This window comes from Rhinopithecus roxellana, chromosome 6 (genome assembly GCF_007565055.1).
Source record: "Rhinopithecus roxellana isolate Shanxi Qingling chromosome 6, ASM756505v1, whole genome shotgun sequence".
NCBI lineage: Eukaryota > Metazoa > Chordata > Mammalia > Primates > Cercopithecidae > Rhinopithecus > Rhinopithecus roxellana.
Genome location: NC_044554.1, coordinates 134294644 through 134353766, shown reverse-complemented (window position 1 = coordinate 134353766; position 59123 = coordinate 134294644). Strand labels below are relative to the sequence as shown.

At 43.4% G+C, this 59123-nt stretch overlaps 1 protein-coding gene across 6 annotated transcripts; it reads right to left on the bottom strand.

Moving 5' to 3' along the window:
- Positions 1-7089: 7089 nt before the first annotated feature.
- TRA2A (transformer 2 alpha homolog) lies at positions 7090-36397 on the bottom strand. Of its 6 annotated transcripts, none has more exons than XM_010353051.2 (9): positions 36147-36397; positions 35539-35628; positions 25775-25908; positions 20258-20423; positions 17139-17327; positions 11670-11785; positions 8440-8568; positions 8052-8119; positions 7090-7886 (listed from the first exon to the last, which is right to left on the bottom strand). In XM_010353051.2, exons 4-9 carry the CDS (start codon positions 20288-20290, stop codon positions 7876-7878), a joined length of 546 nt encoding a protein of 181 aa, XP_010351353.1. In that variant the 5' UTR covers positions 20291-20423; positions 25775-25908; positions 35539-35628; positions 36147-36397; the 3' UTR covers positions 7090-7875. The 6 variants fall into 6 exon arrangements, with proteins under 6 accessions (XP_010351353.1, XP_010351351.1, XP_030788235.1 ...); XM_010353049.2 differs by lacking the exon at positions 35539-35628 and adding an exon at positions 26189-26499 and having other exon boundaries at positions 36147-36382; XM_030932375.1 differs by having other exon boundaries at positions 25775-26499; positions 36147-36361.
- Positions 36398-59123: the final 22726 nt, after the last annotated feature.

The following is a 59123-nucleotide window of genomic DNA, read 5'->3' as shown; positions in this document are numbered from 1 at the left end:
GACTGGTAAATTGTGTCTGGACTGGGAGAAACTCAAGTATCCAATGGAGACACTACATCTTAAGTGCAATGACATAAGAGGCATGTGTCTCAGAAAGCTTGGAAGGGATGCCTGTGGGTACTGGGTCATAAAACTTTTAAAACCAGGTGTCTCGTGCACTTGCGTGATGTGGATCTCACATCTCAGACCTAAGTTGTATTGCTGTGTGAACTGCTACAAGGTTTCCTGTGGAATGCCTGGCACTGCCCTACTTGCTGCTTCCTATCCTGTATTTTTCGAAGTGAATATGCCAAATGTGGACTAATGGTTTTCTAAGTCTGAATGTTTAACTTAAGACACCCTGCTGGTGCATTCTCACTGTAACTCCATGAAGTGTACAATAATATACATTTGGAGGTAAGGACTGAAATATTTATAGTACTAGGTTTTCCCATTCAGTAATATGAATTCAGGATATATACATAAAAGACAACAAATGTTTTTCATTTTCTTCATTTGAGCTTTGCATTTTAATAATAAATTTAATAATTTGTTGTTAAAAAATAGTATAAACTCTAAATCGCCTTAAGAACAACCAAAGCATACAAACCATACTTTAAAATGATAAATTTTATTACAAGTTTGATTACAAATATATGTGTATGCCTTTACAAAGACAGGTTTGAAACTTTGCCTACATTCATTGAGGGAAATGCTAAATTTCAGCTGTAAGTTTGTGAAAATAATGTATCAATAGCTTTGTTAGAGTATTTGAAATAAATCCAGCCAGGCGCCGTAGCTCACATCTGTAATCCCAGCAATTTGGGAGGCTGAGGTGGGCGGATCACGAGGTCAATCGATCAAGACCATCCTGGCCAACATAGGGAAACCCAGACTCCACTAAAAATACAAAAAAAGTAGCTGGGCGTGGTAGCGCGCGCCTGTAATCCCAGCTACTCTGGAGGCTGAGTGAGGCAGGAGAATCGCTTGAACCCGGAAGGCAGAGGTTGTAATGAGCTGAGATCGCGGCACTGCACTCTAGCCTGGGCCGGGCGACAGAGTGAGACTCCATCTCAAAAAAAGAATATAGGGCCGGGCGCGGTGGCTCAAACCTGTAATCCCAGCACTTTGGAAGGCCGAGGCGGGCGGATCACGAGGTCAGGAGATCGAGACCATCCTGGCTAACACAGTGAAACCCCGTCTCCACTAAAAAATACAAAAAACTAGCCGGGCGAGGTGGCCGGCGCCTGTAGTCCCAGCTACTCGGGAGGCTGAGGCAGGAGAATGGCGTGGACCCGGGAGGCGGAGCTTGCAGTGAGCTGAGATCTGGCCACTGCACTCCTGCCTGGGCGACAGAGCCAGACTCCGTCTCCAAAAAAAAAAAAAAAAAAATATATATATATATATATATATATATATTCCATATCCCTTTTAAGTTTCAAAAAAAGAACATTTTCCATTGTGACTTTTTTTTTTTTTTTTTGAGACAGAGTTTCACTCTTGTTACCCAGGCTGGAGTGCAATGGCGTGATCTCAGCTCACTGCAACCTCCACCTCCCGGGTTCAAGCAATTCTCTTGCCTCAGCCTCCCGAGTAGCTGGGATTACAGGCATGCGTCACCACGCCCAGCTAATTATGTATTTTTAGTAGAGATGGGGTTTCCCCATGTTGGTCAGGCTGGTCAACTCCCGACCCCAGGTGATCTGCCCGCCTCAGCCTCCCAAAGTTGCTGGGATTACAGGCGCGAGCCACCGCGCCCGGCCCATTGTGACCTGTTTGCACTTGATATTCTTCTGAATATCAAATAGAATGCTTATCTGACATATATAATCAGGGATCCCAGTATTCCATATCAATGAATTTTCTTTTTTTATTTGGAGATGGAGTCTCGCTCTGTCGCCTAGCCTGGACTGCAGTGGCACGATCTCAGCTCACTGCAACTTCCGCCTCCTGGGTTCAAGCGATTCTCCTGCCTCAGCCTCCGGAGTGGTTGGGACCACAGGTGCATGCCACCACACCTGGCTAATTCTTTTTTTTTTGAGACGGAGTCTCGCTCTGTCGCCCAGGCTGGAGTGCAGTGGCCGGATCTCAGCTCACTGCAAGCTCCGCCTCCCGGGTTCACGCCATTCTCCTGCCTCAGCCTCCCGAGTAGCTGGGACTACAGGCGCCCGCCAGGTCGCCCGGCTAGTTTTTTGTATTTTTTAGTAGAGACGGGGTTTCACCATGTTAGCCAGGATGGTCTCGATCTCCTGACCTCGTGATCCGCCCGTCTCGGCCTCCCAAAGTGCTGGGATTACAGGCTTGAGCCACCGCGCCCGGCCTAATTTTTTAATTTTTAGTAGAGACAGGGTTTTATCGTGTTAGCCAGAATGGTCTCGATTTCCTGACCTCGTGATCCGCCTGCCTTGGCCTCTCAAAGAGTTGGGATTACAGGCGTGAGCCACTGTACCCGGCCATAAATGAATTTTCAAGGTGACTTAAGCACCAACACTTTAATGATAATTAAACTGCCATTTTTCTTCCCTTATTACACAGATTACTAAAAGTGATTTTTAACTGTTACGGTTGTCATGATTGTTTTCAGCCGAGATCCCTTCTGTCACACTGCCCTTATACTTTAGCTCTTTCAATTACTCTTCTATCCTCATTCATTTATGCAAATATTTATTGGATACCTACTCCATGCCAGGCACCATTCTGTGCAGCAGTCACAAAGCAAGGAAGTTACCTCATTGGTTAATCATTTTACAACTTTCAAATTGCAGAGTATACCAGGAACAGTTATGTAGCACCAAACTACATATATGTGGAATTTTTTTTTTTTTTTTTTTTTTGCTATATATACTTGAAACTAGACAGATTAAACACTAACTCCCCATTTCTTCTCTCTGTATATACTTTGAATTTTTCCTAGTGTTTGGAGGCATACTCTGTAACAGTCTAAAACTAGTACCTCAATTACCCATGTATACATGCACTTGAAAATATACCATTAAATACTAACTCAGCTGGGCACGGTGGCTCATGCCTTAATCCCAGCACTTTGGGAGGCCGAGGTGGGCGGATCACGAAGTCAGGAGATCAAGACCATCCTGGCCAACATGGTGAAACTCCATCTCTACTTAAAAAAAAAAAAAAAAAAAAAAAAAAAAAAAAAAAAAATTAGCCGGGCGTGGTGGCACGCGCCTGTAGTCCCAGCTACTCAGAGGCTGAGGCAGGAGAATCGCTTGAACCTAGGAGGTGGAAGCTGCAGTGAGCTGAGATTGTGCCACTATATTCCAGCCTGGACGACAGAGCAAGACTGTCTCAAAAACAAAATAAAACAAACAAAAAACCACCACCACCACAAAAAAACACTAACTCCCCATTCCTCTATATATACACTTTGAATTTTTCCTAGTGATTGGAGCCATACTTTATAACGGTCTGAAACTAGTACCTCAACTACCCATGTATCCATTCATTCACCTCTAAGGGGTGAATAGGATAGTCATTTTAAACTAATTTTGTGTTGTAAATAATTGAGTATATAACCTTAGTTTTCTTTGTATAATGCCATCTTTTTTTTTTTTGAGAGTCTTGCTCTGTTGCCCAGGCTGGAGTACAATGGTGCTCTGTTCACTGCAACCTCTGCCTCCCAGTTCAAGTGATTCTCCTGTCTCAGCCTCCTGAGTAGCTGGGAGTACAGGTACACGCCACCATCCCTGGCTAATTTTTGTATTTTTAGTAGAGACTGGGTTTCATCATGTTGGCCAGGTGAGTCTCAAACTCCTGACCTCAGGTGGATCCACCTGCCTCTGCCCCACAGAGTGCTAGGATTACAGATAAAAGCCACCACGCCCAGCCCAAAAAGTAATTTTTTTTTTTTTTTTTTTGAGACAGAGTCTCGCTCTGTCGCCCAGGCTGGAATGCAGTGGCGGGATCTTGGCTCACTGCAAGCTCCGCCTCCTCGATTCATGCCATTGTCCTGCCTCAGCCTCCCAAGTAGCCGGGACTACAGGGGCCCACTACCACGCCTGGCTAATTTTTTGTATTTTTAGTAGAGACAGGGTTTCATCATGTTAGCCAGGATGGTCTCGACCTCCTGACCTCGTGATCCACCCGCCTCAGCCTCCCAAAGTGCTGGGATTACAGGCGTAAGCCAGAGCACCCAGCCTACTATCTCTCTTAATAAATACTGTCTTCCAGGACGGGCACGGTGGCTCACGCCTGTAATCCTAGCACTTTCGGAGGCCAAGGTGGGCGGATCACCTGAGGTTGGGAGTTCAAGACCAGCCTGACCAACATGGAGAAACCCTGTCTCTACTAAAAATACAAAATTAGCTGGGGTGGTGGCGCATGCCTGTAATCCCAGCTACTTGGGAGGCTGAGGCAGGAGAATCGCTTGAACCCGGGAGGTGGAGGTTGTGGTGAGCCGAGATCACGCCATTGCACCCTAGCCTGGGCAACAAGTGGAGGCGACGTCGCAAAAAAAACCTGTCTTCCGGATTGTGGCTAATGTTTCCAGTGTTGATATACTGCTTGTCTTTTAAAGTCAACGGTGTTCTATTCAGAGCTATAGGTTCTTTTTATTATTAAAGCCAAACCAAACCTTTATTATTAGAGACAGGGTTCTCACTACGTTGTCCAGCTGGAGCGCAGTGGTTATTCACAGGCACAATCATAACATAATAGCACAATGCAGCCTTGAATTCCTGACCTCAAGCAATCGTCCTACCTCAGCGTCCCAAGTAGCTGTGACTATAGGTGCACTCTACTCTGCTCAGCTCCCTAGTCGCAAAATTTAAAATAATTTTTAATAATAAATTTATTATTTAAAACAGACAAGTCTTTCAAAAAGTAAGCTTTTAAAGAAAGATGTCTAGCTGGGCATGGTGGCTCATGCCCGTAATCCCAGCACTGTGGGAGGCCGAGGTGGGAGGATTGCTTTAGCCTGGGAGGCAGGGGTTGCAGTGAGCCAAGAACACACCACTGCACTCCAGTCTGGGTGACAGAGACCCTGTTTCAAACAGAACAAAAGATGTCTGAGGCTTCAATCCCCTAACACTTTTTGAGACTTTAGCCAGGCTGGTCTTGAACTCTGGACCTCAAGTGATCCACCTGCTCAACCTCCCAAACTGCTGGAATTACAGGCATGAGCCACCACGCCTGGCCCTAATCTTTTTTTCTTTTAGAGATGGAGTCTTACTCTGTTGCCCAGGCTAGAGTGCATTGGTGCGATCTTCGCTCACTGCTACCTCCACCTCCCGGGTTCACACGATTCTCCTGCCTCTGCCTCCTGAGTAGTTGTGATTATAGGTGCGTGCCAACATACCCAGCTAATTTTTGTATCTTTAGTAGAGACAGGGTTTCACCACGTTGGCCAGTCTGGTCTTGAACTCCTGAGCTCAGGTGATCCGCCCGCCTCGGCCTCCCAAAGTGCTGGGATTACAGGCATGAGCCACTGCTTCCGGCCTTTTTTTATGAGACGGGAGTCTCACTCTGTAAGGCTGGAGTGCAGTGGCATGATCTTGGCTCACTGCAACCCCACCTCCTGGGTTCAAGTGATCCTCCTGCTTCAGCCTCCTGAGTAGCTGGGATTACAGGTGCCTGCCACCACGCCCAGCTAATTTTTTTGTATTTTTAGTAGAGACGGGGTTTCACCGTGTTAGCCAGGATGGTCTCAATCTCCTGACTTCGTGATCTGCCCGCCTCAGCCTCCCAAGTGCTGGGATTACAGGTGTTAGCACCGCGCCCGGTCCTCTAACACCTTTTTTATAAAGGTCACTTGAAACACCCTCTTCTTCTTTTACTTTATGGTCATTTAAAAATGTGTGTTTCCGGGCCGGGCGCGGTGGCTCAAGCCTGTAATCCCAGCACTTTGGGAGGCCGAGACGGGCGGATCACGAGGTCAGGAGATCGAGACCATCCTGGCTAATACGGTGAAACCCCGTCTCTACTAAAAAATACAAAAAAACCAGCCGGGCGACGAGGCGGGCGCCTGTAGTCCCAGCTACTCGGGAGGCTGAGACAGGAGAATGGCGTGAACCCGGGAGGCGGAGCTTGCAGTGAGCTGAGAGCCGGCCACTGCACTCCAGCCTGGGCGGCAGAGCAAGACTCCGTCTCAAAAAAAAAAAAAAAAAAAGTGTGTTTCCTACTGGAATATATTCAGACTTTTTAAGATATTAGCTACCTACCGGCCAGGTGCGGTGGCTCACACCTGTAATCCCAGTACTTTGGGAGGCTGAAGCAGGCAGATCACGAGGTCAGGAGATCGAGACCATCCTGGCTAACACAGTGAAACCTCATCTCTACCAAAAACAGAAAAAATTAGCCAGGCTTGGTGGCGGGCGCCTGTAGCCCCAGCTACTTGAGAGGCTGAGGCAGGAGAATGGCGTGAACCTGGAAAGCGGAGGTTGCAGTGAGTCAAGATCATGCCACTGCACTCCAGCCTGGGCAACAGAGCGAGACTCTTGTCTCAAAAAAATAAAAAATAAAAAAATTAAAAAAAAAAGAGAGAGAAGTATTAGCTACCTATCTTTCCTTCAGCATGGTGCTAGTACTGAATATTCTCAATATTTACAACTTGGTCTCCTCCAAAAGAGAAGAAAAACAAGGGTTTTAAAAGAACCAAAGACAAGACAAGAAATAACATTCTGGTGTAAGAAAAAATATTTTTAAAAATTAGAAACATTGGGAAATTAAAACTCAGGATGGGTAAACTTTCTTTTTTCTTTCTTTTTTTTTTTTTGAGGCGGAGTCTTGCTCTGTCGCCCAGGCTGGAGTGCAGTGGCCGGATCTCGGCTCACTGCAAGCTCCGCCTCCCGGGTTCCCGCCGTTCTCCTGCCTCAGCCTCCCAAGTAGCTGGGACTACAGGCGCCCGCCTCGTCACCCGGCTAGTTTTTTGTATTTTTAGTAGAGACGGGGTTTCACTGTGTTCGCCAGGATGGTCTCGATCTCCTGACCTTGTGATCCGCCCGTCTCGGCCTCCCAAAGTGCTGGGATTACAGGCTTGAGCCACCGCGTCCGGCGGTAAACTTTCATATAAATATGCACTGGGGGGATGTGAGGGAAAAGGACCAGTTCCTCAATCATATTTCTCCATTGTACCACAATAAAGAGACAATCCCATTTTCAAAGAAATTAGCTTTTATTTGAGACTACTTTTCCCCACATGTATCTTTCAAGAATTCTATGCTATATGATAACCTGCTTACCCACTGTTCCAATACCAGAATTTCTAACAGCAAATTATACAACTGCTGTAGGTAATAAATAAGGGTTGTTCTTCACTGATTAAGGGAATAAACTTCAATAAATTTAACAACAACAAAAAAACACACTTTAGTTTTTAAGTTTTAACAGATGTATTTCAAATACGGCATGTTTTACAGGAGTCCACAAACTTTCCATCTCTAAAAAAAAAACTTTCAACTACCTGACTGTTCCATTCCACCCCAGACAATCCTGACATGACTGAACTACTTCATGTGTTACTTTCCTGAAAATAAAGTTAAAAAAAGGAGTTCATGATAAATGCAGATCTCTAATACAGTATCTAACACAAAATAAGCTTTAAAAAGACAGTTTCTTTCCTTATTTGATTAGTTAGAAGTTTAGGTAAAAGCAAAAAAAAAAAAAAAAAAAAAAAAAAAAATTTACAAAGCGTAACATTGGGGTTCTTTTTATACTCAAGATGTTTAACTGCTCAAAATGACAACAATTACATCTTTAAGAGTATAATTAAAAGGGGTGGAAAACAGCAACACAACTGACAAAAGTGTAGATGCTAAATAAACCAAAGATTTTTTTCTTAAGGAGTAGGAAGAATCCAAAGCTTGGGGAAGTCTCAGGAAAAAAAAAAAAAAAAAGAAAACAAAGAGGAAAACAATGTCCTTAATTGCAACCATTCCGTTATCAATAGCGTCCTAAAAGAGAAAAAGCAAAAAAAAAAAAGTTAACAATTATAGTTTAATTTGCCTAATATTTTTCCAACTATTAACTGCCACCTTCCACCTTATATTCTAATATTCTAAAGTAAGCCATTAATTAGAAATGAGGTTTTTAATGCTACAAAAGCAAAGTTCACATACTTGGGCTGTAGGAACGAGATCTTGATCGTGATCTGTATCGACTATAATAAGGAGAAGGTGATCGTCTTCTGTAAGAAATGAAAGATTACTTAGCATACTATATCATCTCTCCACTAAGGCAGATGAAAATAAAAATTCCTCATCATTCAAAATAATAATGTACCTAAGGTGATAACTACTTAATATTAAGTTCTCTTTGTGCCAATGAGACCAGAAAAGTATACAGCACAACAAAACACTGGCATATACAGATTGCTAACTTCTGTTCCCAAAGCGTCATATATCACCTATTTTAAAAATCAAGTTTTTATTCATATGTATCAAACATAAAAGTGCCAAACACTACTATCATCTAATTTAGAACAGAAAGCTCAAGTTAAAACATTACCTGTACCGGTAATCATAGTCTTCATATCTGTCATACCCACGATCATATCCTCTATCATAGTAAGAATCTCGACGTCTGCCACCACCTCCACCTCCACCACCGCCGCCTCCTCCACCACCACCACCACTACTGCAGAAAAATGTAAAAATTCTGCATTAGTGTGAATGACTATTTTCCAGGACACTTTAATAGAAATTGAATGCCTTAAAAAAGAGAAAAGTGAGAAAGAACATCCCTTTCATCAGAAATTGCCTCCATATCTCATTTTACTGACTCCCATGGTATTCTGCTTTGCCTTATTCACTACACACATAACCAAGAAAGAATTCACAAAACTCTCAAAACTATTAACTGCTCTTCTATTAATGCACTGCCCAAATCATTAAAACCTTTTCAACAAATTGAAACGATGAAACACTGTGTTAAGCAGCAGTATAAAAATGCTAAGATGCATCCCTACTACTAAATGAGACTGGTAAAATAAATTGAATAAAAGGTGTATCCCTGACTAAAAGGCAATAAACACCAAGAATTTTAAAGTAACTAACTCTGGACACCAAAGAGAATACCAAGGAATGACTATATTCCTTCTTTTATTCCCAAGAAATACCTCTGTGAATACTGCCTTTGGTTGTATATTTTATTTTTCTTTTTGAGACAGTCTTCCTCTGTCACCTAGGCTGGAGTGTATTGGTGCGATCGCAGCTCACTGCAAGCTCCGCCTCCCGGGTTCACACCATTCTCCTGCCTCAGCCTCCCAAGTAGCTGGGACTACAGGCACCCGCCACCAGGCCTGGCTAATTTTTGTATTTTTAGTAGAGACGGGGTTTCACCGTGGTCCCAACCTCCTGACCTCATGATCCACCCGCCTTGGCCTCCCAAAGTGTTGGGATTACAGGTGTGAGCCACTGTGCCTGGCCAATGAACATCGCAAGCCAGCCAGGAGGATTGTATATGTATATATATATATATTTTTTTGAGACGGAGTCTTGCTCTGTCGCCCAGGCTGGAGTGCAGTGGCCGGATCTCAGCTCACTGCAAGCTCCGCCTCCCGGGTTTACGCCATTCTCCTGCCTCAGCCTCCCGAGTAGCTGGGACTACAGGCGCCCGCCACCTTGCCCGGCTAGTTTTTTTGTATTTTTAGTAGAGACGGGGTTTCACCGTGTTAGCCAGGATGGTCTCGATCTCCTGACCTTGTGATCCGCCCGTCTCGGCCTCCCAAAGTGCTGGGATTACAGGCTTGAGCCACCGCGCCCGGCCGAGGGTTGTATATTTAAAAACATTATCAAAACCCCTACTTATGTTTTTTGTTTTTGATTTTAGAAAGAGCCTCACTCTGTCGCCCAGGCTCACTGCAACCTCCGCCTCCCAGGTTCAAGTGATTCTTGTGCCTCAGCTCCCAAGTTGCTGGGATTACAGGTGTGTGCCACCACACCCAGCTAATTTTTCTATTTTTCTTTTAGTAGAAGCAGAGTTTTGCCATGTTACCCAAGACGGATTTGAACTCCCGGCCTCAAGTGATCTGCCTGCCTCGGCCTCCCAAAGTGCTGGGATTACAGGTGTGAGCCACTACACATCAGGATGGGGTACAGTGGCTCATGCTTATAATCTCAGCACTCTGGGAAGTCAAGGTGGGTGAATCCCTTGAGCCCAGGTGTTCAAGAACCACCCAGGCAATGTAATGAGACCTCTCGCTCTAAGAGAGTCCTTCTCTCTTTAAAACAAAAAAATTAGCATGGTGGCATGCACATGTAGTCCCAGCTACTTCGGAGGCTGTGGGAGGATTGCTCTGGCCCAGGAAGAAGTTGCAGTGAGCCAAGGTTGCTCACAAGGTGCTACAGGTTCTTTTTATAACCTACCTCCAATTTTATTCTTTAGCTTATGAGGCGCAACCTCAGTTCACTGCAAACTCTGCTTCCCAGGTTGAAGCAATCCTCCTACCTCAGCCTCCTGAGCAGCTAGGACTACAGGTGCATGCCACGATGCCCAGCTAATTTTTGTATGTTTTAAGAAGAGATGGGATCTCACCATGTTGTACAGGCTGGTCATAAACTCCTGGGCTCAAGTCATCCGCCCACCTTGGCCTCCCAGTGCTGGGATTATAGGTGTTGAGCCACTGTGCCCGGCCTACTGTGGCATCTTTTTTTTTTTTTTTTTTGAGACGGAGTCTCGCTCTGTCGCCCAGGCTGGAGTGCAGTGGCCGGATCTCAGCTCACTGCAAGCTCCGCCTCCCGGGTCCACGCCATTCTCCTGCCTCAGCCTCCCGAGTAGCTGGGACTACAGGCGCCCACCATCTCGGCCGGCTAATTTTTTGTATTTTTGAAGTGGAGACGGGGTTTCACTGTGTTAGCCAGGATGGTCTCGACCTCCTGACCTTGTGATCCGCCTGCCTCGGCCTCCCAAAGTGCTGGGATTACAGGCTTGAGCCACCGCGCCCGGCCGGCATCTTTTAATATTTTTAACAAATGCTAAAATCAATAAAATCTGTCTTATACACAGAGACCTCCCCAAATCACATAAGAACAAAAAGAGAATCAATATTTAAACAGCTTATGATATTTTTCTAGTATTCAGTAATTTTTCTGCTTGTACAGTACAAAGAGCTGAGCCAGGCTAGGGGGGAAAAAAGCCCGGATGCGCTTTTGATAGTTTTAATTTATCCTGTTGCTCAAACATATGTATGTAAAAATAAAAAGACTGGCTGAGGCAGGTGGATTGCTTGAGCCCAGGAGTTCAAGACCAGCCTGTACAACATAGTGAAATCTTACCTCTGAAACACACAAAAAACAATGTATTTAACTTTCAACTCTATCCTGGCATGGTGGCTCATACCTGCAATCCTACACTTTGGGAGGCCAAGGCAGGCAGATCACTTCAGCCCACGATTTCAAGACCAGCCTGGGCAACAAGGCAAAATCCCACATGGCAAAACCCCATCTCTATAAAAAATACAAAAATTAGCTGGGCGTGGTGGCACGTGCCTGTAGTCCCAGCTACTTGGGAGGCTGAGGTGGGAGGACTGCTTGACCCAGGAAGCAGAGGTTGCAGTGAGCTGAGATGGCACCACAGCAGCCCAGCCTGGGTCACAGAGTGAGACCATGTCTTAAACCCACACCCTTGCCAAAATCAATTCTAATTATAGGAAAAAAGTTTTTTTGAGTAATCAAAATTTTGCACATATTTCTGGTGGATTTCATAGTTTAGCTTATTTAGGAAACTTGAACTCTTACTGAGTTGGTCTGCCCATGTAGATGCCTGGTGTTGGTGTGTGTGCTCTCTTGGTGATAGAATAATCCACCCGAATTCTTCTACCATCCAGCTCCATTCCATTTGCCCTTTCCATAGCCTAGAAAGAACAGGCACAGAAAGTCACGTATAATTCACCAGTCTTGAAGTAATCATTACTTAAAATTAAGCACAAAGTATTTGTAATCCAAATAAACTCCTGATTTTGAAAATGACAGCAATGTAGCTTGTACAGGGCACTGTACAGACAATTCTAGACCTCAACAATGTCCAGAACACATTTTAATTTACTCAGCAGAAAGAGTAGTTAATAAACTTTCCCAAATAATTTTCCAGTTCTGGTTCAATTCCCATTCCCCACTCCATGAGATCAACAGGCGAGCGGAGACTGAAGTCTTTTCAAGCTAATTTTGTAGGTTGCCCAGGTAGACTGCCATTTCATGCTTTCTAGTCTCCAGCGATTTCACTTACAAAGACTGACTTCAGAACATTTAAAAAGGGTTTGTTAAGCTTTATACAGGTTCTTTTTATAACCTGCCCCCAATCTTATTCTTTAGTTTGCAGTCTAGTATACTGACAAGACTCAGTGAGCAGTCAAGAAATGATGATATAAATAGACAAGAATAAATTTATGGTAATGCCTTTCAGCCTTTTACTGAGACTGAACTAATAAAAGTATAATAAACTAATAAAAGCTACACAATTTTTATGTATCCACAAATATTTCTCTGTAAGAGTGCCCTATAAACTAAAGGTCATTAAAAAACAAAACAAAACAAAAGACAAGGTCTCACTCCGTTGCCCAGGCTGGCAGTGACAAGATCATAGTTCACTGTGGCCTCAAACTTCTCGGCTTATGCAATCCTCCAGCCTTAGTCTCCTAAGTAGCTAGAACCACAAGGTTTGTGCCACCATACTTGGCTAATTAAAACAAAAATTTTTGGTAGAGAAGGGGTCTAAACAGTATTCCATTCAATGGACTGCATTTTATTATTTATTTATGAGAACAAGTTTTGCTCTTGTTGCACAGGCTGGAGTGCAATGGCGTGACCTCGGCTCACTGCAGCCTCTGCCTCCTGGGTTGAAGCAATTCTCTTGCCTCAGCCTCCCAAGTAGCTGGGATTACAGGCATGCGCCACCATGCCCAGCTAATTTTTTGTATTTTTAGTAGAGACAGGGTTTCACCATGTTGGCCAGGATGGTCTCAATCTCTTGACCTCGTGATCTGCCCGCCTCAGCCTTCCAAAGTGCTGGGATTACAGGCATAAGCTACCACACCCGGCCTGCAAGCATTTATTTTTGTAGAGACAAGATCTGGATATGTTGTCCAGGCTGGTCTCTTAACTCATGGCCTCAAGTGGCCTTCCCACCTCAGCCTCCCAAATTGCATGAGCCACCTTGCACAGCCTAATTCTTGAAGATCAAGAGATGTCTCTTTGAAAAGAACTCTTTAGAGTATTATTTGTTTCTGGGTCAATTTTTTTCCTATTCTCTCACACACATATATATATTTGTAGAGACCAAGTCTCCCTATGTTTCCCCAGGCTGGTCTCAAACTCCTGGGCTCAAGTAATCCTCCTGCCAAAGTGCTGGGATTAGAAGCATGAGCCACCACACCGGTTCAATTTTTAAAAAGAACCTTACATCACATAAATGTCTGCAAAAGCAAAGCTGCAAAAATTTAACACATTTTCCATTTGAAGTTCCAAAAATCAAAGTTGATCTCCCCCCATCCCATCCTAAGCACCGCCTCCAAAAACACACACAAAATCTCTAAGTACTTCTTACTAAAACAGGGTGAGGAGCTTATATTATTATCTTCACCACATGCACTCTAACAACTTTGACGCTTCAGTGAAATTTTCAGAATCAGGGAGAAGTTAGTCAATAAGGGATACAAATTTTAAAAAGATTTTAAAAATCACTTTAGGCTGGGCACAATAGCTCACACCTGTAATCCCAACACGTTGGGAGGCCAAGATAGACGGATCATGAGGTGTCAGGATCGGGACCATCCTGGCCAACATGGTGAAACCCCATCTCTACTAAAAGTACAAAAATTAGCTGGGTGTGGTGGCGTGCGCCTGTAGTCCCAGCTACTCAGGAGGCTGAGGCAGGAGAATTGCTTGAACCCGGGAGGCGGAGGTTGCAGTGAGCCGAGACTGTGCCACTGCCCTCCAGCCTGGCAACACAGCAAGAGATTGTCTCAAAAAAAAAACAAATAAAAATAAAAAATCACTTTAGCCAAGTGAAGTGGCTCATGCCTGTAATCCTGGCACTTTGGGGAGGTCAAGGAGGGCAGATCACTTGAGGTCCAGAGTTTGAGGCTAGCCTGGGCAATGGGGCAAAACCCTGTCTCTACCGAAAAATGGGGCAAAACCCTGTCTCTACCGAAAAATACAAAAATTAGCCAGGTATGGTGGTATGCACCGGGGTTGTCCCAGCTACTCTGGAGGCTGAGGTGGGAGGATCACTTGAGCCTGGGAGGTGAAAGTTGCAGTGAGCTGAGATCGTGCCATCACACTCCAGCCTAGGCGACAGGGCAAAGAGCAAGACCTCATCTCCAAAAAAAAAAACACAAACAAACAAAAAAAAAAACAAAAAACAAAAAAAACCAGAAACAAGAAAAAAATCAAATCACTTCAGATTGCCTGTCCCTAAAGACTGGAGGCAGTCTCAGCCATAGAGAAGAAACCATACAACATGCCTGTGTTAGCTGAGGATTCAGCCTAGGCAACTGAAAAGAGAAACTGCGATTTAGCTGTCAAGCCTAGTCAACCCAATCCTTAAGTAACACATTGTCACCTAGTGAACTAAAAGGAACTTCTAAACCTGCCACTAAGTAACTGCTCCTGTCTTTAAAGTTGCCATGTAAGCTTTTTATTTTTTATTTTTTTTATTTTTGAGATGGAGTGGAGTCTTGCTCTGTTGCCCAGGCTGGAGTGAAGTGGCACGAATTTGTCTCACTGCAACCTCTGCCTCCCAGGTTCAAGCAATTCTCCTGCCTCAGCCTCCCGAGTAGCTGGGATTACAGGCACATGCCACCATGCCCAGCTAATTTTTGTACTTTAGTAGAGATGGGGTTTCACCGTGTTGACCAGGCTGGTCTTGAACTCCTGACCTCAGGTGATCCACCCACCTCAGCCTCCCCAAATGCTGGGATTACAAGGTGCGAGCCACTACGCCCCAATAGCTTTATCCAGAAGTGGAAGGGGGAGAGGTGGAATCAAGAGATAAACATGTTTCATAATAAAAAATAGTAAGAAGAAAAAATTAAACTGTGTTCTGGCTTGCACTTTGCAACTTTTACTTCAGCTCAGATATCCTAGTATTTCCAAATTGATAACTTTATCTCTTGAGAAAAGGAATATATAAATCACAAATATGTAACAGTAAAAAAAAAAAAAAGTCGTAATACTGACAAATTAAGGCATTAAACTGCCTGTGACATAAATGACTAAAAACTGAAGTACTAGCCGAGATTGCGCCACTGCACTCCAGCCTGGACGACAGAGCGAGACTCTGTCTCAAAAACAAAAACAAAAAAAACAAAAAAAAAAAAGCCTGATTATTAATAGAACTTCTAGATATATACAAATATATGTATTTTTTAATTTAGAAGACAGAAAGTCTAATAAAACTAAAAGTATTAAGCTTCAAATTCCTTAAAATGCAATTTTATAAATCAATTACTATCAACTTTCAGTAAAGAGTAAGCGAGCCTAGGCCAGGTATAGCAGCTCCCATCAGTAATACTAGCACCTTGGGAGGCCAAGGCAGGAGGAACAGTTGAGGCCAGGAGGAGTTCCAAGAGCAGCCTAAGTGACACAGCAAGACTCCCTGCAAAAACTTAAAGCAAGCCTAACACTTCCTTTATAATACCTAATATGTTAGAATAGCACTATTTCAAATCATTGACATTGATTAGTTCATTGTGTTAGACAAGAGTAGCATTAAAAAATTATCAATTCTTTCCATGTAGTATTTTTCAATTATTGAACAGACTGATACATGAACATTTAGAGAACAGAAAAACAAAGTTCCTTCCTCATTATAGACACAAAATTAAACATATCAAACCTAAACATCACAGAATTATTTTTAAAGTTAACATAATCACCTATTTGGAGCATCATTATGGTTTATTCAAAAGAGAACACTTACACATACTTTTTCCATTAACTTTTAACTTTTTCCATTAACGTTACACAGTCAGATTTCAATTAGGATATGCCTATACCAGAGAGCATAACTGAAAAAAGTGAAACTGTGGTCACTCCAATTGTTAACACTGAGAGGCAGAGTTTGAATCAGGTCAAAATTAGAAAGGACACAACAGGCCACATATGATGGCTCATGCCTGTAAAACCAGCATTTTGGGAGGATCACTTGAGGCCAGGAGTTCGAGATCAGCCAGGAGTTCAAGATCAGCCTGGGCAACATAGTGAGACCTCATCTCTACAACAAGAAATTATCTGGGCATGGTGGCCCACGCTTGTAGTCCCTGCTACTCAGGAGGCTGAGGTGGGAGGACTGCTTGAGCTCAGGAGGTCAAGGCTGCACTCCAGCCTGGGCAACAAAGCAAAATCAGCAAGATCCTATCTTTCATTTTTTTGAGACGGAGTCTCGCTCTGTCGCTAATCAATGTCAATGATTTCAAATAATGCTATTCTAACATATTAGGTGTTATAAAGAAAGTGGTAGGCTTGCTTTAAGTTTTCGCAGGTGCTTTAAGTTTTCGCTGGGAGTCTTGCTGTGTTGCTCAGGCTGGTCTCGGAACTCCTTCTGGCCTCAACTGTTCCTGCTGCCGTGGCCTCCCAAGGTGCTAGGATTACTGATGTGAGCTGCTATACCTGGCCTAGGCTCATTTACTCTTTACTAAAAGTTGATAGTAATTGATTTATAAAATTGCATTTTAAGGAATTTGAAGCTTAATACTGTTAGTTTTATTAGACCTTCTGTCTCCTAAATTAAATAAAATATGTATTTGTATATATCTAGAAGTTCTATTAATAATCAGGCTCTCTTTCTCTCTTTTTTTTTTTGGAGAGTCTCACTCTGTCGTCCAGGCTGGAGTGCAGTGGCGCGATCTCGGCTCACTGCAAGCTCCGCCTCCTGGGTTCACGCCATTCTCCTGCCTCAGCCTCCTGAGTAGCTGGGACTACAGGCGCCACCACGCCCAGCTAATTTTTTGTATTTTTAGGAGAGTCGGGTTCACCGTGTTGGCCAGGATGGTCTCGATCTCCTGACCTCGTGATCCGCCCGCCTCGGCCTCCCAAAATGGTGGGATTACAGGCCTGAGTCACTGCACCCAGCCGCAAGATCCTATCTTAAAAAATAAATAAATAAGAAAGAAAGAAAAAAGGATGCAATGTTTACAGAAACAAAAGTCTGTTAATCAACTTTTCACACTAATTCAGTACTATAATTGGGCATATAAAAGACAAATTTACCTCCTTTGAGTCATCTATTCTCTCAAAATACACAAATGCAAATCCTCGAGATCGTCCAGTTCGTTGATCATAAACCACATTGACACCACTCAATGGTCCATATCGAGAAAATACTTCACGAAGATCTCTCTCTGTTGTGTACAAACTGAGGCCAAACACTCCAAGGCAAGTGTTGGGATCTGGATTTGCCTATTGAATAAAAATATTATTTAAAACTCCAAATTAAAATCAAAATTAAAGAAACAGAAATACTTTGTTTAGAACACTTCATCTAATACACAAAAAATATATTGTTTCTAGTAATTTGGAGGTAAGATTTTAAGAGAACTAGAGCAGATGAGCCATATTTTACAATTCACAGCACACCCAAGGCCTTCTTTGGGATATGCTTTCTGTCTATTGCCTGAATTAAAATGTTCTTACTCTCCAGCCCAGCAATGTTCATAATGTATCCTAAAAATCTTGTAATCCCAGCACTTTGGGAGGCTGAGGTGGATGGATCACCTGAGGTAAGGAGTTTGACACCAGCCTGGCCAACATGGTGAAACCCCATCTCTACTAAAAATACAAAAATTAGCCGGGCATGTTGGCGGTGCCTGTAATCCCAGCTACTCCAGAGGCTGAGGCAGGAGAATTGCTTGAATCCTGGAGGTGGAGGCTGCAGTGAGCCAAGATCACGCCATCACACTCCAGCCTAGGCGACAAGAGTGTTAGAAATGTTTGTTTCTCGGTGTCGTAAAGAAGTAGCACTTGAACATACATTTTTTTAGTAAGGCCATTTTTATTTTCTGGAGAAAGGGTACACTTGTCAGCAGGAAACAGGGTCATTTATAATCTGATGTGTCTACCTTACTGTTGTGTCTGTTTTTTATTGGTTGGAACGGGACTTCACATTCTGTATTTGTGTTGATTGGCTAGTAACTTAGAACTTTTTAAAAGAGGCAAAGGCAGGAGAACAAAGGAAGGAGGAAGTAACTTGTGGAATGTTGAGAAAGGTAAAAACACCTTTAAATAAAGAGGAGGAACAGACTATGACCTAATGCTTATTTGGACCTGTACAAGCATGTTAGGGCAAATATTTAGGCTAAATTGTGGGAGCTAAGAACATAAAGTACATTGATTTTTTTTTTATTACGGCTAGTACTTTTTTTTTTTGAGACGGAGTTTCACTCTTGTTGCCCAGGCTGGAGTGTAATGGTGCGATCTCGGCTCACCGCAATCTCCACCTCAGTCTCCCAAGCAGCTACACCCATTCACAGTATACACTACCCATTACAGGCACGCACTACCACCCCCAGCTAATTTTGTATTTTTTAGTAGAGATGGGGTTTCTCCATGCTGTTTAGCCTGGTCTCGAACTCCCAACCTCAGGTGGATCCACCCAACTTGACCTCCCAAAGTGCTGGGATTATGGGCATGAGTCACCGCACCCGGCCTAGCAGATATTTAAGAATGTTAGCACAGGTCTTTGAACAAATTTTGCTTCTAAGTTATTATTTATTTCTAATTAGATGGGGAGGAAAATCTCTTTGAAGAGGAATCTTTACTTTTTACAAGAGCGAAACTCCATCTCAAAAAAAAAAAGTTTAATAACATCTTTGTTTATTCAAATGCTTTACATCCCTTACAGATTTGTACTTAATCTGACTTCATCTGTAATTGCTGATTTAGACTCCCTCTCCTCCATTTTCTCTTTTTTTTTTTCCCCGAGACAGGGTCTCACTCTGTTGCCTAGGCTGCAGTTTAGTGGCCCGATTATGGCTCACTGCAGTCTTGGCCTCCTTGGGCTCAGGGAATCCTCTCATCTCAGCCTCCCAAGTAGTTGGGATTACAGGCATAAGCCAATATGCCTGGCCCATTTTCATTCTTTAGCAAGGATATTCTTTCAGTGTTCCCACAATCCAGATTTTAGAAATAAATTTACAGATTTCAAAACATTAAATAATGACATGCTCCACCACAATTTAAGTTAGTATCCTGTGGGAGAAGCATAGCACAGCATGCAAACATGCTCTAAAAACTTCAGAGTTCGGCTGCCTGGTTGAAATCTAGACTGCCAGTTAGCAAAAACTAAACCAAAACCAAAAGTCCTTCAATGTCATACATCCAAGACTCAATAACTTGCCTCACAGAAATATTAAGAGCTTGAAGTGTACTGAATAAAAGTGTTAGCTATGATTACTAAAAAGTTTTTAGTATTTCTTTGACCCCCTTACCCCATCATAAAACTCTGAACATATCCCAGTATTCCCAACTCAGTTTATGCTTTTCACTTGAATTCTTGGAACACATTTCTTCCCAAGTATCATCTCCTTTATTTTTTGAGACAGAGTCTCACTGTCGCCTAGGCCAGACTGGAATGCAGTGGCACAATCTCGGCTTGCTGCAACCTCCACTTCTCCGGTTCAAGGGATTCTCCAGCCTCAGCCTCTCAAGTAGTTGGGATTACAGGCATAAGCCACCACGCCTGACTAAATTTTGTATTTTTAGCAGAGATGGTTTCACCATGTTGGCCAGGCTGGTCTCGAACTCCTGACCTCAGGAGTGAGGTCACCCGCTTCGGCCTCCCAACAGGAATTACAGGTGTGAGCCGCCGCGCCCAGCCTTCATCTCCTTTTTACTCAAAAGTCATGAAAAGAAAAATATACTCCCAGCCAGGCACGGTAGCTCACGCCTGTAACCCCAGCACTTTGGGAGGCCAAGGCAGGTGAATCACCTGAAGTCAGGAGTTCGAGACCCAGACTGGCCAACATGGTGAAACCCCATCTCTAAAAATACAAAAATTAGCTGGGTGTGGCGGCGCACACCTGCAATCCCAGCTATTCGGGAGGCTAAGGCTGCAGTGAGTTGAAATTGCCCCCCTGCACTCCAGCCTGGGAGACATAGTAAGACTCTGTCTCAAAAAAAGAAAATATACTCTCTTTGCATTCTTTGTCATAAAACATGTAAGCTTATGAAAGATGGTGGTATTTCCTTTATTTTGAAAGCTAAAGCAGCTTATTAAGGATGTTTCCAGAGTATCACTTCTAAACAATGGCCAAGCTCTCCTAAAAGCAAGACACGCCATGACTAAACACAGGAGAGAGAAAATAAGTCATTAACTTTTATAAACCACATACCCTGCTGCCAGTATGTCTTCTCCGGTTAGACATTGGAGAATGGCTTCGGCTCCTTCGCCGCCGGTATTCTGGTGTGTATGATCTACTTCGAGATCGTCTCCTATGAGAGTGAGAGTGGGATCTGGATCGAGTGTAACGTCTATGAGAATGCCTCCTTGACCTCGACCTTTGAGAGAAATACATTTAGGTAAAAATATTGGAACAAAATGGCTAACATCCTTCCCTCTTCCAAGGAAGTATACATGCATCCCTAACTATTGAGGTCCTTCCTCCTTGTTTCTGAGGAAAGGGTATTCTTCCTCCCGTTCACCTAAGTCACTACATCTTCCACTCTGTTCTCAGTCAAGCCCCTCTACATTCACCCTTTCCACCTAACCTTACAAAAATGTTAAGGCCCCATCTTCTTTAAAAAAAAAAACACACAAAAAACAAAAGGGGCCGGGCGCGGTGGCTCAAGCCTCTAATCCCAGCACTTTGGGAGGCCGAGATGGGCGGATCACGAGGTCAGGAGATCAAGACCATCCTGGCTAACACGGTGAAACCCCGTTTCTACTAAAAAATACAAAAAAACTAGCTGGGCAAGGTGGTGGGCGCCTGTAGTCCCAGCTACTCAGGAGGCTGAGACAGGAGAATGGCATAAACCTGGGAGGTGGAGCTTGCAGTGAGGTGAGATCTGGCCACTGCACTCCAGCCCAGGCAACAGAGCGAGACTACGTCTCAAAAAACAAACAAACAAACAAAAAAAAAACAAACAACAAAAAACAAAAACAAAAACCCAACTATTGCTGTAAAATAAAATCCTGGCCGGGTGCAGTGGCTCATGCCTGTAATCCCAGCACTCTGGGAGGCCGAGGCGGGTAGATCACGAGGTCAAGAGATCAAGACCATCCTGGCCAACATGTTGAAACCTCGTCTCTACTAAAAATACAAAAATTAGCCAGGCGTGGTGGTGGGCACCTGTAATTCCAGCTACTTGGGAGGCTGAGGCAGAAGAATCGCTTGAACCCAGGAGGCAGAGGTTGGAGTGAGCCAAGATCATGCCACCGCACTCCAGCATGGTGACAGAGCGAGACTCCGTCTCAAAATAAATAAATAAATAAAATCATTCGATTCTTAGTTAAGTGCAGTGGCGTATGCTTATGTTCCCAGCTACATGAAAGATGAAGCAAGAAAAATCACTTGGGCCCAGGAGGACAAGTCTAGCCCAGGCAACTCATCAAGACTCCACACCTCTATTTAAAAACAAAAACAATAAACAAACAAACAAAAAAACAGGCTGGGCGCAGACGCTCACGCCTGTAATCCCAGCACTTTGGGAGGCTGAGGAAGGCAGATCATGAAGTCAAGAGATCGAGACCATCCTGGCCAACATGGTGAAACCCCGTCTCTACTAAAAACACAAAAATTAGCTGGGCGTAGTGGCCCACGCCTGTCATCCCAGCTACTCAGGAGGCTGAGGCTGGAGAATCGCTTGAACCCGGGAGGTGGACGCTGCAGTGAGCCGAGATCGCGCTATTGCACTCCAGCCTGGGCAACAAGAGCGAAACTCCATCTCAAAAAACAAACAAACAAACAAAATCCTTTTTGATTTTCTGCTACTTTCTCCATATAGTTCTTTGTCGCCCAGGCTGGAGTGTAGTGGTGTGATCTCAGCTCACTGCAGCCTCTCTTTCCCGGGCTCAAGAAATTCTCCCACCTCAGCTTCCCAGAGAGCTGCACCACCATGCCTGGTTAATTTTTTATTTTTCTGGGTTTTGCCATGTTGCCCAGGCTGGTCTTGAAGTCCTGGGTTCAAGCAATTTGCCCGCCTCGGCCTCCCCAGTTAAGCCAGTGTGCCTGGCCCATAAAGTTCTACATTCCCCTCACTGCTAAGTATCATTTCCATTTCCGATCCTTCTTTAGCCTGCTGCAATCTAGCATCTGCTAACTAATTCAACAACCACCTAAATGCCCATCAAAACTGTAACTTTTCCTTTTTTTTTTTTTTTTTTTTTTTTGAGACAGTCTCACTTCTTCACCCAGGCTGGATTGCAATGGCACGTCTCGGCTCACTGCAACCTCCACCCCCCCAGGTTCAAGTGATTCTCCTGCCTCAGCCTCTTGAGTAGCTGGATTACAGGCACTTGCCAGTGTGCCCGGCTAATTTTTGTATTTTTAGTAGAGATGGGGTTTCACCATGTTGGCCAGGTTGGTCTCGAACTCCTGACCTTGTGATCCACCCACCTCAGCCTCCCAAAGTGCTGGGACTACAGGTGTGAGCCACCGTGTCCGGCCCAAAACTGGTAACATTTCTGAGTCTTCATGTTTTTTTTTTTTTCCTTGAGAGAGAATCTCGTTGTCAGTGGTTCTCCTGCCTCAGCCTCCTGAGGAACTATAGGCCTGTGCCACCACACCTGGCAAATATTTTGTATTTTTAGTAGAGACAGAGTCTCAACATGTTGGCCAGCCTGCTCTCCAACTCCTGACCTCAAGTGATCCACCCCTCCTTGTGCTCCCAAAGTGCTGGGGTTATAGGAATAAGCCACCACACTCAGCCTAAGCCTTTACTTATTGATACTTTCTATAACATCTCACTTGTCTACCGCTGCTTTTCTAGTTCATCTCCTCTAATTCCCAGTTGCTTGCAGTCCTTTCTTTGCCTGTAAGACTAATCCAACAGGCAGGGCACAGTGGCTCATGCCTATAATCCCAGCACTTTGGGAGGCCAAGGCAGGCAGATCACAAGGTCAGGAGATCGAGACCATCCTGGCCAACATGATAAAACCCCGTCTCTATTAAAAATACAAAAAATTAGCTGGGCATGCCTGTAATCCCAGCTACTCAGGAGGCTGAGGCAAGAGAATCACTTGAACCCGGGAGGCAGATGTTGCAGTGAGCTGAGATCAGGCCACTGTACTCCAGCCTGGCAACAGAGTGAGACTCCGTGTTAAAAAAAAAACTAATTCAACAAATTCTTACCTACTATTCATACGACCCACCCTTAACTGACACAGACCAGCAGCGATGACAGTCATATAAAATGAACCCAGGAGGTGGAGGCTGCAGTGAGCCGAGATCACACCACTGCACTCCAGCCTGGGCAACAGAGCAAGGCCCCATCTCAAACAAAACAAAACAAAACTCTTCAAGAGTCTCCACTTTTTTTCAGCTCAATAATAACCTATTGTTAATACGGCTAACTATCCTCAGCAATTCCCTACTTGAACCAGATGACCAATTTTCTGTTAAGTAATCAAGCAAAAACTTTTTGCATGATTTTACAAAGTGAGGATATGGAATACAGGAATAAAACTAGAGGGAAGACCTTATGAAACACAATAGGTGAATAATAACGCTAGGAGAGTTGATATTTCCTATTTTAGCTAGTACCAATTTACAGTTCCAAATTTTAAAATGAAGAAAAAAAAATAAGAAAACCCTTAATTTAAAACATCAATTATTACTTTTAAACAGCAATGAAAGTGAGACAATAAAACTCTTCCAGCCAGGCGCAGTGGCTCACGCCTGTAATCCCAACACTTTGGGAGGCCAAGGTGGGCGGGTCACCTGAAGTCAAGAGTGTGAGACCAGCCTGGCCAACATGGTGAGACCCCGTCTCTACTAAAAATACAAAAAATCAGCCAGGCACCTGTGATCCCAGCTACTCGGGAGGCTGAGGCAGGAGAACTGCTTGAACCCGGGAGGTGGAGGCTGCAGTGAGCCGAGATCGTGCCACTGTACTGCAGGCTGGGCAACACAGCTAGACTCCATCTCAAAAAACAAACAAAACCCTTCAAGAGTCTCTATTTTTTTTTAATTAGACAGTGACAAATAACATTAAAAAATTAAGAGTAAGAGAATAATGGATATGTGAGTAACTCAATGTTCTCAGATGACAATCAAATGAAATGAGAGGAGAAAAATGTTCTAGGTTGAAGGTGACAAATGCAAAGGCCCTAAGGCAAAAACATGCTTCTTTCTATTTCTATGCTCAAATTCTAGCCCGTGCTATTCTGCACATAATAAATGTAATAACTGAGTAGTAAGTAATCGAGCACTGGGCTAGACCCTTGTTGTAACAGAAAACAGCATGGTTGCTAACCCCAAGAAAAGTACAGCCTTTTAACTGATTTTTCTGTCTCATGCCCCTTTGCAAGTAGACTGTTCAAAGACGTAAAATCTATCCCTCCACCCAAGAAATGACAATGAAGTAAGCTAACTGGTCAGGCTGTTTTAAAACCTTTTTTTTTTCTTTTGAAGAAAGAGTCTCGGCCAGGTGCAGTGGCTCAAGCCTATAATCCCAGCACTTTGGGAGGCTGAGGCAGGCAGATCACCTGAGGTCAAGAGTTCGAGACCCCCCCCACCATCTCTACTAAAAATACAAAATTAGCCGGGTGTAGTGGCACGTGCCTGTAATCCCAGCTACTAGGGAGGCTGAAGCAGGAGAAATGCTTGAACCTGGGAGGCGGAGGTTGCGGTGAGCTGAGATCGCACCGTTGCACTCCAGCCTGGGAAACAAGAGCAAAATTCCATCTCAAAAAAAAAAAAAAAAAAGAGTCACCCAGGGTGGAGTGCAGTGGCGCCATCTCTCGGTTCACTGCAACCTCCACATCCTGGGTTCAAGCGATTCTCCTGCCTAAGCCTCCCAGGTAGCTCGCCACTACGCCCAACTAATTTTTGTATTTTCAGTAGAGGTGGGGTTTCACCAAGTTGCCCAGGCTGGTCTCAAACTCCTGACCTCAAGTGATCCACTCACCTCGGCCTCCCGAAGTGCTGGTATTACAGAAGTGCACCACTGCGCCCAGCCTGTCTTAAAACTTTTTATCCCACCTCAGTACACCTGGGGCATTTGACAGTGAACTTTACATTGGTTCTGCATCGGTTCACTATGGCGTTTCTGTTGTCCATGGTGGTGGGACCCCGAATCAGCTGAGGACTTTTCTGCCCAATTACATCTGACCAGAGCTCTACTGTGGACATAGAGTCAGAATCTTCAGATAAAAATGTAGCTGGAATGTAAATCCTAAAAATGCTTCTCAACCTTTCTGACCAACCAGTATAACATACACACATCAACTTTCTCTGCACTAAATTACATGTGAGACTCCAATGTAGAAAACCACCTTTTTGTTGTGCAAATATTGTTAGCATAGAAACCAAACACTAATTATCAAATGCCAAACACACTTAAATCAATGGCTATATACATATAATTTGTATTGGCTGCAACTATCCAATATATTAACTGGGCTAGGAGATGATTTTATTATTAATTTCTTATTTTTCAGAGACAGGGTCTCCCTGGCACCCAGGCTGTGGTACAGTGGTGCAGTCAATGCAGCCTGGAACTCCTGGACTCAAACCGTACTTCCAAGTCTTTGTCTGGGATATGGTATTCATTTACAAAGAGCAGTCTGAGAAAAACTACTTCGTCATTTTGAGTCTTTTGTGAAATTTCCACACAAAATGCAGCCAACAACCGCTTTGTCCTCAAAAACCCCAGAAGAATATTTTAAGTATTATCTTAAACACACTTACCTGGATTTTGATCTTGATCGAGAATGGGATTCAGAGTGTTTGGAAACCCTTGATGGACTACGAGATCCTGACCTGCTCTCCGATTTTACACGAGCAGGAGTTCCCGCTGGAGATTTTGACTGAGAGCGAGACTCCTAACAAAGAAGACAGTATTACAAATGGCACTGGTCATGTAGATGCCTAACACCTAACATTTAAAGTACCGTAATTATTTATATTGATTGCTCCTGAAAAACAAATGGTTAGGCAACACCCTCCAGAAAAAATTTCAGCTCAATAATAACCCATTGTTAATACTGCTAACTGTCCTCAATAATTCCCTACTTGAACCAGATCACCAATTCTCTATTAACTAAGTAATCATGCAAATTCATCTACAACTTGATCATACAGACACTGGAACATAAACCATACATTTACTTAACCTAGGACCCATTCATTCTTCCAGATTCTTTTAATTCTACTTCACTCTTGCTTTCTACTTCTCTTCATTCTTCATTGAGTTTTTCATTTTTCATACTTCGTGTATTCTTCCCCAATTCAAACAATTCAAAATAGCCTTAAAAAAAATTCAAGTGCTTCTATCTGACCAATCTTCTGTTCAATTTTTTCCCCCATTCAATTTTAATTTTCTGATCTTTAATACTTTTCATTAGCCTTCTTTTATCTTGATTTATCTTCCACATTCTTGGAAAAAACTCTTCAATTTCTTCACGAACATTAACCTTAATGGAAAAAGAACATTTAGTATATTTAAGCACGTGGGGATTATAAAACTCTGCTGGAGTTCAGAATGTTATCTACCAAATGGAAAAGCCAGCAGGTAAAGTGCAAGTAACTAATTTAAAAAAAAAAACAAAAAACAAAAAACAATTTTATAGTCTTTAAAATTGTTCAAAACTCTAGTTTCTAACAGAGAAGTTACTAAATTTCTCTAAATGTTTTTTTAACCATACTCTTCACCCTCCTCCCATGTTTCATTCTAGTTCCTAAAATGTGAGCAATTTTAATATAAATAATTCAAACATAAATCTAACAACTATAATTTCCGCCCACCTGTTAAATTTTCACTATTTTATAATCTGAAGATTCTTAAAACAAGCTTTCACTAAGTTATGCTAAGAAATAAAGATATAGTCAGAGTAAGCATCCCAGGCTGAAATATTTGTACACACCTATCTAAACTCACCCATAGCACATGTCAAAGTTCAAATAAGTCCAAAAGAAAAAAATCAGTAAAATTACACCTTCTTTCAACTTCGACCACTATCTTTGTTCATTCTGACTTAAAATATGTTCTGAAGACAAACAAGCATACTGAAAAAACTAATAGGCATCAAAGTCTTAAAATTTCCCCATTAGCTTATTAATTCCTGATATATACATTTTTGCAATCATATCACTTTAAAATGCTCTATTATCCATGAAATACCATAATGTGCAAGAAGGTACAAAATGTATATCATGGTCTTTATCTTTGATTCCACCTGTTTTGTTCAGTTTTTACATAATTTATGCATTTATGTATACTGGCACTCCCTTCAGTGACTATATCCTATATCCAAAAAGTGATGAGTTTCTGAAAAAATTGGATGTAAATCAAAGCATTCCAAATAAAATAACTTACTGACCATAAGCTTTTTTTTTTTTTTTATAACAGATACAAGGCACTCATGATCAAAACAGGATAGACAGCTTGGTTTCTGTCCAGTTAAGCCTTGATTATCAGTGTAAATAATTATCTCAATTTCACAGAAGTAATTTCACACCAATTTATTTATGCCTTAAGACTATCACACAACTCAAACAGCTTTCTGAAAATGTTTCCTTTGCTTCAAGTTTAATGTCAAAACTTATTTATCAAAACTGAAATACACAGCTACCTTTCCACTCAATACCAACCTTTCCCATTTAGCTACCTACAAGTCTTTCACTGCATCTCAGATACTGTAAACTACTGAACAGATGTCTGCAGCAGGCACAGCAATCTGGGCTTTTTCAGTCACTGAAACTATGAAAACAGCATATTCAGTATCTTATAAAAGAAAAAAGGCATGGCTAATTTGCTTGTAATTTAAGTTTCACAGACTGGTTCATTAACCAAACAGATAAGAGTATCTCATATTCCCCTCTTCTCTTTTGGTTTTCCTTTCTACAAAACAGACCTCATGACATAACATTCATTTATGTTACTGTTGAATAGCAATAGCTGGATTACCATCTACGAAAGCTGTTACTGTCCTTCTTATATATACAAAGGAGGCTTTCCTCTGTAAAACACTACAACCCTTTAATTTTACTAGGATGGAAATAAAAACCTTTTATTAAAGTAAACAAGATAATTCAGTAACATCTTAAAATTCAAATTTTAAATCCGTTTTGGAGTAGCAACAAAGCATTACGGTATGACAGAATGTCTTTTTAAGAGACGTTAGCTTATTTCTTTTGAGATGGAGGAGTCTCATTCTGTCACCCAGGCTGGAGTGTAGTGGTGCCATCTAAGCTCACTGCAACCTCCACCTCCTGGGTTCAAGTGATTCTCCTGCCTCCGGCTCCTGAGTAGCTGGAATTACAGGCATGCACCACCTTGCCCGGTTAATTTGTGTATTTTTAGGAGAGAGGGGGTTTTCCCATGTTGGCCAGGCTGGTCTCAAACTCCTGACCTCTGGCTATCGGCCCGCCTCGGCCTCCCAAAGTGCTGGGATTACAGGTGTGAGCCACCATGCCCGGTCAACATTAGATTTATTTTAAAAGAAGCTTTGTTTTTTTATTATCAAAGGTGTCACAAATACCTAACCTCCTTTGTTGTCTGCCCTTCTCTCTCTTTATCTCAGAGGAAATCTCAAGTCTGCATAAATTTCTTCATGGAAACATCTAAGTTTAAAACAGTCCTCTTCTTCCTAGCTACAAAGTTGTCACCATGATTTTAACTTTTTTTTCTTTTTTTTTGAGATGGAGTCTCGCTCTGTAGCCCAGGATGGAGTGCAGTGGCACGTGATCTCAGCTCACTGCAACCTCTGCCTCCCAGGTTCAAGCGATTCTCCTGCCTTAGCCTCCTGGGTAGCTCGGATTACAGGTGCGCACCACCACAACCCAGCTAATTTTTGTGTTTTTAATAGAGACAGGGTTTCACTATGTTGGCCAGGCTGGTCTCGATCTCCTGACCCCTTGATCTGCCTGCCTTGGCCTCCCAAAGTGCTGGTATTACAGGCGTGAGCCACCACGTCCAGCTTCATTTTAACTTTCAAAAACAACTTACACACTTATATTAACAAATCAGTCAGTAACACTGTTAGTAAACTTAACTGGAAGAATAAACTGCCAAGTATATAATTATTTAGAAATAAAGTAACATTTCTCAAAAGCTGTAACCAAATAAATGTCACTTTCATGGAACTCTACATTAGGAATCAGGCTATAAGAAGTCCTTTATATAAAGAGGATAAATGCTAGGCTAATCCTTTTCTCCCTGACTTGTCTTCATTATGAAACAATTTCAACTTTTTCTCAAAGAAATTCATAAAACTATCCATAATTTGGAAAATGAATTGAAATTGCAAACAAAAAAAAAATTGCTAGGAATGGGTGGTATCTGCCCTATTTCACTAGACTACTTGTTCTTAAAGCTGTCCAGTCAAGGAATCCTACATTTCCTCAGTAATCTGGCTCCTGCATCCAATAACCATTAAAAATACACTGCCCAGTTGAAATGGGCAGATTAATAACTCAACTTGTATCATGAATTTTAACAGAAATCTTAAATAGGCCTCCAGTCTATCTTACACGCTATAAAGCAGAAGCCAGGCAGAAAAGTTCTTCTAACAGCACAACCTGCTTAAACAGGTTTTTGTTTTGATGTTTATTTGCTTGTTTGGTTTTTCTGTGTCACCCAGGCTGGAGTGCAATAGCACAATCTTCTCATTGCAACCTCCACCTCCTGAGTTGAAGCAATTCTGCCTCAGCCTCCCGGGTAGCTGGGAGTACAGGCACCCGACACCGCACCCAGCTAACTTTTGTATTTTATTTTAGTAGAGACGGGGTTTCACCACATTGGCCAGGCTGGCCTCGAACTCCTGATCTCAAATGATCCACCTGCCTCAGCCTCACAAAGTGCCGGGATTACAGGCATGAGCTACCGCACCCGGCCTGCTTGATTAAACTATTCTTTATTATCAAGATGCCCCTGCTGTTGGTTGAAGGAAATGGCCAAAAATTAAAAGGAGGGAACTAACACTAAGAAAGTATTATAGTGTATCCAATACAAGCTGATCAAGAATTGTCTGTGTTAAAACAGAGTTGTATTTTACACACTGAATGACCACAATAACCACGTACTATTCTTTAACCAGGAAAAGGGTTATTATATACATGTACATACTGTTGAGGAACATGAACAATTCCTACAGCAAACAATAATTGCAGTCTTTTAATATAGCCTGTGTCATACTATAAAAAGAAATTCCAATACAATATATATATGTGCTATCCATTAAAATAAAGAAACTATTAAGTGCTATACTGTAACTTACTCTAACATTAAGGCCGGGCAAATTCTATGCCATTTATAGTGCCAAATTTACTCAAGTCCAAGTCTATGAGTATAAGCTTGTAAAACAAACTTACTCAAAATGTGTTTTCCTGCTGCTTTATGACATTGGAGCTATATTTCCAGAGATACACACTAGTGCATTCAGGAAAATCACAAGTACCCAAAACAAAGGGAAATGTACCTATTATCCAAATACCTTACAATATTCATCTTACTACTTACTAAAGAACTTCTTCAAGGCTTATAAAAAACCTGTATTTACTCAACCTCAGCCTATAGAAAGAACAGTTCTGCGTCCTTCCTCTTGGGTATGGTAGAATACTTATACAGACCCCATGAAGTTAAAGCAACACTTCCATTCTCTCCTTAAACCATAACTGCTATTAGAACAAATCCCTTAAAAAGAAGATAGCGACTGCTCATATTAGTTAAATTTAAACATAATTTCCCTTCTTTTAAATGCAGCATGCCTATATGCTGCATTCTGAAGTCAATGTGGTCTTTATCTGCAAAGACTCAAACATATTCTAATACTGTACGTTTGCTTATTCTCTGAAGTTCAGAATAGTCTTTTAAATGATTTAGTAACTGACACACACACATAATCAAATTTAAACTCATACCATAATTGTGAAATTACCTGTAAAATTTACAATATTTTGTACAGATTTTCAATGTGGTTCATAAGTCTCCTAGCTTATATATCATGATCAACTGTAACGTTCAAAAAGCTAATGTGTAAGTGGCAATTTCAAAGGTAGAAAAAACAAGTTTGTTTATAAGGACTAACGTGGTTTAACCGTATTAAAAGCCAATAAATAGCAACTAAACCCAAACTACCAAGAACCTGTTACAGCATTCTCTATGTTCTCATCTTCTGGTGTTATACAGTATTTATGAATCTTGGTAAGTCAGATGATAGGGTCCTGGTTTCAAGGAAAAATCGCAACTTTTCTTCTACATATTAGTCAGGCCTAGTCACTCCATCTTTTTTTTTTTTTTTTTTGAGACGGAGTCTCGCTCTGTCGCCCAGGCTGGAGTGCAGTGGCCGGATCTCAGCTCACTGCAAGCTCCGCCTCCCGGGTTCACGCCATTCTCCTGCCTCAGCCTCCCGAGTAGCTGGGACTACAGGCGCCCGCCAGGTCGCCCGGCTAGTTTTTTGTATTTTTAGTAGAGACGGGGTTTCACCGTGTGAGCCAGGATGGTCTTGATCTCCTGACCTCGTGATCCGCCCGTCTCGGCCTCCCAAAGTGCTGGGATTACAGGCTTGAGCCACCGCGCCCGGCCGTCACTCCATCTTTGGTCAAAGTCATGGGACAGGAAGGATTATATATAACTATATATACAAGTAACTTAAAAGGAGGGAAGAGAAACCATATTTCCCTTTATTATTCTTCTCTCAACTTTTCTTCAGTGTATACAATCTTTCCCTCATCTGGTTGTTACTATCTTTTTTCATCTCCATGCCTGTCTTGCTAAATTTGTGAGGATATATGAACAAATAGCAATCAGTTTTAATTCATTAGCACGTGAATACACATCTTTTAGTTATCTAATGAATGAGCACCCACTGATACTATCAAAGAAAGTTTTCTGTCAGTCAAGTTCTAAGAAACCACTATACTGATTATTGATGATATTTCACACTTGTTATGCTACATCGTAGGTTAGAGTTTGGTGGATTTACAAAATTAAGCCCACAAAGTGTTTTCCAAACCACACATCCCTAAATATTTGAAACCCTGGACATTCCTTCAGATCTCAAGGTTCTATATTCCACTTAATGAGTGGTACAAAGTATAAGCCTCTATGACAGAACTGTAAAATTAGTTATGCACTGTGGGTATAATTACTTGCGCTGCTCCTTTTCAAAATCTTGCCATCTACTTATATTGAGCAGATCAGCATCCTTCAGTGAAAGAACCTCAAATATAAAAATTCGAGATTTAAATTTTTTTTTAAGTTTACAAATTCTTTGCTTAAATGGAAGGGGGGAGGAGAACAATTGAAAGCATTAAAATCAGATAAATGATAGTATTTAAATTTAGGAAAACAGATTAAACCCAAGACTCTCTTAGGTTAACACTCCCTACTATAAGAAAGCAAGCTTTACCCTTATGTAAGGTCAATTTGATGATATATGGAATTAAATTGCTAAAGATGCTGAATAAGCAAAATGCTGACATCTCTCACATTTATCTTAAAATTTCATACACAAATTTTAAGCCCAATTTAAAAGTTTTGGGTTTTTTTTTTTTTTTTTTTTGAGACAGAGTCTCGTCTGTCACCAGGCTGGAGTGCACTGGTCGATCTCGACTCACTGCAACCTCCACCTCCTGGGTTCAAATGATTCTCTACCTCAACCTCCCGAGTAGCTGGGATTACAGACACACGCCACCACGCCCAGCTAATTTTTGTATTTTTAGTAGAGATGGGATTTCACCATATTGGCCAGGATGGTCTCCATCTCTTGACCTTGTGATCCACCCACCTCAGCCTCCCAAAGTGCTGGGATTACAGGCGTGAGTCACTGACCCTTGTTTTGTTTTAAACAACCCAGTCACAGAGCTGGGTTTTGAATAAGTAGTCATCATCCCTATCATTCTCAGATTTCAGAAAAAGACCCTTCCCCCATTTCTTCTATTCTTTAACAAAAAATCTTTACACACAAAACTTTTAATTCCAAATTGGTACAGATAAATGTTTGCTTTATTTTTTTCTTTTTGAGACAGAGTCTCGCTCTGTCGCCCAGACTAGAGTGCAGTGATGCGATCTCGGCTCTCTGCCTCCCGGGTTTAAGCAATTCTCCCACCTCAGCCTCCTAAGTAGCTAAGATTATAGGCATGAGCCACCCTGTCCGGCCTGTAGGAGTCTCTCAAAAATATCACAGCTACTCAAGAAGCCAAAACAAATCCTGAAAAGGAGGCAAGAATAAGCGGTATTTTTCCTCTTCAACTGTAGAAAACATAAATAACTCTCTAATTACAAGATAGGTCTCTAACAATAAGGAATCATTAACCTCTATTATCAACACTGGGCTGTTGTATGAAAATTGCACATTTTTATAAAGTACAATTCTTAAAATTTTAGGGGTAGAGGTGTAAAATGTTAAGAAAAGATTTCCATTGCCCTTAATTTCTATGAAGGGCATTAACAGGTTTTGAGCTCAAAATCCCAATTTTGGTTGAAGCTGTATTGAGGCAAACAACTCATTACTTTTATCAAGACACGTGAAAGCCACTGCTTAAGTGCTACCTTCACTCCCAGCTCCAAAGGACATCTCCACTTAAAATTGCTTTAATGGACCTATGTATTTATTTATTTTTGAGATAAGAGTCTCGCTCTGTTGCCCAGGCTGGAGTGCAGTGGCACAATTTCGCCTCCCAGGTTCAAGTAATTCTCCTGCCTCAGCCTCCCAAGTAGCTGGGATTACAGGCACACGCCACCAAGCCCAGCTAATTTTGTATTTTTAGTAGAGACAGGGTTTCACCACGTTGGGCAGGCTGGTCTCGAACTCCTAACCTCAAGTAATCCACCCGCCTCGGCCTCCCAAATTGTTGGGATTATAGGCGTGAGCCACTGCGCCCAGCCAGAAACGATTTAAAAAGGACATTTCCAGACAAGCTTGTAGCATTGTTCTAATTCTTTAACCAATTACAAATAGACAATTATCCCAACCTATAAAAACTAAAAGACAAAACATAAAAAGATACAACAGGTGAGCCTACAAGCACTAGCTGATTTCCACGAAAATACACTTGGGTACCACTTGTGAAAAAAGTATTTCCTATGACCACAAAGGGCCGTAAGGCCCTTTATTTCTATTAAATAAATCTTTAATGCCTACATGTATTTTAATTTGAAAGTGGGTGGGAATCTTTTTTTTTTTTTTTTTTTTTTGCGGGGGGGGGGGGGGGGGAGACGGGAGTCTCACTCTGTCGCCCAGGCCGGTGGGTGGGAATCTTAACATGTTACTTTCTTAGGAGGGAAAAGTGACAACTGTCGGCAACTTACTCCTTTCCTAGACTTCATGATAAATTAAAAAAAAAAAAAGCAAACAAGGTCCCTCTAGTAGTCTTCTTCACTCCCCACAAACCAAACCAAACATCAACCACCCACTTTTTTTAATAATGAAAGTTAATTGAAGGAATGTATGAATGGACAGCAAATTTTCTATCGACAATTACTCAACATTTTCAAAACAAGCAGCATTTTACAACTACTATCATATATGCTTATTGCATGATTTTAGAAAGTTATGTTGGGGCAATCAATATACCATCCTAAAAAATGAGCAAGTTCAATTTTCATTTGTTTCCATGCTCCAAACTTTGACAAAAAATTCCAATCAAAAGAAAGGCAACTTCTTTAGCCTATTGGGTAACTAGTACAGTCTATTGCTTTAAATCTCTTTCCTCAAAGAGAACTAAAGCCTAAACCGACCTTCTGATTTGACTTTTTGGTTCTAGATCTTTATATCATGAACTCCCAAAAAAGACAAAATTCGCCCTCCAGTACACACCTCAAATGTTTTTATGTGCTTCCCCTGGTGACTAGAATAAACATCACGACAACAGCCCGGAACGTGTTGCATGGGGCTTTTGTTTTCCTTCCCGAGTTTCACAGGAACTCACTTCTACAATTCCCAATGAAAGGTAAACTTTGGAAATGAAACTCACTGAAAAACGTTCCAGTACATTTAAGCTGGGTATAACGTATTCTTTGTGATGTTTATATTTCTCCGACCCCAAATATATTAATAAAAACTTTCTTCTGAGCCCTCTTCGGTGGGGGATAGGGTGAGAAGAGAAATGGGAGAGGGCCTGTTAATTTTCAGGTCATCTTTTAAGTTACAGAACAGTACATACTGACTAGTTATCTTAATACTGAGCCAATGAATTCGTTCAATTATGTAAGATTAAAGACAGTTTTTTTTTTTGTTTTGTTTTGTTTTTACCGTAGAAAGCTGTAAAGAAGTGGTCAGTTTTTAGATGAAAGGTCATAGGAAGAAGAGCATTAGAAGTTCAGATATAAAGAAGAGAAAAAACCCAACATCGAGGAATTAGAAAAATAAGGCGTGAAAGCATTTCCACATTCATTTCGAAGTGAAAGCAAAAGTCGAAGGGACATTAAAGGAAAAGGGCTCCTTGCGTAGTTTTCCCCTCACAGCTCTCGTCTTAAGAACGCTTAAGGGTCGGTGCGGTCGTTGACTAACCACTTCATTAGGCTCGTCCCACCTTCAACCTCAAGGCTTTCGCCTTTATAGACGCAACGCCGCCGGTTCCAACAGAGACGCGGCCGCTCACTGCAATAGAGAGCCAAGGAGACACAGGCCCCAGCTAGTCCCACGCCAGCTTCTCCCCGCCCGGAAAACAGCCCCGCGCACTTTCGACCCCGAGACCCTCTACGATGCTCAGGGTCGCCAGAAATGCCACCGCAGGAAGCACCTACCACTATCCGGACGGAGGGGAGCTCCCTGCCGCCTCCTCCCGCCCAACCGCGACCGGGACCCACACCTCGGAGCAGACATAAGGAAGCCTCAGGGGTGGGGAGGAGGACGGGAGCAATGCGGGGGCGGGGAGGGAAGAGGACCCAGAAGTCCAGGTATCAATCAGCCTCCAAAAAAGGGGGAGGGGTGTTATCCGTGGTGTTTGGGGAAGGAGTGGAACCCAGAAGCCATCTTGGGATGGGAGGAAGCAATCGCGATGGCTCCAGAGGTTGCTCCTCGCGGGACTACCCGCAACCCCGCCCGACCGCGCTTGTTCGCGTGAAATCCCGAGCATTGGGCCGCCGCCTAGACGGCTCCCGCGGCTTTGTACTCACTCTGCCCTCGAAGTTGTTCTCCTCTACATCACTCATGTCGACGAGGCGCTCCCCAGAACTAAATGAGACAAGTCTCGGCTCGAGGGCCGATGGCCTAATTAACCCGCTGACTGGACCGTGGGGAAGAGGAAAGAGTCGGCAACCACAGCCGCTCCACTCCACTCCCACTCGGTCGCAGGCTCCAGCAAAATGGCGCCGGCGCCGCCAGAAATCTCCTGGCCTCCTCAGAGCACGACGTAAAGGGGGCGGGCGTATCTGTGACGTCACGAGGCCCCACCTCCCGCGACGCTTTGTGCCCGCTGGGCGGGGCACCAGAGTGGAGGTTGGCGGGTGGCCTGCACTCTCAGCCTGGGCGCCTTGGAATCGCAGTCCCGTGCTGTCCTCCAAACTTCAGACTCATCTCGGACGTGTCAACCTCTTTGAAGACCTTTCAGTCACCACCAAGTGGATTCTGATGCAAGGGAACAAAACAATGGAAGTTTTTTTTGTTTATTTTTTGAGTCAGGGTCTCCCTCTGTCACCCGAGCTGGAGTGCAGTGGAGCGTTCACTGCTCACCACAGCCTCAAACTCCCGGGCTCAGGCGATCCACCCACCTCAGGCTCCCGCGCGAGCCACCATGCCCGGCTAATTTTTTGGGGGTGGGGGACCGAGTCTCACTCTGTTGCCCAGGCTGGAGTGCAGTGGCGCTATCTAGGCTCATTGCAACCTCAGCCTTCCAGCTTCAAGCAATTCTCCTGCCTCAGCCTCCCATGTAGCTGGGATTACTGGCATGCACCACCACACCCGGCTAATTTTTGTATTTTTAGTAGAGACAGGGTTTCACCATGTTGGCCAGGCTGGTCTCAAAGTCCTGACCTCAGGTGATTTGCCCGCCTCGTCCTCTCAAAGTGCTGGGATTACAAGCGTGAACCACCGCACCCGGCCCACCCGGCTAATTTTTGTGTATTTTGCAGACATGGGGTTTTGCCATGCTGCCCAGGCTGATCTCGAATTCGTGGACTCAAGCGATCTGCTCGCCTCGGCCTCCCAAAGTGCTGAGATTACAGGTCTGAGCCACCGCGCCCGGCTGGAATCGTGTATGTATAATTAACAGGCTTTTGCGGGGGACGTTGTCAGCTGACTGTATTACTTTTCTTCCATATTTGCCCGGTGTAACGTCAACGTAGTACATGCACACATGAGGTTATGATGCAAAGTCGCTGCTCCTTGCCTCATCCCTCCCTGCTCCAGATACCCCTCCTAGAGACAGCCGTGTAGTCTTTTTTATAATGCTTAACTCCCTACTAGTCTTTTTGACTTAGATGTTTCCATAAAGCTTCATAGGAAGACCTCCCAAATCTGTCAACTTGGTTCCCAATCATGGTAATAATCTCTGAGATGACTTTTACTTGTGTAATGCAACTTAAAAAAATTAGTTTCATCGTACATTTTTTTCCTACAGTGCTTTATGGTAAAAAGATTGACATGGACTTTCAAATATAGTTCTATGGTAGGAAAGTTCGTCTAGCATTGTTATGAAGATTGCTACCCCTGGGGGCAAGATTTCAAGGTTTGAATGTCAGTTATTGATAGAGCTAAGCTTATATGACATCTGGCTCTTAGAAAAGATGTTGAACTTGGCTGGGTGTGGTGGCTGATGCCTGTAATCCCAGTACTTTGGAGACCCTAGACAGAAGATCGCTAGAGGCCAGAAGTTCGAAACCAGCCTGGTCAACATGATGAGCCCCGTCTCTACAAAATAAATTATTATTATTATTATTATTATTATTATTATTATTATTATTATTGAGATAGAGACTCGCTTTGTCACCCAGGCTGCAGTGCAGTGGCGTGATCTCAGCTCACTGCAACCTCCACCTCTGGGTTCAAGTGATTCTCCTGGCTCAGATTTCCAAGTAGCTGGGATTACAGTGTGTGCCACCACGCCCGGCTAATTTTTGTATTTTTCGTAGAGACGGGTTTTCACCATGTTGACCAGGCTGGTCTCGAACTCCTGACCTCAGGTGACCCACCCACCCCACCCCCCCCCAGCCTCCCAAAGTGCTGGGATTACAGGCGTGAGCCACCGTGCCCGGCCACTACTTTCTTTTCTTTTCTTTTTTTTTGAGATGGAATCTCACTCTGTTGCCCAGGCTGGAGTGTAGTGGCACAATCTCATCTCACTGCAACCTCCGCCTCCCGGTTTCAATCGATCCTCCTGCCTCAGCCTCCCAAGTATCTGGGACTACAGGCGCTCACCACCATGCCCAGCTAATTTTTTGTAATTTTAGTAAAGACAGGGCTTCACCATGTTGGTCAGGCTGGTCTCGATCTCTTGACTTCATGATCTACCCGCCTCAGCCTCCCAAAGTGCTGGGATTACAGGCGTGAGCCACCACGCCCGGCTCAAATTTTTATGTCTGATTGGGAAAGTCCCCATTCCTATATATTTTTAAGTAAGTCTCATTGCTTAGTAGCCACAATTCATTTTAAAAATCTTATTTTGTTTTATTTATTTTCAAGAGAAGTTCTCACTCTGTTGCCCAGGATGATTCTCCCACCTTAGCTTCCAGAGTTGCTGAGACTACAGGCATGTGCTACCACACCCAGCTAATTTTTTTTTCTTTTTCTTTCTTTTCTTTCTTTCTTTCTTTTCTTTCTTTTCTTTTCTTTTCTTTTCTTTCTTCTTTTTTTTTTTTTTTTTTGACAGAGTTTTGCTCTTGTTGCCCAGGCTGGAGTGAAATGGCGCGATCTCAGCTCACTGCAACCTCCACCTCCCAGGTTCAAGCAATTCTCCTGTCTCAGCCTCCTGAGTAGCTGGGATTACAGGAGTGCGCCACCACTCCCAACTAATTTTTTTGGTACTTTTAGTAGAAACGGGGTTTCTCTATGTTGGTCAGGCTGGTCTCAAACTCATGACCTCAGATGATCTGCCTGCCTCAGCCTCCCAAAGTGCTGGATTATAGGCGTGAGCCACCATGCCCAGCTTTCTTTTCATTTTTTAAGCAGAGATGAGGTCTCACCATATTACTCATGCTGGTCTTGAATTCCTGAACTCAGGTGATCCTCCTGCCTTGGCGTCCCAAAGTGCTGGGATTATAGGAGTGAGCCACCATGCCTGGCTCCTTGGGAGAAATTGAAAATGTGAGTGTGTGAAGTATCTTTCCTCTCCCCAAGCCCAATCTCTCACTTTTGGCATGTGAGGAGTGTTAGAGTATTTGAGGCTAACTCTCCTTATTCATATCTTACTGGGAGTTTAGGAAAGGATCCTGCATGAGGAGCAATATTAGAAATAAGAGGTGTCTCCAGTTCCCTCATTTTATTTTATTTTATTTATTTATTTTTTTTGAGACAGAGTCTCGCTCTGTGGCTCAGGCTGGAGTGCAGTGGCCGGATCTCAGCTCACTGCAAGCTCTGCCTCCCGGGTTTACGCCATTCTCCTGCCTCAGCCTCCCGAGTAGCTGGGACTACAGGCGCCCGCCACCACGCCCGGCTAGTGTTTTGTATTTTTTAGTCGAGACGGGGTGTCACCGGGTTAGCCAGGATGGTCTCGATCTCCTGACCTCGTGATCCGCCCGTCTCGGCCTCCCAAAGTGCTGGGATTACAGGCTTGAGCCACCGCGCCCAGCCCAGTTCCCTCATTTTATATGCAGAAAGGAAGACTCAGAAAAGGAAAGTCACCTGCACCAATAAGAGAGAGATGGACATTGGATACAGTGTACACTGCTCGGGTATTGGATGCATAAAAATCTCAGAAATCACCACTAAAGAACTTATCTAAGTAACCAAAAACTACCTGTTCCCCAAAAACTATATAAATAAAAAATTTGAAAAAAAACTATTAAAAAAAGAGAGATGGAAACAAACTTAGAGATAATCTAATTACTTGGTTTTACAGAAGCAGAAGTCATAAGTTGCCCACCCAAAGTCATGTGGCAGTAATAGTACCATTGAGTCCTCACCATGCTTCAGGCACTGGACTATTTTTATTTATTTATTTAGAGACCTTATTTATTTATTTAGAGTCTTGCTCTGTCACCCAGGGTGGAGCATGGTGGCGCCATCTCAGCTCACTGCAACCTCGGCCTACTGGGTTCAGGTGGTTCTCTTGCCTCAGATTACAGGCACTCACCACCACGCCTGGCTAATTTTTGTATTTTTAGTATAGATGAGGTTTCGCCATGTTGGCCAGGCTGGTCTTGAACTCCTGACCTCAGGTGATCCACCCGCCTCTGCCTCCCAAAGTGCTGGGATTGCAGGCATGAGCCACCGCGCCTGGCCTGGGCTACGTATTCTAAAAAGTTTAACTTGTGTATTACAACAACCTAAAGATTAAATAATATTATTGCCTCCATTTTTTTCATTTATTTATTTATTTAGAGATGGGATCTTGCTATGTTGCCCAGTCTGGAGTGTGGTGGCTATTCACAGGTGCAATCATAGCAAACTGAAGCATGGAAGTCCTGGGCTCAACTGATCCTCTTGCTTTAGCCTCCCAAGTAGCTGGGGCTACAGGTGTGTGCCAGGTGGCTCAACTGCCTCCATTTTATAGATTTTTTTTTTTTTTTTGAGATGGAGTCTTGCTCTGTTGCCCAGGTTGGAGTGCAGTGGCTCATGTGATCACAGCTCACTGCAAGCTGCACCTCCCGGGTTCACGCCATGAACCTGCCTCAGCCTCCTGAGTAGCTGGGACTCCAGGCGCCTGCCACCACACCTGGCTAATTTTTTGTATTTTTAGTAGAGACGGGGTTTCACTGTGTTAGCCAGGATGGTCTCGATCTCCTCACCTTGTGATCTGCCCACCTCAGCCTCCCAAAGTGCTGGGATTACAGGTATGAGCCACAGCGCCCGGCCATTTTATAGATTTTTAAGACTGAAGCTGAGAGTAGTAAAGGAACCAGGTGAGTCAGACAGCTGGCACAAAGCAGAACTGGGGTTTAAACTTGGGTAGATTAACACTCTTAACCATTAGGCTCTCTTGCCTCCCGACAAGCCACTGTCATCACAGATAAAGAGCTCAAATGAGCAGACCTAAGTTTAGTCTCCAGTCACTCAAAAATTACTTGTTTTAACCAAGAACTGAAGTGTTGATATTGTACAAACTCTTGCATGAAAGTAAAAACAGATAGAATGAACAGTTTATATTAATGATTTCACAATGCACCAGGCCAACCCAAGAAAGTCATTGTCTCACAGCGGTAGTTTTTGTTTTTGTGTTTGTTTTTTTTTATGTATGCAGCTTGAGCTTTTGCTTTAAACATGTGCACATCTGCACATGTGCATTCTTCCCTTTTGACTAGCAAGCAGAGAGAGATACCTCCATACCACCTGAATATCCAGTTGCCCATCAGCCCTTCATTCAGTGGGTTTGGCATCCATTGAAAAATCTTTGCCTGAATCAGCCATTCTATTCAAAATGTGGACTTTCCAATTTTATCTTGTCCCTCTATTCACCAGCTGACAGTCTTCTAGTAATTCTAGAAGAATTACTAGAAGAAAATTCTAGTTTTTCTTTGTTTTGTTTTGTTTCTTGCCCACTTCCTCTCTCTGCTCAATAGTTTTTTGTTTTTTGTTTTGTTTTGTTTTTTAAGAGCTTTCTCCATCAGCTACATGTTATTTGACTATTTTGAAATACAGCTCCATCGTTTCTCAGCCTTTTGGCTAGGATCACATGCAAAATATAGTTCCTACTGGAAATGATAAATGCTTAATTATTTTAATTGCCAATTTCAGAATAAGGTGTTTGTAAAACAGCTCCAAAGGAGGAATATGAAGCTTTTCAATTACATAACTGAAAGAGATTCTCACTTAGAGTACCTTTCCACTTACATACTGTGGTGTTATGATATATTCATTTTTGTCCAGGTTCCTGTCTGGTAACTCCCCATAGGCCTTGTTACAGTCCTTTGTTATAATGTTGGCTGTGTTAGGCTTCTTGCAGGCCTCAGGAAATAATCTCTTTGACCTTCTTCTGTGCTCCTTTCACTTGACCCAAGGCAGGACTCAATACTCTTCCCCTGCCTTTCTGATTGTGGGTCATAAGACCCTCATTCCAGAGAGGCCAATCACATTTCCAAATAGTTGTCCATAAAAACCCAGGAGGACTGGGTTCACAGAGTTTTCAGATAGCTGATACTTGGAGGTTCCTGGAGGGTGGCTCCCCCAGGGAGGGCATGGAAGCTCCACACCCCTTCCTCCATACCATATATTTTGTAATGTTTCTTTGAGTTTTGTGAGCTGCTCCAGCAAATTTATTAAACCCAAAGTGTTGGATGTGGGAATGCCCAAAGCACTAGGGTTATGGGCATGAGCTATCTCTTCTTTTTAATATTATTACTGTTATTTTTTGAGACAGAGTCTGGCTCTGTCTCCCAGGCTGGAGTGCAGTGGCACAATCTCTGCTAACTGCAACCTCTCCTCCCGGGTTCAAGCTATTATCGTGCCTCAGCCTCTCGAGTAGCTGGGATTACAGGCACATGCTACCATGCTCAGCTAATGTTTGTATTTTTGGTAGAGACAGGGTTTCGCCATGTTGGTGAGGCTGGTGTTGAACTCCTGACCTCAAGTGACCCACCCCCGGCCTCAGCCTCTCAAAGTGCTGAGATTACAGGCATGAGCTGTCGTGCTCAGCCAAAAATATATTTTGTGGCCTCCCCAGTAACTCAAACCTGTAATCTCAGCACTTTGCAAAGCTGAGGTAGGAGGACTGCTTGAGCCCAGGAGTTTTTGAGACCAACTTGGGCAACAAAGTGGGAACCTGTCTCTAAAAAATTTTAAAAATTAGCTAGGTGTGGTGGTGCATGCCTGTGTCCCCACTACACAGGAGGCTGAGGCAGGAGGATCGCTTGAGCCCAGGAGGTCAAGGCTGCAGTGAGCAGTGTTTGTACCACTGCACTCCAGCCTGTTTGACAGAGCGAGACCCTGTCTCTAAAGAAAAAAAAAAAAACCAGCCAACAAACATTTTATCACCTCAAGCACTCAGAGTAGAACACAATGAAATTAACCTGTAGCATTTAGCCAGTTCTTAGGAACTAGATCTCAACACTGAAAGTGAGAAAGATCAACCACAATCAAAAAAAACGTAAATTCGAACATCAAAATTTACAACTTTTGTGCATTAAAGGATAATATCAACAGAGTGAAAAAACAACCCACTGAAAAGGAGAAATATTTAGAAGTCATATGTCTAATAAGGGTCTAGTATTCAGAATAAATAAATAACTCTTACAGTTTAAGAAAAAACAAGCAACCGGTCCCAGTGGCCCACGCCTGTAATCCCAGCACTTTGGGAGGCCGAGGCGGGCGGATCACAAGGTCAGGAGATCGAGACCATCCAGGCTAACATGGTGAAACCCTGTTTCTACTAAAAATACACAAAAATTAGCCGGGTGTGGTGGCGGACGCCTGTAGTCCCAGCTACTCAGGAGGCTGAAGCAGGAGAATGGTGTCAACCTGGGAGGCAGAGCCTGCAGTGTGCCGTGATCTCATCACTGCACTCCAGCCTGGGCAACAGAGCAAGACTCCGTCTCAAAAAAAAAAAAAAAAAAGAAAAAGAAAAAGAAAAATCAAGCCTGGGCAACATAGTGAGACCCCTTCTTTCAAAAAAATTTTTTTTACTTCTTAATTATTTATTTATTATATTATTATTTATTTTCTTTTTTATAGAGACAGGGTCTTACTATATTGCTCAGGCTAATCCCAAACTTCTGGCCTCAAGTGATCCTCCTATCTTCACCTCCCAAAGTGCTGTGATTACAGTCATGAGCCACCGTACCCGGGCTATATCTCTTCCATAGGGAGAAATCTACTGAAGTCCTTTGTTCATTTTCTAATTGTTGGTTTTTTTTTTTCATTTTTTATTTAATTTAAAAAAATTGTTTGCTTTTGTTGCTGTAAAACTTTTTTTTGTTAGTTTCTTGTTTTGTTTTTGTTTTTTGGTGTTTTGGGGGCACAGGGGCTTGCTCTGTCACCTCATAGCCCACTGCAGCCTGCAACTCCTAGCCTCAAGCAATCCTCCCACTTCAGCCTCCCAAAGTGCTAGAATATAAGTATGACATAATTTTTTTGTAATTAGCTGGGCATGTTGGTGTGGGGCCATAGTCCTAGCTACTGTGGGAGGTTGAGGTGGGGGATGGCTTGGGCCCAGGAATTGGAGGCTGCAGTGAGCTACAATGGCACCACTGCACTCCAGCCTGGGTGACAGAAGGAGACCCTGTCTCTAAAAAAAAAAAAAAAAAAAAGCAAGATGATATATAAATGGCTAATGAGCATATGAGCATATGAAAAGATGCTCAACATCATGAGTCTTAGAGAAATGCAAATTAAAACCACAATGATATACCACTTTACACCTACTAAGATGGCTACTATAATGTTGAAAAAAGAACAGTCAATGACAGGTGTTGAAAAGGATATGGAGAAATTGGAATCTTCATACACTGCTAGTGGGAATGTAAGCTGGTGCACCTGCTCTGGAAAGCAGATGGACAGTTCCTCAAGAAGTTAAACAGAGAATTACTGTATGACCCAGCAATCCCACTCCTAGGTATATACTGAAGGGAAACATATGTTCGTTCACATGAAAACTTGTACACAAATGTACATAGCAGCATTGTTCATGATAGCCAAAAAGTTGAAACATTTCAAATGTTTATCAGCTGATGCATGGATAAAAAAGTGTGATATGTCCATACAATGGAATACTATTTAGTCATAAAAAGATGAAATACTGTTACATAGTCCAACTTGGATGAACCTTGAAAACATTATGCCAAGTGAAGAAAGCCAGACACAAAAGGCCATACATTGGGAGCTTCTGGATACTGCATGAAGGTTCCTGGAGGGTGATGCACCTGGAGAGGGCATAGAAGCTTCCAGCCCCTTCCCACATGTCTTATCCTATGTATCTTGTCATCTGTATCCTTTGTAATATCCTTTATAATAAACTGGTAAATGAGACCAGCTGCTAAGGTTGCAGTGAGCCGAGATCATGCCACTGCACTCCAGGCTGGACTACAGAGCGAGACTCTGTCTCAAAACAAAAACAAAATGTGGCCTTTTTTTTTTTTAACTTGAAGTTCTTGGCTCAAGCTCCATTGCTCCCTTCCTTTGTTCGTTTTTTAGAACGCCCTGCTAATTTTTGTATTTTTAGTAGAGACAGGGTTTCACCATGTTGGCCAGACTGATTTTGACCTCCTGACCTCAGGTGATCTGCCTGCCTTGGCCTCCCAAAGTGCTGGGATTACAGGCATGAGCCACTGCGCCTGGCCAATATGGAAGTTTCTAAAGAAATTAAAAATAGAATTACCAGATGGCCCAGCAATCCCTTTGCTGGGTATACATAGCCAAAGGAAATGAAATCACCACCTAGTAAAGATATCTGCATTCCCATGTTCATTGCCATGTTCATTGCAGTACTATTAACAATGGCCAGGCCTGGCGCAGTGGCTCACGCCTGTAATTCCAGCACTTTGGGAGGCTCAGGCGGGTGGATCACCTGAGGTCAGGAGTTCGAGACCAGCCTGGCCAACATGGTGAAAACCCATCTCTATTAAAAATACAAAAAAGAAAAAAAATTAGCCAGATGTGGTGGTGGGCGCCTGTAATCCCAGCCACTTGGGAGGCTGGGTCAGGAGAATTGCTTGAACCTGGGAGGTGGAGGTTGCAGTGAACTGAGATTGGGCCATTGCACTCCAGCCTGATTGACAAGAGTAAAAAACTCCATCTCAAAAAAAAAAAAAAAAAAAAAAAGTGAAGATACGGAAACCATCTCGGCGTCCATCAATAGATGAATGGATAAAGAAACTGAAACTGTGAGATACACACACACACACACACACACACACACACACACACACACACACACAGAGTGGAATATTATTCAGCTATAGGAAAGGAAATCCTGCCATTTGCCACCACACAGATGAAACTAGAGGGCATTATATTAAGTGAAATAAGCCAGATAAATAAAGTACTGCATGATCTCACTACTTACATGTGGAATCTAAAAAAAGGAAAGAAAAAAAAAAAAGCAACTTCAGGAGCAGAGGTACCCTTGTAGAGCACAGAGAAAATTCACAGTATCTTTAAACACTTTGCTAGGACTGACTTTGGTCTGTCAGTCGCCAAAATGATACCATCTGGGGAGTGTAGAAAAGACCTCTCTGCTTAATTTATTCTCGACTTTGCCACTTTGCTAAGACTCGTGGTTAATCATCAGCAAAACCCCCTGTGTCCTCTATCTCCTCTTTAAGTAGTTCATTCACCTTGCTGTAGCTCAGAGATTCTCACCTGGAAGCAATTTTGCCCACCTCCCCAGAGCACATTTGGCAATGTTTGGAGGTATTTTTAGTTGTCACAACCGGAGATGGTGCTAGTGACATCTAGTGGGAAGAGGCCAGGGATGCTGCTAAACACCTTACAATGACAATGTACAGGATGGCCCCTCACAGCAAAGGAGTATCAGAACCAGATGTCAATGGCCAAATTGAGAAACCCTGACTCTTTTCTGTAGGTACTGCTTCCTCTTTAGATGTCTCAGATCATCTGTGTTTTCTCATACCACTGGGTTTGGAGGTGGAGTGGGAGTCTTCTTCCTTTCTCATTGCTGCTTGCAAACAATTTCCTCCCTAAATCCTTAAAAAAGCCCAGCTTAACTTAGAATTTTACATCCTCAGACGTTATCACTCACCACCTCTCCTTAATGCAGTCATCTGCAGATTTCCACTCCTTTCATTGTCATTCTCTCCAACACCACAACCATCTTCAACCTCGGCGATTTCATCATCCACACGGATGATCCTTCCAACATCTTGGACTCTCAGTTCATTGTATTCCACTTCTGCGGGGAGTATGATTCTCCACCACAGTCACTTCCTCACCTACATTGCCATAATTGCCATCATCTGAATTTCACTTTCTGGGCACTACATCCTATCATTTTAGCCCACTCCCTGTAGTAGGTTGATTTCAACAAACTTTTGATCTCATTAGGTAGTGAGTGATAATGTCTGATGATGTCATTAGGACAACCAATCCATTAATCAATTGCGTAGTATTTTATACTATGAAATTCCGCAAATCTACAAATTAGTGTTCTTTTCCTCTTTCTTTCAGAAAGCTAGTTGTTAAACATTTAACTCTTGTGTATTCATGGGATATACCTTAAGCAATCTATGTGTGTGTGTGTGTGTGTCTGTGTCTGTGTATGTATACATATATAAAATGTTGCTTTGCACATTTAAACATTTTGTATACCTGGTTTACTATAGTATGTTTTCTGATATGACTTTCCCTCCATAACGTTTAGATTATGAGATGCATTCATGGTGATATGTGTAACTCTGGATTACGGGTTTGTTTTTTTTTTTTTTTTTGAGACAGAGTCTCACTCTGTTGCCCAGGTTGGAGTGCAGTGGCATGATCTCAGTTCACTGCTGCCTCTGCCTCCCAGATTCAAGTGATCTTCCCACCTCAGCCTCCTGAGTGACTGGGACTACAGGCCTGTACCACCATGCCTGGCTAATTTTTTTTTTTTTTTTTTGAGACGGAGTCCCGCTCTGTCGCCCAGGCTGGAGTGCAGTGGCCGGATCTCAGCTCACTGCAAGCTCCGCCTCCTGGGTTTACGCCATTCTCCTGCCTCAGCCTCCCGAGTAGCTGGGACTACAGGCGCCCGCCCGCCACCTCGCCCGGCTAATTTTTTTTTATTTTTTAGTAGAGACAGGATTTCACCGGGTTAGCCAGGATAGTCTCGATCTCCTGACCTCGTGATCCGCCTGTCTCGGCCTCCCAAAGTGCTGGGATTACAGGCTTGAGCCACCGCGCCCGGCCTAATTTTTGTATTTTTAGTAGAGAAGCTCTTTCGCCATGTTGGCCAGGTTGATCTGGAACTCCTGACCTCAGGTGATCCGCCCGCCTTGGCCTCCCAAAGTGCTAAGACTACAGGTATGAGCCAAGGCGTCAGCTGGTTCATTCATTTTCTGCCCTACACAGCAAGAATGTAAGCTCCATGGCCAGGCGCGGTGGCTCACGCCTGTAATCCCAGCACTTTGGGAGGCCGAGGCGGGCGGATCACAAGGTCAGGAGATCGAGACTACGGTGAAACCTCGTCTCTACTAAAAATACAAAAAACATTAGCCGGGCGCGGTGGTGAGTGCCTGTAGTCCCAGCTACTCAGGAGGCTGAGGCAGGAGAATAGCGTGATCCCGGGAGGCGGAGCTTGCAGTGAGCCGAGATCGTGCCACTGCACTCCAGCCTGGGCGACAGAGCGAGACTCCGTCTCAAAAAAAAAAAAAAAAAAAAAAAAAAAAAAAAAAGGAATGTAAGCTCCATGAAGGCAAAGATTTTTATTGGTTTTATTCTCTGCTATATTCCTAGGATTTGGAACAGTGCCTGACACAAAGCAGGCTCATATTTATTTGAAAAAACAGGCCCAGGACGGTGGCTCACACGTGGAATGCCAGCACTTTGGGAGGCCGAGGTGGGCAAATCACTTGAGGTCAGGAGTTTGAGATCAGCCTGGCCAACATGGGGAAATCCCATCTCTAATAAAAATACAAAAATTAGCTGGGTGTGGTGGCTCACACCTGTAATCCCAGCTTCTTGGGAGGCTGAGGCAGGAGAATCACCCGAACCTTGGAGGCAGGGGTTGCAGTGAGCGGAAATTGTGCCACTGCACTCCAACCTGGGCAACAGAGTGACACCCTGTCTCAAAATAAAAAATAAAAAAAAAGAAAGAAAGAAAGAAAAAGAAATGAATGGTGGGCCTGAAATTCTATCTTTGCCACTTATCTGATTTAAAATATTGCTTGGTTATTTTTCTTTTTCTTTTTTTTTTTTTGCTGCCCCTAGCAGAGCAGAGCTACCTCATACACAGTGGGCCCAGAGTAGCCTATGTTGCTATTTGGTAGCTTAGTAGATCTTACTACACTGAACCACTTGAGTTTTCAAACCTCATCAAAGAATTTATTTTGCATATCCTTTGTAACCACAATAGGGCAAGCTTGGAGGGAAAAAGAAATAGGTGAGAAATGGAAACAAGTCCTAAATGTAGGACGCTGCCTGTTTTGAATATCTATAGCCACCAGGTGGCAGTATGAGCATGCTGGAAATTTAAGGTCGGGGATCCAGGCTACAGGGGTCTCCGAATGTAGATGGGTGCCCCAAACTTACACATTTTTCCACTTTATTTCTCCTTTTGGTCAAGTTGTCATTTTTTAACATCACTATTCTGCAGATTTATATAAGTTGATACTTTCTATTTTCCCTTACATTTGACAATACTAAATTTAAAATATTGGAGCGTAACAGATAATAAAAAATCACATAGCAGGGGGTGGTGGCTCACGCCCGTAATCCCAGAGCCTTGGAAGGCTGAGAGAGGAGAATCGCTTGAGCCCTGGAGCCTGGGCAACATGAGACCTTGTCTCAAAAAAAAAAAAAAAAAAAAAAAAAAAATCCACGCTTGGTAGTGAGCACCTATGGTTCCAGCTACTTGGGAGGCTGAGGTGGGAGGATCGCTTGAGCCCAGGAGGTGGAGGCTGCAGTGAGCTGTGTCTGTGCCACTGCATTCCAGCCTGGGCGAGAGCGAGACCATGTCTCAAAAAAACAAAAAACAAAAACAAAACAAAACGACAAAAAGACAAAAAGCAAAACAAAACAAAAAACTCGCATAACATACAAATCACTATTAAGCCTGCCTGCTTCCTTGCTTTCTGCCTGCTTGCATGCTTCCTTTTCTTTTTCTCCTTTCTTTCTTTCATTCATTCTTTCTTTTCTCTCTTTCTTTCTTTCTCTTTTGTCTTTTTCTTTCTCCTCCTCCCTCCTCCCTTCCTTCTTCCTCCCCGCCTTCCGATCCCTCCCTCCCCCTCCTCCCTACCTGTTGCCCCTCCCTCCCTTTTTCCGCCCTCCCTACCTCCTCCTTCCCTCCTCCCTCTCCCTTCCCTCCAAATCCCCCTATCCTCCCCCCTGTCCCTCCCTCCCGCTCTCTCCATTCCCTCCCTCCCTCCCCTCCCTCCCTCCATCCCCTCTTCCTTCCTTCCGTTCATCCTTCCTTCTCCTTCCTTCCTTCTTCCTTCCTCCTTCCTTCTCTTTTCCCTTTTCTTTTCTTTCTTTTTTGACATCTGACTCCATCACCCAGGCTGGAGTACAGTGATGTGATATCGGCTCACCACAACCTCTGCCTCCTGGGTTCAAGCAATCCTCCCACCTCAGCCTCCTGATTGTCTGGGACTACGGGTGTGTGCTACCATGCCTGGCTAATTTTTGTGTTTTCTGTAGTGATGGGGCCTTGCCATGTTGCCAAGGCTGGTCTCCAACTCCTGAGCTCAAGCAATCTGCCTGCCTTGGCCTCCCAAATTGCTGGGATTGCAGGCTGGAGCCACTGTGCGAGGCCTTAAACCATTTTAAAGTGTAAAATTCAGTGGGTTGCCTTAAACCATTTTGAAGTGTAAATTCAGTCGGTTTTAGTATAATACATTCACAATGCTGTGCAACCATCACCATGACCTAATTCTGGAATATTTACATTAAACCAAAAGGAAATCTTATACTCATTCAGTCACTTGCCAGCCTCCCCACATCTTCTGACAAGTACTAATGTACTTTATGTCTCTATGGATTACCTGTTCTGGGGATTTCAGGTAAATGGAATCATACAATATAACAGCACCTTTTTTTTTTTTTTTTTTTTTTTTTTTAACAGAGTCTTGTTCTGTTGCCCAGGCTGGAGTGCACTGGTGCAATTTCAGCTCACTGCAACCTCTGCCTCCTGGGTTCAAGCGATTCTCCTGCCTCATCCTTCAGAGTAGCTGGGATTATAGGCGCCCGCCACCATGCCTGGCTAATTTTTGTATTTTTAGTAGAGACTGGGTTTCACCATGTTGGCCAGGCTGGTCTTAAACTCCTTAACTTAGGTGATCCACCCATCTCGGCCTCCCAAAGTGCTGGGATTACAGGCATGGCATGAGCCCCTGCACCCGGCCAGCAGCACATATTTTTAATTGCAATATTTTTCTATGGCATCATACAGATGGACATTGTAGACAGAATTGGGGGATGTTGAAGGCGCGTGAGGGATGAAAGATGACCTATTGGGTACAATGTACACTATTCAAGTGACCCGTGTACTAAACATCTAGACTTCACCATTCCACAATTAATCCATGTAACCAGAAACCACTTGTACCCCTAAAGCTATTGAAATTAAAAAATGTTATAAAGGACTTATCTCTGGCATTGAAATAAGGCTATATTTTTAGGAATTTCATCTACAATATCAAAGTTATATACAAGGTGGAAAAACATACAATTTTGGAACAATTAGTAACCCTAACTTCCTTTAATATTACATAATAAAATTTTAAGGGCTACCTAAATTGTGTTTGCCTGCCCTCTTGGGCAGGGATGCACTTTGGTTCTCTTAATTGCAATGAGACAGAGACTGAAGAATGGAAGCGATGGAGAATGATTAGCAGAATTCATGTTCCCTTAATTCCCTAGCAAATAAAATGCAATGCAATATCTAGACATTACCCATCACGTTTTTAAGCTCCTACATAGTCTTCATGGCTCTGAGCTCAGAGCTGGCTGCAAGTGGTCCCTGATGGGTTTTGCCCACAGCACAGGCATGGCACCTCTGGAGACAGCTGGGCTAATGTTCAGCAAAGGTTGGCAGAAGCAGGGAGAGGGGTTTGTCTTTCTTTCCTAACTTTCCCAAAAATAGAACTTGTGAGTTCATGGCAACATTTAGTCACAACTTAATTTTGTAAATAGAGACAGGGTCCCACTCTTTCACCTGGATTGGAGTGCAGTGGTGTGATCATAGCTCACTGCTATGAACACCTGGGCTCAAATAATCCTCCTGCCTCTTTCTTTCAAGTAGCTGGGACTTACAGGTGCACGCCACCACACTCAGCTAATTTCTTTTGAATTTTTGGTAGAGACAGGGTTTCACCATGTTGCCCAGGCTGGTCTTGAACCCTGGGCTCAAGGGATACTCCTACCTTGCCCTCCCAAAATGCTAGAATTACAGGTGTGAGCCACCATGCCCGGCCTCCTTCTTTTCCTTTATTATTATTATTTTTTAGATGGAGTCTTGCTCTGTCGCCCAGGCTGGAGTGGAGTGGCATGATCTTGGCTCACTGCAACCTCCGCCTCCCAGTTTCAAGCTATTCTCCTGCCTCAGCCTCCTGAGTAGTTAGGACTACAGGCACATGCCACCACATGTGGCTAATTTTTGTATTTTTAGTACAGACGGGGTTTCACCATGTTGGCCAGGATGGTCTCGATTTTCTGACCTCGTAATCCACCAGTCTCAGCCTCCCAAAGTGCTGGGATTACAGGCTTGAGCTACTGTGCCCAGCCTCCTCCTCCTCCTCTGCTTCCTCCCTCCTCCTCCTCCTCCCCTTCTCCTTCTTCTTCGCAATTTCTCTCTCTCTCTCATTTTCTGAGACGTACTCTTGCTCTGTCGCCCAGGCTGGAGTGCAGTGGTGTGATCTGAGCTCACTGCAAGCTCCGCCTCCCGGGTTCAGGCCATTCTCCTGCCTCAGCCTCCAAGTAGCTGGGGTTACAGGTGCCTGCCGCCACGCCCGGCTAATTTTTTGTATTTTTAGTAGATACGGGGTTTCACCATGTTAGGCAGGATGGTCTCGATCTCCTGACCTCGTGATCCACCCACCTCGGCCTCCCAAAGTGCTGGGGTTACAGGAATGAGCCACGACTCCTGGCCTCCAAAGAGTTTTTCAGAGGGGCTCCCACAGCACTAAATTACGTCTTCACTAGTGACAAACACAGACAGATGCATGTACTTTAAAACTGAAATTCACGGCTGGGTGTGGTGGCTCACGCCTATAATCCCAGCACTTTGGGAGGCTGAGGCAGATGGATTGCCTGAGGTCAGGAGTTCAGACCAGCCTGACCAACATAGTGAAACCCCATCTTTACTAAAAATACTAAAAATAGACAGGCGTGGTGGTGTGTGCCTGTAGTCTCAGCTACTTGGGAGACTGAGGAAGGAGAATTGCTTGAACCTGGGAGGCGGAGCTTGCAGTGAGCCGAGATCCCACCAATGCACTCCAGCCTGGGAGGCAGGGCGAGACTCCGTCTCAAAAAAAAAAAAAAAACAAAAACAAACCCAAAAAACAAACAAAAAACCCCCCAAAACCAAAAACTGAAATTCACTGAAGTAAAAGTGACAGGAACATGGGGAGAAAATGATTCTACAGCCATCATAATTTTTTTTTTTTTTTTTTTGAGACAGACTCTTGCTCTGTTGCCTAGGCCAGTGGCACGATCCCGGCTCACTGCACCCTCTGCCTCCCAGGTTCAAGTGATTCTCCTGCCTCAGCCTCCCAAGTAGCTGGACTATAGGCGTGTGCCACCATGCCTGGCTCATTTCTGTATGTGATTTTTTATAATAGGAATAGCCAGCTATGTCTTGAATATTACAAAAACATTCAGATTTTTAAAAATTCAGAGAGCTGGGTGTGGGTGGCTTGCACCTGTAATCCCAGCTACTTGGGAGGCTGAGGTGGGAGGGTCACTTTAGGCCAGGTGTCCCAGGCCAGCCTGGACAACATAGCAAGACCCTTGTCTCTTTAAAAAGTTTTAAACAATTATCTGGGCTTGGTAGCACACACCTGTAGTCCCAGCTACTCAGGAGACTGAGGTGGGAGGATCACTTGCGTCCAGGAGTTCAAGGCTTCAGTGAGCTATGATCATGCCACTGCACTATAGCCTGTATGACAGAGTGAGACCCTGTCTCAAAAAAGAAAAAATGAGTTCAAAGAAAGGAGAGGCATAATTCATTGGAATGATGGCCTCATACAGCGGTTTACGCCTGTAATCCCAGCACTTTGGGAGGCCAAGGTGGGTGGATCACCTGAGGTTAGGAGTTCGAGACCACCCTGGCCAACCTGATGAAACCCCATCTCTACTAAAAATATAATAATTAGCCGAGTGTGGTTGGGGGCACCTGTAGTCCCAGCTACTCAGGAGGCTGAGGCAGGAGAATTGCTTGAACCTGGGAGGCAGTGACTGCAGTGAGCCAAGATCGCACCATTGCACTCCAGCCTGGGCAACAGAGTGAGACTTGGTCTCAAGAAAAAAATTCATTGGAATGAGATTTTCTTTCATTTATTGTCATTCATTAAATATTTAGTAAGTTCCTATTATTTGCTCTGCACTGTGCTAGATGTGTCATGATCAAGAGGACTGGGTTGCCCTGAAATAGTCAATTCTGATCACATAATTTAAAAGGATCTCAGTGAAGAAGAGTAAAAGGAGATGTCTGAAAAAGCCACTGTGATAGTATGCAGCATTTTCTAATTAGTTTGGATATTAATAGAAAATATATGCATGACAGAAATAAGGAAATGTGACTAAAGATGAATAGAGAGAGTTCCACAAATCTGTAAAAATGGCATGAGGAATACTACAGCTCAAATGAAGGGAGAATTGCAAAGCCACTAACGACAAATAAAACAGTTTTTTAGGCCAGGCGTGGTGATCCATGCCTGGAATCCCACCCCTTTGGGAGGCCAAGGTGTGTGGATCGCCTTAGGTCAGGAGTTTGAGACCAGCCTGGCCAGCATGGTGAAATCCCGTCTCTACCAAAAATACAAAAATTAGCCGGGAGTGGTGGCGTGTGCCTGTAGTGCCAGCTACTCAGGAGGCTGAGGCAGAATCGCTGGAACCCAGGAGGCGGCAAATGGAGTGAGCCAAGATCACACCACTGCACTCCAGCCTGGGTAACAGAGTGAGACTCTATCTCAAAAGAAAAAAAGATCACATTTAGCTGAAGAAGACAAAAGAAGACCTAGGTCTGATGCTTGGGCTGTGTAGTGTAAACAAGTGACACAGGAAGCATAACCCTTTGAGTCTGTCTTCTGTGTCAAAGAAAATGGTCTGGATACTGAAAAAGGTGAAACAAAAGTGGGTCAGAAGGAACTGGAGCCCAAGATGGGGGAGAAGTGTGAGAATATATAAATTGTACAGTGATCTAAATAATTTTCAATTATCAGGCCTAGGTGAATTAGATCTCAGCTTACTCAGAGAGCCCTGAATGAGTAGATGAACAGATATTCTTTTATTTGAGAATCAAGGAGAATGAAATCAAGGTTGGATATTAACAAATACAGAGGCAATATCTTTTTTTTTTTTTTTGAGACGGAGTCTCGCTCTGTCGCCGGGGCTGGAGTGCAGTGGCGGAATCCAGCTCACTGCAAGCTCCGCCTCCCGGGTTTACGCCATTCTCCTGCCTCAGCCTCCGGAGTAGCTGGGACTACAGGCGCCCGCCACCTCCCCCGGCTAGATTTTTGTATTTTTTAGTAGAGACGGGGTTTCACCATGTTAACCAGGATGATCTCGATCTCCTGACCTCGTGATCCGCCCGTCTCGGCCTCCCAAAGTGCTGGGATTACAGGCTTGAGCCACCGCGCCCAGCTACAGAGGCAATTTCTAATAGGAGAAGCTAGAGCTCTCAAATTATATGCTGATGAAATTGGTTTTGATTCCGGGCAAGATTCAAGAAAGAGTTCTTCAAAGTATCATTTATGTGGTCATATAAAGGAAACACATTCTTAGAAGTGAGAGTTTGCTAGAGATGTGTATTTTCAGATTCACTTTATTTTTATTTATTTATTTTTTTGAGACAAGGTGTGACTCTGTCACCCAGGCTGGAATGCAGCGGAACGATTATGGCTCCACCTCCTGAGCTCATGGCATCCTTCCACCTCAGCCTCTTGAGTAGCTGGGACTACAGGTGCACATCAGCATGCTTGGCTAGTTTAGCAATTTTTTTTTTTTTTTGGTAGAGATGGGATTTCCACATGTTGCCCAGGCTGTTTTCCAACTCCTTGATTTTTCAAAGTGCTAGGATTACAGGTGTGAACCACTGTGCCTGACTAACTTTACTTTCTTTCTTTTGACATGATTAATGAATTTGTAAAAGAAGGAATGCAGATGACAGGAAATCTTTTTTTAATTTTTATTTTATTTATTTATTTATTTATTTATTTATTTATTTATTTATTTATTTTTTGAGATGGAATCTCACTCTGTTACCCAGGCTGGAGTGCAGTGGCACAATCTCCACTCACTGCAACCTCTGCTTCTCGGGTTCAAACGATTCACCTGCCTCAGTCTCCTGAGTAACTGGGAAAACAGGTGCACACCACCATGCCCAGCTAATTTTTGTACTTTTTAGTAGAGATGGGGTTTCACCATATTGCCCAGGGAGGTCTCGAACTCCTGACCTCGTGATCCCCCCACCTCAGCCTCCCAAAGTGCTGGGGTTACAGATGTGAGCCACCGCACCTTGCCAACAGGAAATCTTGACTTCCATAGGGCTATAGAATAGATTTCTCAGGGTACCTTCCAGACTGCAAGGTCCTTGAGTATAAACGATCGTGCCTCATTTGTCGTCGTGTCCTCCAATGCCTGCCTGAAACAGATTTTTCTTTTTTGAAGAAACATCCTGAGATTTAGTTTTTATTTATTTATACACAATAGTTGTACATATTTATGCGGTACATACGGTATTTTGACACACGTATACAATGTGTAATGATCAAATCAGGGTAATTGGACTATCATCTCACATATTTATCATTTCTCTGTGTTAAAAACATTCCAAATCTTCTCTTCTAGCTATTTTGAAATATATGATAAATTATTATTAACTATAGTCACCCTACTATTCTATCGAACACTAGAAATTATTCCTTCTATCTAACTGTATTTTCGTACCCATTACCTAACCTCTCTTCATTCCCCCTTCCTCCTACCCTTCCTGGTCTCTGTAACCACCATTCTATTCTCTACCTCCATAAGATCAAATTTTTAGCCCTCACATATGAATGAGAACATACAATATTTGTCTTTCTGTGCCTGGCTTATTTCACTTAACATAACATCCTCCAGTTTCATCCATGTTGCTTCACCTGGCAGGAGTTTATTCTTTATTATGGCTGAATAATATTCATATATATGTATATATCACATTTTCATTTCTGTCTCTTTTTTTTAAATACCCACATTTTCTTTATACATTCATCCATTGTTGAACTGTCTTAGGTTAAGATTCCATTCGGGCGGATCATGAGGTCAGGAGATCGAGACCATCCTGGCTAATACGGTGAAACCCCGTCTCTACTAAAAAATACAAAAAACTAGCCGGGCGACGAGGCGGGCGCCTGTAGTCCCAGCTACTCGGGAGGCTGAGACAGGAGAATGGCGTGAACCCGGGAGGCGGAGCTTGCAGTGAGCTGAGAGCCGGCCACTGCACTCCAGCCTGGGCGGCAGAGCAAGACTCCATCTCAAAAAAAAAAAAAAAGATTCCATTCGTTGGCTATTGTGAATATGCTGCAATAAACATGCAAGTGCAGATATCTCTTTGGAATGCTGATTTCCTTTGTTTTGGGTATATAACCAGCAGTGGAATTGCTAGATCATCTGGTGGTTCCCTTTTTAGTTTTTGAGGCACCTCCTCTGTACTGTTTTCCACAGTGGCTGTACTATTTTACATTCCCACCAACAGGGTAGAAGTGCTCCTCTTCTCCGTGTTAGCATCTGTTCTTTTCTTTTTTTGAGACAGAATCTTGCTCTTTCGCCCAGGCAGGAGTGCAATGGCATGATCTCGGCTCACTGCAACCTCCGCCTCCTGGATTCAAGCAATTCTCTGCCTCAGCCTCCCGAGTCCCTGGGACTACAGGCACCTGCCACCACGCCTGGCTAATTTTTGTATTTTTGGTAGAGACAGGGTTTCACCATCTTGGCCAGGCTGGTCTCGAACTCCTGACCTTGTGATGTGCCTGCCTCAGCCTCCCAAAGTGCTGGGATTACAGGCCTAAGCCACCGCTCCTGGCTTCTTCTCCTTTTTTTTTTTTTTTTTTTAAACCTTTCCTATGGTGCTGAGCATTTGTTATTTTTGATCTTTTTGATAATAGCCATTTTACTGGGGTGAGATATCTCATTGTGGTTTGATTTGTGTTTGCCTGATACGATTAGTGATGTTGAGTATTTCTTTTCATATACCTGTTGGCCATTTGTATATCATTTATTTATTTTTAGAGATAGAGTCTTGCTATATTGCCCAGGTTGAACTTGAACTTCTGGCTTAAGAGATCCTCCCACCTCAGCCTGATGAGTAGCTGAAACTACAGGCATGCGCCACCATACCCTTGTACATCTTCCTTTGAGAAATGTCTATTCAGATCTTTTGCCCATTTTTAAATTGAATTATTTGTTTATTTCTGCTATTGAGTTGCATGAACTCCTTGTATATTCTGATTATTAATCCCTTGATAGATGGATAGTTTACAAATATTCTTTTAATTCTTAAAATTAGTTAATTATTTTGTAAAGACAGGGTCTCACTGTGTTGCCCATGCTGGCCTTGAACACCTGGCCACAAGCCATCCTCTTGCCTTGGCCTCCGAAAGTGCTGGGATTACAGATGTGAGTCACTGCACCCAGCCAGTTTGCAGATATTTTTCCCATTCTGTAGGTTGTCTCTTCACTTTGTTAATTGTTTCCTTTGCTGTGCCAAAGCTTTTTAGTTTAAGATAGTCCTGTTTGTCTATTTTTGTTTTTGTTGCATGCGCATTTGAGGTCTTATACACAAAAAAGTCTTGCTCAGACCAGTGTTCTGGAGCATTTCCCCCATGTGTTCTAGTAGTTTTGTAGTTGCAGGTCTTAGAATCAGCTCTCGGGCTGGGCGCGGTGGCTCAAGCCTGTAATCCCAGCACTTTGGGAGGCCGAGGTGGGAGGATCACGAGATCGAGACCATCCTGGCTAACACGGTGAAACCCCGTCTCTACTAAAAAATACAAAAAAACTAGCCGGGTGAGGTGGCAGGGGCCTGTAGTCCCAGCTACTCGGGAGGCTGAGGCAGGAGAATGGCGTGAACCCGGGAGGCGGAGCTTGCAGTGAGCCGAGATCCGGCCACTGCCCTCCAGCCTGGGCCACAGAGCGAGACTCTGTCTCAAAAAAAAAAAAAA

What these genes read in the sequence shown, in the direction of transcription:
- TRA2A (XM_010353048.2), bottom strand. Translation starts at nt 36,182, where the DNA reads ATGAGTGATGTAGAGGAGAACAACTTCGAGGGCAGA. An exon ending in AGAACAACTTCGAGGGCAGA is followed by an intron (nt 25,909 to 36,146) that starts GTGAGTACAAAG and finishes CTTCTTTGTTAG; the next exon opens with GAGTCTCGCTCTCAGTCAAA. An exon ending in GACTATGATTACCGGTACAG is followed by an intron (nt 8,120 to 8,439) that starts GTAATGTTTTAA and finishes CATTTCTTACAG; the next exon opens with AAGACGATCACCTTCTCCTT.